This window comes from Bombina bombina, chromosome 7 (assembly GCF_027579735.1).
Source record: "Bombina bombina isolate aBomBom1 chromosome 7, aBomBom1.pri, whole genome shotgun sequence".
Lineage (NCBI taxonomy): Eukaryota > Metazoa > Chordata > Amphibia > Anura > Bombinatoridae > Bombina > Bombina bombina.
Genome location: NC_069505.1, coordinates 535,261,856 through 535,333,944, shown reverse-complemented (window position 1 = coordinate 535,333,944; position 72,089 = coordinate 535,261,856). Strand labels below are relative to the sequence as shown.

At 39.1% G+C, this 72,089-nt stretch overlaps 2 protein-coding genes across 2 annotated transcripts; one reads left to right on the top strand and one right to left on the bottom strand.

Moving 5' to 3' along the window:
• The first annotated feature begins 37,684 nt into the window (after nucleotides 1-37,684).
• Nucleotides 37,685-39,349, top strand: LOC128636510 (E3 ubiquitin/ISG15 ligase TRIM25-like). Its single transcript, XM_053689514.1, has one exon. It carries the CDS (start codon nucleotides 37,685-37,687, stop codon nucleotides 39,347-39,349), a length of 1,665 nt encoding a protein of 554 aa, XP_053545489.1.
• Nucleotides 39,350-65,526: 26,177 nt separating this feature from the next.
• LOC128636508 (olfactory receptor 1019-like) lies at nucleotides 65,527-66,465 on the bottom strand. Its single transcript, XM_053689513.1, has one exon. The coding sequence runs from the start codon at nucleotides 66,463-66,465 to the stop codon at nucleotides 65,527-65,529; it is 939 nt and encodes a 312-aa protein (XP_053545488.1).
• Nucleotides 66,466-72,089: the final 5,624 nt, after the last annotated feature.

Sequence of the window (72,089 nt, the reverse complement as noted above, 5' to 3'; positions counted from 1 at the left end):
TTATGAACATTTGAAATTTAAAGTAACATTCAAAAACCATAAATAACATTTGATTATCGAATTGTAATGGATTTTCATTCTTATCAACATTCGATTGTCCAAAATGAATGTCCACACGACTATTAATTCTACCAAATGAATAGCAGTTTCACCACATTCGTCTATCCCTAGTCTGAGCTTATCTGTTCCCCAGAATCCATAACAGTGTGTAATAAAATAATGTTACACATTAGAGAAGTGTTTCACTGCCTACCACCTCTTGTTTGCTTCTATTACCAAGAGATACATTTGAAAATAGATTGCAATGTTACAGTTAATATTTTAATCCAAGGCCTCTTTCAAAATAAAAATATCAGATAACTGACATTAATCTGGACATATTTTTATTTTAAATATTAAAAAATCTAATTATTATGATGTAAGGTATTTTTATTATTATAAATTAATGACAGCAAGAAAGGTCATAACACAAATAACAGAAAAAAATAACAATATTATCAGTACACACTAACCTTTTGCCAGTACGTGTATGGCTTGTTACACTTATTTATGTTCAGATGTGAGGTTTAAATAGTCTTCTGGCAATTCTTGGAGAAAGTCCCTAGAAATACTAAATAACAAAGTCAGTTTAATAATCATGTTTTGATAATCTTGACGTTTGTCTCTAGAGACTTATTTCTCTCAGGACTAATGATGTACGTTCAGCTTTGAATGGAAGTCTTTAGAGATTCTGAATGCCAGAAGCTTTAGTATTTTCATTAAAGACTTAAATATTTTATTTACTGTAAATAATTTTTTTATGTTGGAATACAATAATATATATATACATATATATATATATATATATATATATATATATATATATATATATATACATATATACCTATATATATGTAATGGTGATTACTGGTCTATATCAATAGATACTTGTGTATGTATGTCAGGCCTATAGGCGCTGTGTATTGTTTAGACTGATTTACACAAAACAGCCAGGAGAAAAGGGAAGAGGGTTTCCCCTGTCTATCAAAGAATACCCTCTTATCACTCTAGTAATCACATTTACAGGGAATGCAGAATTATTAGGCAAATGAATATTTTGACCACATCATCCTCTTTATGCATGTTGTCTTACTCCAAGCTGTATAGGCTCGAAAGCCTACTACCAATTAAGCATATTAGGTGATGTGCATCTCTGTAATGAGAAGGGGTGTGGTCTAATGACATCAACACCCTATATCAGGTGTGCATAATTATTAGGCAACTTCCTTTCCTTTGGCAAAATGGGTCAAAAGAAGGACTTGACAGGCTCAGAAAAGTCAAAAATAGTGAGATATCTTGCAGAGGGATGCAGCACTCTTAAAATTGCAAAGCTTCTGAAGCGTGATCATCGAACAATCAAGCGTTTCATTCAAAATAGTCAACAGGGTCGCAAGAAGCGTGTGGAAAAACCAAGGCGCAAAATAACTGCCCATGAACTGAGAAAAGTCAAGCGTGCAGCTGCCAAGATGCCACTTGCCACCAGTTTGGCCATATTTCAGAGCTGCAACATCACTGGAGTGCCCAAAAGCACAAGGTGTGCAATACTCAGAGACATGGCCAAGGTAAGAAAGGCTGAAAGACGACCACCACTGAACAAGACACACAAGCTGAAACGTCAAGACTGGGCCAAGAAATATCTCAAGACTGATTTTTCTAAGGTTTTATGGACTGATGAAATGAGAGTGAGTCTTGATGGGCCAGATGGATGGGCCCGTGGCTGGATTGGTAAAGGGCAGAGAGCTCCAGTCCGACTCAGACGCCAGCAAGGTGGAGGTGGAGTACTGGTTTGGGCTGGTATCATCAAAGATGAGCTTGTGGGGCCTTTTCGGGTTGAGGATGGAGTCAAGCTCAACTCCCAGTCCTACTGCCAGTTTCTGGAAGACACCTTCTTCAAGCAGTGGTACAGGAAGAAGTCTGCATCCTTCAAGAAAAACATGATTTTCATGCAGGACAATGCTCCATCACACACGTCCAAGTACTCCACAGCGTGGCTGGCAAGAAAGGGTATAAAAGAAGAAAATCTAATGACATGGCCTCCTTGTTCACCTGATCTGAACCCCATTGAGAACCTGTGGTCCATCATCAAATGTGAGATTTACAAGGAGGGAAAACAGTACACCTCTCTGAACAGTGTCTGGGAGGCTGTGGTTGCTGCTGCACGCAATGTTGATGGTGAACAGATCAAAATACTGACAGAATCCATGGATGGCAGGCTTTTGAGTGTCCTTGCAAAGAAAGGTGGCTATATTGGTCCCTGATTTGTTTTTGTTTTGTTTTTGAATGTCAGAAATGTATATTTGTGAATGTTGAGATGTTATATTGGTTTCACTGGTAAAAATAAATAATTGAAATGGGTATATATTTGTTTTTTGTTAAGTTGCCTAATAATTATGCACAGTAATAGTCACCTGCACACACAGATAGCCCCCTAAAATAGCTATAACTAAAAACAAACTAAAAACTACTTCCAAAACTATTCAGCTTTGATATTAATGAGTTTTTTGGGTTAATTGAGAACATGGTTGTTGTTCAATAATAAAATTAATCCTCAAAAATACAACTTGCCTAATAATTCTGCACTCCCTGTATTATAGAGACATATAAATGTATAAGTGAATAATGTGCTTGGAGTGTATTCTTTGACAGACAGGGGAAACCCTCTTCCCTTTCTCTCTGGCTGTTTTATGAATATATATATATATATATATATATATATATACCTGTATATATATATATATATATATATATATATATATATATATATATATATATATATATATATATATATATATATATATATATATATACTGTACAGTTGGAAGAAAAAGTATGTGAACCCTTTGGAATGATATGGATTTCTGCACAAATTGGTCAAAATGTGATCTAATCATCATCTAAGTCACAACAATAGACAATCACAGTCTGCTTAAACTAATAACACACAAAGAATGAAATGTTGCCATGTTTTTATTGAACATACCATGTAAACATTCACAGTGCAGGTGGAAAAAGTACGTGAAACCCTAGACTAATGACATCTCCAAGAGTTAATTGGAGTGAGATGTCAGCCAACTGGAGTCCAATCAATGAGATGAGATTGGAGGTGTTGGTTACAGCTGCCCTGCCCTATAAAAAACACACACCAGTTCTGGGTTTGCTTTTCACAAGAAGCATTGCCTGATGTGAATGATGCCTCACACAAAAGAGCTCTCAGAAGATCTACGATTAAGAATTGTTGACTTGCATAAAGCTGGAAAGGGTTATAAAAGTATCTCCAAAAGCCTTGCTGTTCATCAGTCCATGGTAAGACAAATTGTCTATAAATGGAGAAAGTTCAGCACTGCTGCTAGTCTCCCTAGAAGTGGCCGTCCTGTAAAGATGACTGCAAGAGCACAGCGCAGACTGCTCAATGAGGTGAAGAAGAATCCTAGAGTGTCAGCTAAAGACTTACAAAAGTCACTGGCAAATGCTAACATCCCTGTTAGCGAATATACAATGTGTAAAACACTAAACAAGAATGGATTTCATGGGAGGATACCACAGAGGAAGCCTCTGCTGTCCAAACAAAACATTGCTGCACGTTTACAGTTTGCACAAGAGCACCTGGATGTTCCACAGCAGTACTGGCAAAATATTCTGTGGACAGATGAAACCAAAGTTGAGTTGTTTGGAAGAAACACACAACACTATATGTGGCGAAAAAGAGGCACAGCACACCCACATCAAAACCTCATCCCAACTTTGAAGTATGGTGGTGGGGGCATCATGGTTTGGGGCCTGGACGGATTGCTATCATCGAAGGAAAAATGAATTCCCAAGTTTATCAAGACATTTTGCAGGAGAACTTAAGGCCATCTGTCTACCAGCTGAAGCTCAACAGAAGATGGGTGTTGCAACAGGACAATGACCCAAAGCATAGAAGTAAATCAACAACAGAATGGCTTAAACAGAAGAAAATATGCCTTCTGAAGTGGCCCAGTCAGAGTCCTGACCTCAACCCAATTGAGATGCTGTGGCATGACCTCAAGAAAGCGATTCACACCAGAGATCCCAAGAATATTGCTGAACTGAAACAGTTCTGTAAAGAGGAATGGTCAAGAATTACTCCTGACCATTGTGCACGTCTGATCTGCAACTACAGGAAACGTTTGGTTGAAGTTATTGCTGCCAAAGGAGGTTCAACCAGTTATTAAATCCAAGGGTTCACATACTTTTTCCACCTGAACTGTGAATGTTTACATGGTGTGTTCAATAAAAACATGGCAACATTTCATTCTTTGTGTGTTATTAGTTTAAGCAGACTGTGGTTGTCTATTGTTGTGATCAGATCACATTTTAGGACCAATTTGTGCAGAAATCCATATCATTCCAAAGGGTTCACATACTTTTTCTTGCAACTGAATATATAATAATTACAATAAACCTCCAATGAGAGGTATTAATTACAATTTTTGTGGCTAGGGTTTATTGACATCAGTGAGGATAAGGAGAGTAGGACTAGGGTTATGAGCTGTATTAATAACAGGGAGATTGAAATATGTAGTAAGAGTTAAATCATTATTAGGAAGCATTTCCTATTATTGATTTAATGATGGGGGGGGGTGGGTAATAGCTATTACAGAGCAATTATTGAGTTCTATAAGGTTAATTGTTGTGGGGAATTTGTTTAGGCTTTGGTGCTGAAGTAGAGACCAGAAAGCCGGGCGTTTGAGGTGTCTGACAGTGTTTGGAGATATCAAGTATATTGCAGTTTTATTGTGGCTGGTAGACTAGGTGACCCTTTTACTTTTATTACATTGGTATCTTTATAACAGAGTTTTTTATTTTTTTTCTTGAAATATGGTATTTTTGTGTCTGCAGTCAGAATGGCTCATGCAGGTGGTTACTAAAAAGACCCTCTCCCTTCTCCCTTTGTATTTTTGCTGTATCTGTGCTGCTCTCTGTTTTTTTTAGCACCTACCCCCGCTTCAGCTTCCCAGTTAACCAGCCTGTCCACCTCGCTGCTATATTTAATGGTGCTCCCAGCACTACTGAAGTAAGTTCCCTCTCCCTTCTCCCTTTGTATTTTTGCTGTATTTTTGCTGCTCTCTGTTTTTTTTAGCACCTACCCCTGCTCCAGCTTCCCAGCTAACCAGCCCGCTAACCTCCCTACTGTATTTAATGGTGCTTGCTGGCGTTCCAAAGGCATGCCAAAGGCAAGCCAGTCAGCGCCTATCCGTGCCCCGTCCGCACCCAATGCCGCGAACCTTGGCTCCAGAAACCACCGTTATCACAACGACACCAGCACCCGCCATGAGCTCAACAAACTGCTCCAACACCCTCGCCCCCCCCCTCAAGAAAGGCCAGCTGGTTCACCTCGGCCCTCCAGGACTCCAAATGCAGATGTTTGGAAAGAACCTGGAGATCCATCCATCAAGACCCATCTGGAAAAAGCTGCCTTTAAGGAAGCAATCACCACCCACCACCACCTCATAAAAACTGCCAAAAAAACAACCGTCCAAGACAGAACCAACTCTAATGCACAGAACAGCAAGGAGTTGTTCTCAGTCATCAAGGAATTCTCTAAACCCAACAGCGACACCACCAACATACCACCCTCCCATGACCTCTGCGATACCCTCACTGCACACTTCCAACGCAAGATCCTCAACATCTATGACAGTTTCACACCTCATAAATCAACCTCCACCCCCCACCCCGCTACACCCCACCCAAATTCACCCCCCACAGACTATCTGGAGCCCCCTCACCACAGAGGACACCCTCAGAATCATGAAATCCATCCACTCCGGCGCACCCTTGGACCCCTGCCCCATCACATATCCAACAAAGCAAGCAACACCCTTGCCCCTGAACTCCACCGCACCATCAATTGCTCCATCAAAACCGGCACATTCCTGGATGTCTGGAAGCATGCAGAACTGAAACCCCTGCTGGAGAAACCCTCAGCAGACCCCACGGACTCAAATAACTACTGAGCCATCTCTATACTCCCTTTCCCGGCCATAGAGAAGTCCATCAACTCAACTTATTGACCACATTGAGGCCAACCACACCCTGGACCAATCCAGTTTCAGAAGCAACCACAGCACCGAGACCTCCCTCCTCGCTGTCACAGACGACATCCGGCCCATGCTCAACTGAGGAGAAACCGCTGCCCTTATCCTCCTAGACCTCTCAGTAGTATTCAACACTGTCGACCACAGCACCCTCCACACCCACCTACACGACGCCAGCATCCGCAGCAAAGCCCTGGAATGGATCACCTCCTTCCACACGGGCAGGACCCAGAAAGTCAGACTCCCGCCCTACTCCTCCAAACCCACACAGGTCAACTGCGGTGTACCACAAGGCTCTTCACTGAGCCCCACCCTCTTCAACATCTACATGGCCCCTCTCTATGCCATCGTCCGATGCCACAACCTCAACTTTGTCTCTTATGCCGACGACACCCAGTTAATCATCTCACTCACCCGAGATCCCACCACCGCCAAAATGAACATCCACAAAGGCCTGACAACAGTCGCCGCCTGGATAAATGACAACTGGCTCAAACTGAACACAGACAAAACTGAAGTCCTCCCCCTTGGACCCAATAAATCTTCATGGGATGACTCGTGGTGGCCCACAGCCCTCGGTCACCCTCCAACCCCAACCGACCACCCACAAAATCTAGGCTTCATCCTGGACTCTTCACTCTCCATGGACAAACAAATCAATGCCATCACCTCAACATGCTTTCACATTCTCCACTTGCTACGAAAAATCTTCAAGTGGATCTCTACCAAAACCAAGAAAACAGTCACCCACGCCCTAGTCAGCAGCCAGTTGGACTACGGCAATGCACTCTACTCCGGCTCAACCATGAAACCCCAAAAGAGACTCCAACGTATCCAGAACGCCTCAGCCAGACTCATCCTCGACATCCCTCGCCAAATGCCACATCAACGAACACCTAAGGAACCTTCACTGGCTCCCCATCAACAAAAGAATCACCTTCAAGCTGCTTATCCACACGTTCAAGGCCATGCACAACATCAGACCCGAATACATCAACCACTGCATAAATTTCTACATCCCTGCCAGACAACTCCGATTGGCTGACCAAGCATTCGCAGTCATCCCCCGCATCAGAAAATCCACAGCGGGTGGAAGATCCTTCTCCCACATAGCAGCAAAGACATGTAACACCCTCCCGCTGCACCTCAGACAATCCACATCCCTTACAAAGTTTAGAAAGGACCTCCAAAACCTAGCTCTTCAACTGAACGCCCATCCCCTCCCCCCTTCGCCTATCTACTTTCCCTTAGCGCCTTGAGACCCTCACGGGTGATTAGTTTATGCTCTATTAGTACCCAATAGATAGATAGATAGATAGATAGATAGATAGATAGATAGATAGACTTAATACAGTAAACTTGAATAATGGACTTATACCCAATTAAAACAAATTTAATATGACTTACTTTGAATTTGAAATGAGTAGTGGAATAATTTCTGGCAATTTTAAAGTTACATTTTTTTCCTCCCCCTGTATCAGATGTTAGCCATCAGCCAATCACAAAATGCATACACAAACATAAAGTGTGAATAGAAAAAGGATGTGCACATTTATAAGTATATTGACAAATTGCATGCTCTATCCGAATCATGAAACTTTAGTTTTGAATTTAGTGTCCCTTTAGGTCTCCTAGGTAGGTATTTTTATACTACAGAAAGCTGAAAATAGCTTACCCTTACACACCTCATTATCATAATATAGCCACAAACATGGAACCATTATAAAGAATAAGTACACAAACATTTTAAACTATGACTACTTATGTTATTTATTGCAACCTGGGATGTTATTTGAAAATAAATTAATGCATTAGAAGTTAAAAAAATAAAATTATCCAACTGTGTTTCTGCAGCTGCAAGATCACTTCAATAACCACAGTCTTGGAGCCAGTATACTTAGATCTCAACCATTAACATCCTAGTGCTAGAATGTGGTCTATGATGTCAACATGTGGCAACTTTGATGATAATAAGGCAGTCTGGGGTTAGGTTTAGTTAAGACTAGAGCAAAGGCTAGGGTTAGAGTTAATGCAATTGTTAGGGGTTAGGATAGGGTACTAGTTAGGGTTACACTTAGTTTAGGGTAAATGCTAAAGTTAGGGTGTGGGTTAGACTTAGGCTTTGATGATAGGGTAAGTGCTAGGGTTGGGGTTTGGTTTAGAGTTAGACTAAAGACTAGGTTTATGGATAGATTTAGGTTATTTTAGGTAAAGGGCTACAGTTGGGTGTGGGGTAGCCTTTTGGGTAGGATAGGGCTAGGGTATGGGTTATAGTTAGGGTGACCATATTGCCGCTTTAAAAAAGGACACATATGAAAAATACATATGTCAGGGCTGTTTCCAGGGCTGTTTAAATAAATGTTTTTCATAAGAACCCTGACATAGGTATTTCTCATATGTCTCCCTTTTTAAAGCGGCAATATGGTCACCCTAGTTATAGTTAAACTATGATAGGAAGGTTATGGTTAAGGTGTGGGTTCAATTTAGGCTAGCTAAGGGTAAGGGCTATGGCTAGGTTGAGATAGTAAGGGTTACAATTATAAGGAATCTGAAGTTTAACCCAAGTTTAGAATTACAGTTATGACTAGGGCAAAGGTTATGGTTAGAGTGAATGTGAAAGTTGGGTTAGGGTAGTGGTTAGGGTTACAGTTAGATTAGTTTAGGGTAAATGCTACAGTTAAGGTGTGGTTTAGACTTAGGCCCCAATGATCAAAAGTGCTACAAGTCGGCAAAAGATTCAAAGGGATCCCCCCTATGTTGAGCAAGCCTTACTAAATATTCCAAGCTCTCGACATAGTGGCATTGCTGAGAGGTGTTTACTATTCATGCCATTGGTCAGCATTGCTGGATATAGACCACACCCAGCATCACCGAAACATATTGGCGATGTATAGTAAAGGGATTCCTTGAATATTACTGCTGTGAGCCTAACCACTAATCATATTACCCCTAAGCAGAAGTACCCCATGATCACAGACTAATACTACACTAATAAATATCTAAACCACCACATGCCCACCACAAGCCACTAACTATTAACCTCTAAACTGCCACATACCCACCACAAGTATATTAACCCCTATGCCATTATACACCCACCACAATAAACTATTACCCCCTATGTCCTTTTGTTGCCCTAACGTGATCAGCTCTTTTGTAAAAAAAAAAAAAAAATACAAAACCACCCATATCTACATTACAAGTACCTCCACCACCATCAAAAATAACAAAATCTAACTAAAAGAAATAGCCTACAAAAGAAAAGTAAAAATAAAAAAAACCACACCAAAAAAGCCCTAACTATCCCCAAAAGTGTTACTCTCAGTTGTTGGGTGATCCAGCTCCTCTTGATCTGACGTTGGGCCCTCCTTATCCATGCTCCAGACCCTGGGGGCCAATCTTTGCAGCGTGGGAGGTAGACTGAAGTCTGCCGCCTCATAGATGGGCCACAGCACCTGAAGCATGGATGAAAAGGGCCCAATTTCCGAGGAGCTGGATTACCCAACAAGTCAGAGAGGACTGCTAACAGTATGCTCCAAATAAAGGCAGCTTAGTGTGGACGCCATATATAAGGCCACAAACCCTTGGTAAAGTTGCCACTGAGGTTTTCATCGTGCAGCAGTTGGAGAGGCTAGCAGATAGGGAACTCCAACTAAAGGCAGCTTAGCCTGGCAGCTATATATAAGTGACCAGTATAAGTCAGGAAATGTGTCAGGGTATTGTTAAGCTTTCAGTCAAGGACATGTTGGAGGAGAAGCACCAGCGATTAAAAACTGTTGTTTTTATCTATGTGCGAATTATGTCCATACATTTGTAAGTGTATTTTCTATTATATTAAAGAAGGTGTTCTGTCAGTGTTTCAGCTTCCTCTCTTTGCAGTTAACATTTACATATATAAATGTATTGCATACTTAAGTACAGCGCTAAGGGGATCTTCAGGAAATGTGAGACCCAAACATCTAGAAATGACATGTAGCAATCACTTTCTGATAAAATTTATTTCTGAATCACACTTGCACTTTTAATAACTGTCTTAATAACTGGACTTTTAAACAGAATTGTGCATTTGTGACCTGGAGTTCAAAAGGAACCTATTGCAAACCAATCCTGATTACTGCTATCCAATCGTAATGCCATTTGTGTATAGGCTTGATGGACATACTGAGAATGTTTGCTATGAAAATATTGACACTTTAATAATATATTTTAAAAGTAATTATTTTTTTTCTTCAATAATTCCATTTATTGATTTTAAAAGCAATGATTTTTAGTTTGGCGTGATATACATCAGAAAACAAGAAAAAAGACTACAGGTTTATTTTAAACAAACATCTTATATTATAAAATTGGATTTTAACAGTACTGAAACTGTAAAACGTGAACTGTTCTATTGAAACATTGTAGAATTAAAAGTGATGTTCGAATACCTTTGTGACTGGGCTTTCAAATTAAGATGCAATCCCATTTGAGAGTTCAATAATATAGGCTCAAGTACTGTAAAATACAATGTCATGAACGTGTTTTGACTTTACGTCGATGAAGGCGCCGATAGATTGGGGATTGACCCCTTATTTATTTTGGACAGAAAACTGCTTATAAAGTGAGAACATGTTAATTGATAAGGGGTTGTTGGCTTGAAAAAGGGGCATGAGGCTTTATAATGTTGCCCTGTATTTATAACTATAAAAATGTTTTTTTTTGTTTTATGAGTGTGTTTTCATCTATTGGTTTACATACTTTCAGATCTGTCATGTTGTTCTGAAGAACCAACACACATCAAACCTGATAAGACCATTTACATCTTTGAAAATTACCTATACTTCCTCTGCCATATCCAAAGCTGTCTCACTTACATATACATTTTGAAAGAGGCTCTTATTATCATTTATTTGTAGAGCGCCAACAGATTCCATAGCACTATAAACATAGGCATGATATGCAAGGTAGCATTTATAGGGATCAAGTCAGTAGAGGGCCCTGCTGAGAGTTGCACTGTTGTAGTCAGCTCGTATGAAGGTGATCTGCAAACAGCTTGGCTCATAGGCTTACATGCTAAGGGGTTTCAAGGGGATAACAAAGGAGGAGAGCAACTGGGGTTAGAAACATTAATGTAGGTTGTATGCAGCTCTGAACAGTAGAGTCTTTAGGGAGTGCTTCAAACTTTCAAAACTAGTGAAGATTCTTGTGAAGCGAGGCAGAGAATTTCACAAGATAGAGGCCAGTCTGGAGAAGTTCTGTAGATGGGAATGTGAGGAGGTAATAAGAGAGGAGGAGAGGAGGAGGAGGTTGTGAGCAGTGTGAAGGGGACGGGAGGGAGAGTATCTGGAGACAAGGTTTAAGATATAAAAGGGAAGCAATGCAGTTGAGGGCCTTGTATGTCAGAGTCAAAATGTTGTGTTTAATTCTGGAGGAAGTCAGGGAAAGGATTGGCAGAGGGGTGCAGCAGACGAAGAGCAACATGTGAGGAAGACAAGCCTGGCAGAGGCATTTATTATGGATTGTAAAGGAGCTAGATGACAGCTATGGAGACCAGAGAGGATGGAGTTGCATAAGTCAAGACGGGAAAGGATAAGAGAGTGGATTAAAATCTAAATTGTGTCATAAGTAAGGAAATGTCAAATGATCCTGAACACAAACACACATTTATATCTAAATGGGGAAAAAGAGCTTAACATTACTCTAACAGACACAGTAAATAAAAATCTTTTATACTATCGAGCAATCATTGATATCTTCTACAATAGTAGAAGCAAATTATAATTTAATATCTAGGTGGTATTTCTTTCCGCAGAGATTACAAAGCATGTTTACTGCAGCATCCAACCAGTGCTGAAGACAAGGTGGGGAAGTTTTGTATTTTATCACATATTTCGTGGTCCTGCTCCTCTATTAAGTCATATTATATTAACAAGACTTTAGGGACACATATTACACTTGGATCCTCTCTTATTTGTTTGAACCATTTACCAAATATCGGATGTATCTATCGGAGGCAAATTTACCAATGTATCATTAATTGTGCTAAAAGGCTAATAGCCAGAATGTGAAAGTAAATGCCGATACTTATGCCCAATTACATGAGGTGGACCAGGTTATATCTCTAGAAAAAATATACTATTTCCTTAACGTATTTATATGGCGAAAAAAAAATCAGCCTCTTTGGCTGCGGACATCAATCCGCCCAATATCATACGATCGGGTTGATTTACACAATCCCTGCTAGCGGCCGATTGGCCGCAAATCTGCAGGGGGTGGCATTGCACAAGCAGTTCACCAGCGATGTCAATTTTAAACAAGTTCAATATTTTTTTTAATGTAATCTGTATTGAGGTATCCACTTTAACAAACCACAACAAGTTAAATTGGATGTAAGGATTACACACAACATTGTAAAAAATTGTTGGGCCTATATAGGCATTATAGTTATAAATTTGAACAGAAAAGCATTGGTCTAGCAAGGATAAGTATAAAAATATCTACAGCTTTTATGGACTTCAAAATTAGCAATTAGAGTTCCACATACATAGCTAAATGATACAGAGAATGCATTTTTTAGTTAGCTCCAGATATTTTGTTTGTATTGTGTGATGTAGATTAATTGTTCATAAATATGCAAGTTGAATGTGGATTGTCATGTTACTTAAAACTGGATAACAGTAGCATAAATGAGACTAAGAAATGTTTGCTGATCTTTTTGAAATTTGTGCTCAGCCACAAAAATTTTGTATTTGAAATGAACTTCTATTTAGAATTTTGTGCCCCTACATACACTAATCTTTATGGTGGTAGGAGGCTACCTATAATGTTAAGAAGAACTATACAAGGCACATACAAAAGAGAGAATCACTCAACCAGGAATGATCAATTGCTGAGTAGTTTGTTCTTTGGTGGGTCACCACTTGGGAGCAGCCTCTTTTAGACCTTCAAAAAGGAGAAATTTACTGAAGTATATCAGTCTGATCCAACATAAAAAGGATGGTCCAGCCACAAAATACCAGGCAACCCCAAATAATTGTTTTGACATTCTTTGGGCCTCATAAATGAGGTGCAGTAATTTTTCTCTAGGAATATTTGGCAGGGAGTCCCTGTCTGGTTTCCCCCCCTCACCCTTATGGAGACTTTTACCAGGGTCATTATAAACATGTAAAAAGAGAGAGAGAAACGTTCACTCAGGATTGAACAATGGCTCAGTAGCTTGTACTTTTGTTGGTCACAACCTAAGAGCGTAATTGTGCCTTTTACAGAGAAGAACTTTCCTAAAGTGTCTGTGTATCAGGATGGTCCAATCACAAAATACCAGATAATCCTCCTCTGGACAATCAGACAATTGTTTTGGACATATTATATATTAGACATGTGCGTTTCATTTCATTCCGAATCGAAATTCAGCCAAATTCAGAGATTCAAATCGATTCAAATTTCCAAATTACCCTAGCAGCGAAACTAAACTAATCCAAATGCATTTGTAATGAATAAATCCAAATTAGTTCGGATTTATTCGTTACATTTGAATGGCCATGGACTAATAACAATTCAGTATAAAAATTAAATTTAGTGAGATTTAGTGAGATAGAACAGTGAAATAATTCTGTTTGTGTAACTTGAAACCATCTCAGTCAACATAACACATAAAGAACTTCTGAATTTAGGAATCAAATTCGAAATGAATACATCTGAATTTATTAAAATCCAAAACGAATACATTTGAATGTATCCGAATTCGAATCGATCCGAAAAGAAATTCGAAAAAATCCCAATCGGTCCGAAATGAACCAAAACTAATTTTTCTGCTGTGCACATGTCTATTATATATAAATCAGAATTGATTGATGATGATATATTGATGATGTATTCTTTTGGGAATTGTTCATACGTCCTATTCCTTCTAATATTAAATAACAATGAGATGTGACTTTGTTTGACAAGTTTCACTGATAAACATTAAGGCCTGGATTACGAGTGGAGCGCAAAATTGCTTCTATTTAAACTTGAAATGCATCCATGCACATTTTAATTTTTAACTTTTTCTTTAAAGGGACAAGAAACCCAAATTTCTTCTTTCGTGATTCAGATAAAGAAAATAAATTTTTATAAATGTTTTCAATTTACTTCTATGATCAAATTTGCATTATTCTCATGCTATTCTTTGTTTAAGAAATATCTAGATAGGTAGCGTGCACATGTCTGGGGCACTATATGACAGGAAATAGTGCTGCCATCTAGTGCTCTTGCTAATGTATAACATTAGTCCTACATGATAGTAAATAGTGCTGCCATCTAGTGCTCTTGCTAATGTATAACATTAGTACTACATGACAGGAAATAGTGCTGCCATCTAGTGCTCTTGCTAATGTATAACAATAGTACTACATGACAGGAAATAGTGCAGCCCTCTAATGCTCTTGCTAATGTATAACATTAGTACTACATGACAGGAAATAGTGCTGCCATCTAGTGTTCTTGCTAATGTATAACATTAGTACTACATGACAGGAAATAGTGCTGCCATCTAGTGCTCTTGCTAATGTATAACATTAGTACTACATGACAGGAAATAGTGCTGCCATCTAGTGCTCTTGCTAATGTATAACATTAGTACTACATGACAGGAAATAGTGCTGCCATCTAGTGCTCTTGCTAATGTATAACATTAGTACTATATGACAGGAAATAGTGCTGCCATCTAGTGCTCTTGCTAATGTATAACATTAGTACTACATGACAGGAAATAGTGCTGCCATCTAGTGCTCTTGCTAATGTATAACATTAGTACTACATGACAGGAGATAGTGCTGCCCTCTAGTGCTCTTGCTAATGTATAACATTAGTACTACATGACAGGAAATAGTGCTGCCATCTAGTGCTTTTGCTAATGTATAACATTGTATCAATACTGTTGCCATATAGGGCTGTAGACACGTGCACTCTCCTGGCCTTACCTTCCTGTTTTTCAACAAGGGATAACAAGAAAACAAAAGAAAATTCGATAATAGAAGTCAATTGAAAAGTTCCTACAATTGTATGTTCTATTTGAATCATGAAATAAACAATTTGGGTTTAATGTTCCTTTGACTACAAATCTATAAAAACAATATCTTCTGTTTATGTTGGGTCGGTATGATGACCCAGAGCTTGGATACCTAAAAAATTGAACGTCTATGTCATATCAGAAATGCATCAAAAGATAAAAGAGGATTCTATAAATTTCAAGTGCCGGTGTTCCGTCGAGAACTCCAATTCCTCGAAAACTCCAATCTGACGTCACTTCCGGTGACTCTCCTATTTTAATATCTGTTTTGCCTCTGTCTGAGGGGCGCACCGCCGATCCTCTGGCATACACCCCAAGTAAACCTTGGGGAATGAGGTTTACAAGGGGGACTTCGCACCCCTTGAACCCCCCCAGGCGGAGGTAAAATAGATAGTGAAGATAGACGATTACAGTGCCCATCTGATTGGTTATAAATCCTGTCACTCACTGGACACGGACCAATTAGATGTATGGAATCATAGGAAGTGACCTCAGATTGGAATTTTTGATGTATTGGAGTTCTCGATAGAACACCGGCGAGTACCATGGATAAATTCTGATTGATAAGTACAAAACTTGGACCATATAGAGCTGTTGATTACTGTATACACATTAGGGTTGGCACTCACCTAATACTTTAGCAACATGGGGCTCGTTTCCATTAAAGGGACATTCCAACCAAAATTGGAAACCACATGGTTGCATTTCAGTTTTTAGTAGAAGTATTTTTGTAATATATATGTATTGGACAAAAAGGCTTCTAATATAAGCTATAGCTGTTTCAAAAGTGTTTTTTTTTTTTTTTGTTTTATCACATTTTTTAATGTATTTATATATGTAAAATGTAGTGCTGCCCTAGGCAAAAGCTTTATTATAGTTTTATATGTAATTAAAAATTGATATTTAAATAGGAACATAATAACTAGTCGAATATGTGGGCCAGCAATAAATATTACAAATAACAATAAATGTATAATATAAAACACTTGTATTTTTGAAAACTTTAATATCTCAATGGAAAAGAGGCCTCAAAAACATATTTTTCCTCTTTTACACCTAGCTGAGCATGCCGTAATATTTGAGACCTTATTGACAGCTTCCGAAAATGTTTCAACTGTTTTTGGTAATGATGGAAAAGGTGGCATCAGAAACTGCTGAGAAGTGTAATGGCTTCCAACAGCAGTTTTTTTTCTTTTTGTGACCTCGCGAAAACCCAATTGCAGCTCAATGAAAACAAGCCACGGCTGGTATTTTTAAAGTTCAGGTCAAACTTAAAAATAAAGATTAAAGGGACATTCTGGTCAAAATTTAAATGCACACGGATTAATTACATCTTAGAATAGAAATATATTTGCAATATACATGTATTGGCAAAAATTCTTCTTGTAAAAGTTATCACTATTTTACGGTTAACATTTTTCTCTGCACGTGCACGTGAAGCATACTTGGATATTATCAGTGGACCATGATTTTAAATACTGCAGTGCCCAGAGAGCCAATAGGGCTTGTATCATGTCAGCGATTAACAAATTAAGTAATTACCAGATGATACAAGCACCTTTAGGCTCTCTGATCAAGTGCTGTGTTTAAAATGCTGGTGCACGGTGCATACTTTAATACACTTTTGAAACAGCTATAGCTTTTATTAGAATAATTTTTGCTAATACATGTATATTACAAGAATGCTTCTATTCAAAACTGAAATGCATCCATGTGGATCCCAATTTTGGCTGGAATGTCCCTTTAATTATATAAAGATACTATCTTGGTCAAACTTCTAAGTGTATTGACAGGCACGGACTGACCATAGAGCATACCGGGCAAATGCCCAGTGAGCTGCTGGTAACCTTGGCCCTGCCCACCATTACCGCACAGCTGCCCATCAATTATATTCCCCAAATCGGCCGCAAACTGACTCACTGTCTGGGAGTGAATGACTGTGTGAGACTGAGAGCACCTGACCAATCACTACTGAGTTTACGCCCAGCACGTGGCTGCACTACACTGATGCCGTGTGCATGTCCACATGACACATAGGCTGTCAGTCAGGGTGCTAAGAAAGATGCCGGGCCCATCCCGATCCGATTATGACCATGATGGTCTGACCAGGCAGTGAGATTTCAGAGCAAACACAGCAGGTAGTCAGGTGAGGTCAGAGAGAGAGGACCTTTTTTTGGTAGTAGGCCGGGCCGCACAATGTGCTCCTTTGCCACTGTGGACTACGGCCGTATGGGAATTACACATGCGGTGCCACTGCCACCATATAATCTCTCCATTTGGTCGTTTGCTGGGTAGGGTTGGGTGGGCCATGGGCAGGAGGCTTGGAATTGGAAAGCAAGCAACTTGCTTTAAGCAACCACTGGTCTGACTCAACCCGGACTCCGGAGTGACTGTGAGAGACAGACATGGACAGACCAGTGATGCAGCAGCCAGCAGGTAAAAAAAAAAAATACTGTGAGTGCGACAGCAGGTAAGCTGCCCTGCATAATAGTCCAGTAAATATAATATATAATCTGTTTAAATTGACCTTGCTTAAACTTTGACCTCTCTTCTGCCTGGCCTGCCAATTCTGTCTGACCTCTCCATGCGCTGCCTGCATATTCATATATATCATCTTGTCCTGCTTAGTAACTGAATGGGAGTGGGATTTGTGTGCAATTTTAACTGGGTACTAAGCCCCTTTGCAGGCATTGAACACAGAGAAATGTCCACTTTAATATTGAAATTCACTACTAAATTTGATGATTTTTACACCAGAACTTTCCTTTAATAAAAGTGCTGGGAACACACCAGCACTTGTAAATTTGTTTTCTGAAACTATGTTCAGTCTTTTGATTGATGAGCTAAAGTTGATGAAACTGAGAATGTATCTGTAGTATATGTGCTTAGACTGCAACATTTGTAAATCTCTCTCTCCCCCCTCTTTAGCTCTCTCCCCCCTCTCTTTTACGCTCTCTCTCCCCTCTCTTTTGCTCTCTCTAACCCCTCTCTTTTGCTCTATCTCTCCCCTCTCTCTTTTGCGCTCTCTCTCTCCCTCTCTTTTGCTCTCTACCCTCTTTTTTGTGCTCTCTCTCTCTCCCCTTCTCTTTTGCTCTCTCTCTCTCTCTCCCGTCTTTTGCTCTCCCTCTCTCTCTTTTGCTCGCTCTCTCCCCCTCTCTTTTGCTATCTCTCTCTCCCCCCTCTATTGCTCTCTCTCCCCCCTCTCTTTTGCGCTCTCTCTCTCCCCCTCTCCCTTTTTCTCTCTCCCCTCTCTTTTGCTCTCCCCCTTCTCTCTTCCCACTCTCTCTCTCCCCCTCTCTTTTGCGCTCTTTCTCCCCCTCTCTTTTGCTCTCTCTCTCTCCCCCTCTCTTTTTTCTCTCTCTCCCCCCCTCTCTTTTTCTCTTTCCCCTCTCTTTTGCTCTTTCTCTCCCCCCTCTCTCTCTCCCCCTCTGTTTTGCGCTCTCTCTCCCTCTCTTTTGCTCTCTCTCTCTCCCCCTCTCTTTTGCTCTCTCTCTCCCCCTCTCTTTTGCACTCTCTCTCTCCCCCTCTATTTTGCTCTCTTTCCCCCATCTCTTTTGCTCGCTCTCTCCTCCCCTCTCTTTTGCTCTCTCTCTCCCCTCTCTCTTTTGCTCTCTCTCTCTCTCTCTTTCCCCTTCTCTTTTGCTCTCTCTCTCCCCCTCTCTTTTGCTCTCTCTCTTTCCCCACTCTCGTTTGCTCTCTCTCCCCCCCTCTCTTTTGCTCTCGCTCCCCTCTCTTTTGCTCTCTCTCCCCCTCTTTCTCTCTCTCTCTTCCCTCTCTTTTGCACTCTCCCCCCTCCCTCTTGCTTTCTCCCCTCTCTTTTGCTCTCTCTCCCACTTCTCTTTTGCTCTATCTCTCTTTTGCTCTCTCTCTCCTTCTCACCCCCTCTCTTTTGCTCTCTCTCCCCTCTCTTTTGCTCTCTCTCCCCTTGTATTTTGCTTTCTCTCCCCTCTCTTTTGCTCTCTCTCTCTTGCCCTCCCCCTCTCTCTCTCATCTTTCTTTTGCTCTCTCTCCCCACTCTTTTGCTCTCCCCTCTCCCCCCTCTCTCTCTCTCTCCCTCTCTCACCCCCTTCTCTCTCTCCCCCTATCTATCTTCCCCCCTCTCTCTCTCCCCCCTCTCTCTCTCTCCCCCCCTCTCTCCCCCCCATCTCTCTCCCCCCTCACTCTCTTCCCCCCTCTCTTGCTCTTTCTCTCCCCTCTTTTGCGCTCTCTCTCTTTCCTGGCCACGCCCACTCTACCCAGCCACACCCCCACACGACGGGAACTCCGATGAGGCCATGCCCCCATCATGGTGCTCCGTGGCCACAACGCTGCCATGGCCGCTTCCGCCCACCCTCTCTGCTGTCTCATCCTAATGGCCAGGTATGTTTGTCCTCGTGTAGTCTGTACTGTGCATGACCATGACAGCTTCGGGCAAACATACCTGGCCATTTATTATATAGGATAGCAGAAGTGTTACAAGTTATGACATTATGGTGTGCAAGAACTCTGGTTTCTCTGTGACTGAGAACGTGTATAAGACTATGGGGCATATTTATCAAGCTCCGTATGGAGCTTGATGCCCGTGTTTCTGGCGAGCCTGGAAACAGCAGTTATGAAGAAGCGGTCACAAAGACCGCAGCTCCATAACCTGTCCGCCTGTTCTGAGCAGGCGGACAGACATCGCTGGAAATCAACCCAATCGAGTACGATCGGGTTAATTGACACCTCCCTGCTGGTGGCCCATTGGCCGCGAGTCTGCAGGGGGCGGCGTTGCACCAGCAGCTCTTGTGAGCTGCTGGTGCAATGCTGAATATGGCGAGCGTATTGCTCGCTGTATTCAGTGAGGTCTAGCGGACCTGATCGATCAGGTCCACCAGACTTTCATAAATAGGGGCCTATGAGTGAGTATTAGGGGCATTTTTATAATATTAATATACTTTTAACCTCTGTGATTACCTTGGATCTAAGCCTCTGCAGACTGCCCCCTTATCTCAGTTATTTTAACAGACATGCTTGTTAGTCAATCAGTACCCTCTCATACGTAACTCCACGGGCATGAGCACAATGTTATCTATATGGCACATATGAAATAACACCCTCTTGCTGTGAAAAACTGTCAAATGCATCCAGAGAAAAGATGGCCTTCAAGGCCTTAGAAAAAAGCATATGAGCCAATCTAGAACACTAATGCCTAGATTTAGAGTTCTGCTTTAGCTGTCAAAACCAGTGTTAAGGGCTCCTAACGCTGGTTTTTACCGCCCGCTGGTATTTAGAGTCAGTCAGGAAAGGGTCTAACGCTCACTTTCCAGCCGCGACTTTTCCATACCGCAGATCCCCTTACGCCAATTGCGTATCCTATCTTTTCAATGGGATCTTCCTAACGCCGGTATTTAGAGTCTTGGCTGAAGTGAGCGGTAGAACTCTAACAACAAAACTCCAGCCACAGAAAAAAGTCAGGAGTTAAGAGCTTTCTGGGCTAACGCCGGTTCATAAAGCTCTTAACTACTGTGCTCTAAAGTACACTAACACCCATAAACTACCTATGTACCCCTAAACCGAGGCCCCCCAACATCGCCGCCACTATAGTAAATATTTTTAACCCCTAATCTGCCGACCGGACACCGCCGCCACCTACATTATCCCTATGTACCCCTAATCTGCTGCCCCTAACATCGCTGACACCTACATAATATTTATTAACCACTAATCTGCCCCCCCCCAATGTCGCTGCTACCTTACCTATACTTATTAACCCCTAATCTGCCGACCGGACCTCACCGCTACTATAATAAATGTATTAACCCCTAAACCGCCTCACTTCCGCCTTGCAAACCCTATAATACATTTTATTAACCCCTAATCTGCCCTCACTAACATCGCCAACACCTAACTTCAAGTATTAACCCCTAATCTGCCGACCGGACCTCACCGCTACTATAATAAATGTATTAACCCCTAAAGCTAAGTCTAACCCTAACCCTAACACCCCCCTAAGTTAAATATAATTTAAATCTAATGAAATAAATTATTTCTTATTAAATAAATTAATCCTATTTAAAGCTACATACTTACCTGTAAAATAAACCCTAATATAGCTACAATATAACGAATAATTATATTGTAGCTATTTTAGGATTTATATTTTTTTTACAGGCAACTTTGTATTTATTTTAACTAGGTACAATAGCTATTAAATAGTTATTAACTATTTAATAGCTACCTAGTTAAAATAATTACAAAATTACCTGCAAAATAAATCCTAACCTAAGTTACAATTAAACCTAACACTACACTATCAATAAATTAATTAAATAAACTACCTACAATTACCTACAATTAAATCAACTAAACTAAATTACAAAAAAAAAAACAAACACTAAATTACAAAAACAATCAAACACTAAATTACAAAAATAAAAAAAGATTACAAGAATTTTAAACTAATTACACCTACTCTAAGCCCCCTAAAAAAATAACAAAGCCCGCCAAAATAAAAAAATGCCCTACCCTATTCTAAAATAAAAAGTTAACAGCTCTATTACCTTACCAGCCCTTAAAAGGGCCTTTTGTGGGGCATGCCCCAACGAAATCAGCTCTTTTGCCTGAAAAAAAACAATACAATACCCCCCCAACATTACAACCCACCACCCACATACCCCTAATCTAACCCACCCAAACCCCCCTTAAAAAATCTAACACTAAGCCCCTGAAGATCTCCCTACCTTGTCTTCACCCAGCCGGGTATCACCGATCCGTCCAGAAGAGGGTCCAAAGTCTTCATCCTATACGGCAAGAAGAGGTCCAGAACAGGGTCCGAAGTCTTCATCCTATCCGGCAAGAAGAGGTCCTCCAGAGGGTCTAAAGTCTTCATCCAGGCGGCATCTTCTATCTTCTTCCAAGCGGAGCGGGTCCATCTTGAAGCAGCCGACGCGGAGCCATCCTTCCTCACCGACGGACTAACGACGAATGAAGGTTCCTTTAAATGACGTCATCAAATATGGCATCCCTCGAATTCCGATTGGCTGATAGGATTCTATCAGACAATCGGAATTAAGGTATGAAAAATCTGATTGGCTGATTGAGCTCGCATTCTATTGGCTGATAGGAATTTAAAGGAACCTTCATTCGTCATTAGTCCGTCGGTGAGGAAGGATGGCTCTGCGTCGGCTGCTTCATTTTCTCTCTTCTTCCATCCGGAGCGGAGCGGGTCCATCTTGAAGCAGCCAACGCGGAGCCATCCTTCCTCACCGACGGACTAACGACGAATGAAGGTTCCTTTAAATTCCGATCAGCCAATAGAATACGAGCTCAATCTGATTAGCTGATCCAATCAGCCAATCGGATTGAACTTGAATCTGATTGGCTGATTCAATCAACCAATCAGATTTTTCATACCTTAATTCCGATTGGCTGATAGAATCCTATCAGCCAATCGGAATTCGAGGGACGCCATATTGGATGACGTCATTTAAAGGAACCTTCATTCGTCGTTAGTCCGTCGGTGAGGAAGGATTGCTCCGCGTCGGCTGCTTCAAGATGGACCCGCTCCGCTCCGGATGGAAGAAGATGCCGCCTGGATGAAGACTTTAGACCCTCTGGAGGACCTCTTCTTGCCGGATAGGATGAAGACTTCGGACCCTCTTCTGGACCTCTTCTTGCCGGATAGGATGAAGACTTGGACCAGTTTGGACACCCCTGAGGTAGGGAGATCTTCAGGGTCTTAGTGTTAGGTTTTTATAGGGGGGTTTGGGTGGGTTAGATTAGGGGTATGTGGGTGGTGGGTTGTAATGTTGGGGGGGTATTGTATTGTTTTTTTTCAGGCAAAAGAGCTGATTTCTTTGGGGCATACCCCGCAAAAAGGCCCTTTTAAGGGCTGGTAAGGTAATAGAGCTGTTAACTTTTTATTTTAGAATAGGGTAGGGCAATTTTTTATTTTGGGGGGCTTTGTTATTTCTTTAGGGGGCTTAGAGTAGGTGTAATTAGTTTAAAATTCTTGTAATCTTTTTTTATTTTTTGTAATTTAGTGTTTGTTTTTTTTGTAATTTAGTTTAGTTGATTTAATTGTAGGTAATTGTAGGTAGTTTAAATTAATTTATTGATAGTGTAGTGTTAGGTTTAATGTAATTATTCGTTATATTGTAGCTATATTAGGGTTTATTTTACAGGTAAGTATTTAGCTTTAAATAGGATTAATTTATTTAATAAGAAATAATTTATTTCATTAGATTTAAATTATATTTCACTTAGGGGGGTGTTAGGGTTGGGGTTAGACTTAGCTTTAGGGGTTAATACATTTATTATAGTAGCGGTGAGGTCCGGTCGGCAGATTAGGGGTTAATACTTGAAGTTAGGTGTCGGTGATGTTAGTGAGGGCAGATTAGGGGTTAATAAAATGTATTATAGGGTTTGCGAGGCGGGAGTGAGGCGGTTTAGGGGTTAATACATTTATTATAGTGTCAGCGAGGTCCGGTCGGAAGATTAGGGGTTAATAAGTGTAGGTAAGGTAGCGGCGACGTTGGGGGGGCAGATTAGGGGTTAATAAATATAATGTAGGTGTCGGCTACATTGGGGGCAGCAGATTAGGGGTTCATAGGGATAATGCAGGTTGCGGCGGTGTACGGAGCGGCAGATTAGGGGTTAATAATAAAATGCAGGGGTCAGCGATAGCGGGGGCGGCAGATTAGGGGTTAATAAGTGTAAGATTAGGGGTGTTTAGACTCGGGGTTCATGTTAGGTTGTTAGGTGCAGACTTAGAAATTGTTTCCCCATAGGAAACAATGGGGCTGCGTCAGGAGCTTAACGCTGCATTTTTGCAGGTGTTAGGTTTTTTTTCAGCTCAAACTGACCCATTGTTTCCTATGGGGAAATCGTGCACGAGCACGTTTTTCAAGCTGGCCACTACCGTAAGCAACGCTGGTATTTAGAGTTGAAGTGGCGGTAAATATGCCTGTACGCTCCCTTTTTGGAGCCTAACGCAGCCCTTCAGAGAACTCTAAATACCAGCATTATTTAAAAGGTGTGGGGGAAAAAAAACACGCGTAGCTAACGCACCCCTTTGGCCGCAACACTCTTAGGCCTAGATTTAGAGTTCGGCGGTAAAAGGGCTGTTAACGCTCCGCGGGCTTTTTTCTGGCCGCACCATAAATTTAACTCTGGTATCGAGAGTTCAAACAAATGCTGCGTTAGGCTCCAAAAAAGGAGCGTAGAGCATTTTTACCGCAAATGCAACTCTCGATACCAGAGTTGCTTACGGACGCGGCCGGCATCAAAAACGTGCTCGTGCACGATTCTCCCATAGGAAACAATGGGACTGTTTGAGCTGAAAAAAAACCTAACACCTGCAAAAAAGCAGCGTTCAGCTCCTAACGCAGCCCCATTGTTTCCTATGGGGAAACACTTCCTACGTCTGCACCTAACACCCTAACATGTACCCCGAGTCTAAACACCCCTAACCTTACACTTATTAACCCCTAATCTGCCGCCCCCGCTATCGCTGACCCCTGCATTACACTTTTAACCCCTAATCTGCCGCTCCGTAAACCGCCGCCACCTACGTTATCCCTATGTACCCCTAATCTGCTGCCCCTAACACCGCCGACCCCTGTATTATATCTATTAACCCCTAACTTGCCCCCCACAACGTCGCCGCAAGCTACTTAAAATAATTAACCCCTAATCTTCCGACCGCAAATCGCCGCCACCTACGTTATCCCTATGTACCCCTAATCTGCTACCCCTAACATCGCCGACCCCTATGTTATATTTATTAACCCCTAATCTGCCCCCCACAACGTCGCCGACACCTACCTACACTTATTAACCCCTAATCTGCCGAGCGGACCTGAGCGCTACTATAATAAAGTTATTAACCCCTAATCCGCCTCACTAACCCTATCATAAATAGTATTAACCCCTAATCTGCCCTCCCTAACATCGCCGACACCTAACTTCAATTATTAACCCCTAATCTTCCGACCGGAGCTCACCGCTATTCTAATAAATGTATTAACCCCTAAAGCTAAGTCTAACCCTAACACTAACACCCCCCTAAGTTAAATATAATTTTTATCTAACGAAATAAATTAACTCTTATTAAATAAATAATTCCTATTTAAAGCTAAATACTTACCTGTAAAATACATCCTAATATAGCTACAATATAAATTATAATTATATTATAGCTATTTTAGGATTAATATTTATTTTACAGGCAACTTTGTAATTATTTTAACCAGGTACAATAGCTATTAAATAGTTAAGAACTATTTAATAGTTACCTAGTTAAAATAATTACAAATTTACCTGTAAAATAAATCCTAACCTAAGATATAATTAAACCTAACACTACCCTATCAATAAAATAATTAAATAAACTACCTACAATTACCTACAATTAACCTAACACTACACTATCAATAAATTAATTAAACACAATTGCTACAAATAAATACAATTAAATAAACTATCTAAAGTACAAAAAATAAAAAAGAACTAAGTTACAGAAAATAATAAAATATTTACAAACATAAGAAAAATATTACAACAATTTTAAACTAATTACACCTACTCTAAGCCCCCTAATAAAATAACAAAGCCCCCCAAAATAAAAAATTCCCTACCCTATTCTAAAATACAAATATTACAAGCTCTTTTACCTTACCAGCCCTGAACAGGGCCCTTTGCGGGGCATGCCCCAAGAATTTCAGCTCTTTTGCCTGTAAAAAAAAACATACTATACCCCCCCCCCAACATTACAACCCACCACCCACATACCCCTAATCTAACCCAAACCCCCCTTAAATAAACCTAACACTACCCCCCTGATGATCTTCCTACCTTGTCTTCACCATGCCAGGTTCACCGATCCGTCCTGGCTCCAAGATCTTCATCCACCCCAAGCGGGGGCTAGACATCCACTGAAGAAGTCCAGAAGAGGGTCCAAAGTCTTCCTCCTATCCGGCAAGAAGAGGACATCCGGACCGGCAAACATCTTCTCCAAGCGGCATCTTCTATCTTCTTCCATCCGATGACGACCGGCTCCATCTTGAAGACGTCCAGCGCGGATCCATCCTCTTCTTCCGACGACTAGACGACGAATGACGGTTCCTTTAAGGGACGTCATCCAAGATGGCGTCCCTCGAATTCCGATTGGCTGATAGGATTCTATCAGCCAATCGGAATTAAGGTAGGAATTTTCTGATTGGCTGATGGAATCAGCCAATCAGAATCAAGTTCAATCCGATTGGCTGATCCAATCAGCCAATCAGATTGAGCTCGCATTCTATTGGCTGTTCCGATCAGCCAATAGAATGCGAGCTCAATCTGATTGGCTGATTGGATCAGCCAATCGGATTGAACTATATTCTGATTGGCTGATTCCATCAGCCAATCAGAAAATTCCTACCTTAATTCCGATTGGCTGATAGAATCCTATCAGCCAATCGGAATTCGAGGGACGCCATCTTGGATGACGTCCCTTAAAGGAACCGTCATTCGTCGTCTAGTCGTCGGAAGAAGAGGATGGATCCGCGCTGGACGTCTTCAAGATGGAGCCGGTCGTCATCGGATGGAAGAAGATAGAAGATGCCGCTTGGAGAAGATGTTTGCCGGTCCGGATGTCCTCTTCTTGCCGGATAGGAGGAAGACTTTGGACCCTCTTCTGGACTTCTTCAGTGGATGTCTAGCCCCCGCTTGGGGTGGATGAAGATCTTGGAGCCAGGACGGATCGGTGAACCTGGCATGGTGAAGACAAGGTAGGAAGATCATCAGGGGGGTAGTGTTAGGTTTATTTAAGGGGGGTTTGGGTTAGATTAGGGGTATGTGGGTGGTGGGTTGTAATGTTGGGGGGGGGGTATAGTATGTTTTTTTTTACAGGCAAAAGAGCTGAAATTCTTGGGGCATGCCCCGCAAAGGGCCCTGTTCAGGGCTGGTAAGGTAAAAGAGCTTGTAATATTTGTATTTTAGAATAGGGTAGGGAATTTTTTATTTTGGGGGGCTTTGTTATTTTATTAGGGGGCTTAGAGTAGGTGTAATTAGTTTAAAATTGTTGTAATATTTTTCTTATGTTTGTAAATATTTTATTATTTTCTGTAACTTAGTTCTTTTTTATTTTTTGTACTTTAGATAGTTTATTTAATTGTATTTATTTGTAGCAATTGTGTTTAATTAATTTATTGATAGTGTAGTGTTAGGTTAATTGTAGGTAATTGTAGGTAGTTTATTTAATTATTTTATTGATAGGGTAGTGTTAGGTTTAATTATATCTTAGGTTAGGATTTATTTTACAGGTAAATTTGTAATTATTTTAACTAGGTAACTATTAAATAGTTCTTAACTATTTAATAGCTATTGTACCTGGTTAAAATAATTACAAAGTTGCCTGTAAAATAAATATTAATCCTAAAATAGCTATAATATAATTATAATTTATATTGTAGCTATATTAGGATGTATTTTACAGGTAAGTATTTAGCTTTAAATAGGAATTATTTATTTAATAAGAGTTAATTTATTTCGTTAGATAAAAATTATATTTAACTTAGGGGGGTGTTAGTGTTAGGGTTAGACTTAGCTTTAGGGGTTAATACATTTATTAGAATAGCGGTGAGCTCCGGTCGGAAGATTAGGGGTTAATAATTGAAGTTAGGTGTCGGCGATGTTAGGGAGGGCAGATTAGGGGTTAATACTATTTATGATAGGGTTAGTGAGGCGGATTAGGGGTTAATAACTTTATTATAGTAGCGCTCAGGTCCGCTCGGCAGATTAGGGGTTAATAAGTGTAGGTAGGTGTCGGCGACGTTGTGGGGGGCAGATTAGGGGTTAATAAATATAACATAGGGGTCGGCGATGTTAGGGGTAGCAGATTAGGGGTACATAGGGATAACGTAGGTGGCGGCGATTTGCGGTCGGAAGATTAGGGGTTAATTATTTTAAGTAGCTTGCGGCGACGTTGTGGGGGGCAAGTTAGGGGTTAATAGATATAATACAGGGGTCGGCGGTGTTAGGGGCAGCAGATTAGGGGTACATAAGTATAACGTAGGTGGCGGTCGGCAGATTAGGGGTTAAAAATTTTAATCGAGTGGCGGCGATGTGGGGGGACCTCGGTTTAGGGGTACATAGGTAGTTTATGGGTGTTAGTGTACTTTAGGGTACAGTAGTTAAGAGCTTTAGAAACCGGCGTTAGCCAGAAAGCTCTTAACTCCTGCTATTTTCAGGTGGCTGGAATCTTGTCGTTAGAGCTCTAACGCTCACTGCAGAAACGACTCTAAATACCAGCGTTAGAAAGATCCCATTGAAAAGATAGGCTACGCAAATGGCGTAGGGGGATCTGCGGTATGGAAAAGTCGCGGCTGAAAAGTGAGCGTTAGACCCTTTCCTGACTGACTCCAAATACCAGCGGGCGCCCAAAACCAGCGTTAGGAGCCTCTAACGCTGGTTTTGACGGCTACCGCCGAACTCTAAATCTAGGCCTCAATCTAGGTGTAAGAGAACAAAGCAAATTTGATGATAAATGTAAATTAGAAAAGTTGTTTAAAGTGACATGCCCTATCCGGATCATGAAAGTTTAATTTTGACAAGACTGTCCCTTTAAATAGTAAATGGTGAGCGGAGGTGTAGGGGGGGGGGGGGCCTCTTTGCCCTAAAATGCCCAGGCCCCTTTTTGGGTCCAATCTGGCTTTGTGTATTGAAATCCAATTACAAACAATTGATCATTTAAGATCAGTCCTAGCAGCTTTAGTTCCTGATTTATAATGTGTAATGATTTATGCAGCTGCATGCTAACAAGCACGGCTCATTAGGTATGCTAATAAAGCATTTTGTATTTTGTTTACACAATTATACAAAACTTTTTTATTTATTTTGCTGGGGTGACATCTAATTAATTTCACATCCATTTATAGATCAGTACACTCTTTATAAAAGGTTTAAAGCCATGAGATTTTAATAAGCTTCTAAGCTTGTAAACGTTAATATACTTTTTTGAGGAAGCATAAAGAAAAAGATAACTGGGTAAATCATTACATATTAGAAAACAGAAGACTGGCATAAACAGGTTTCCACTTTGACCCATTCTGTAGTTTACAATCTTCCCAGCCATGGGATTAGCTAAACTGACACATGATTTGACTTTTTTGTTAGTCTTTTTGGCATGTAGTCAAAGGGCAATGGCCAAGCTGTAGGTTCATAGAGATAATGACAATGCTATTGCTATGGTTACCACTGCCGGACTGACACTTCCTAATCACTGCTTACCTAGGACTGGCATTTAGCTGTTATTTTATCTGTGTGTACAGTAATTTTAAAGGGTCAGGAAACCCCAGCATTTTCTTTCAGGATTTGGATAGAACATATAATTTTAAACCAATTTCCAATTTACTTCTATTGTCAAATTTGCTTCATTTTCTTGTTATCCTTTGCTGAAGGAACAGCATTGCACTACTGGCAGCTAGCTGAACACATCTAGTTAGCCAATCACCAGAGACAAATGTGTGCAGGCACCAATCAGCAGCTAGCTCCCACTAGTGTAGGATATGTGCGTATTCTTTTGCAACCAGGGATACCAAGAGAACGAAGCACATTTGAAAATAGAAGTAAATGTAAAAGTGTCTTAAAATGACCTGCTCTATCTGAATCATGCAAGGTTAATTTTGACTTTCATATCCATTTAAGGTTCAGGTAAATTAAAGGGACATTGTAGAGACAGTCTTGCTACTGTGAATTGCTATGGTAAAGCAGATTCACTGTTTAAGAAGCGCAAATAGCGTAGCGAACTGCACTTGTGCAGTTCTTCTTCAGGCTGAGTCGGATTCAAGTTACCAGCACAAGAGCATGCTAGCAGTGTCTTACATAGGGCGTATGGTGCAGCTCCTATTGGCTGCCACAGTTGCCTGTCAAACGGAAGAATAATAAATTCTGAGACAGAGGCAGCATTGAAACAGGTAACGGAGCCTCATAAAAATGGGGTCTTACAAAAGATATATTGTGTTTCTGACATAAATAATCACATCAATATGCTTAAAATTAAAAGTAATTTTAAACTTTGCAAACTTACTTTGGTGAATTTACCATCACTTTTAAGTATGCATTAAAAAATAATTCATGATATGCAATAAAACTTGCATTAAAAGTATGCAACATGGGGAACTTCCAGGCGGTGGCCATGATAGGTCGTCTTATTGTAAGCTGTTCCAGTATTCCTGCATTATCTGCAAAATATCTCTAGATCCAGCTACCATCCAGACCCTAACCAGTAGATATTTATTTAAAGATAAATTAATCTCCTAAGTGATGTTTTTTTATTGGGGATTGCTGCCCGCTACAACGATCCGGAGCAAATTCTGAGGTTAAGGCCTCATTCTAACCCCCCAGTGGTATACCCTCGGAATACTGCTGTCGCATAGGGCCTGTGTACTCTAATACAACCTAAGACTTAAAATACTATCTTCAAGCAACCGCATAAAGTCTGCCACAGAGATTTAAAATGGAGACTGCTGCAAGCTTCTTAATAGAACTGAGCCACTTGCTCGCCAGCTATCAAGATGCATTTGAGGAAAAATTGCAAATGGCATCTAGCCCGAACCAGGGTACTCTTGAGAAGCTTCTTCAGCAGGAACCTAGCTACTTGGAAGGGGAGAGTACTGAAGCTTCCTATCGTTGGAGCTCGTTATCCACTACCGACTATTCTGAAAGAGAACATGCTCTCATCAATCCAGCTACAGACCCTGAGGCCAGGGACAACAGTACTCAGCATTGGAGTGCCACAAAAATGGGAGAACAGCTATCAGCAAATAGAGAGCCCAACTGCTACATCTTACAGTGCATCCAAAGGATAAAACCCCAGCACTTTTTCAGATTGCAACCAACATTTCTGCTGAGCTCCAACCACTTGCCCTGCTTGGCTATGTAAGTGCACTAACTAGGCAGGGTTCAGCCGTAGATTTCTGGGCTTTCCCGCAGCTGTCCTCCACCTCCATATGCACGGAGAAGCCAAATATGTGCCGGGACTTTGTCAGCTCTCAACTAGCAATTATGTGTGCCATTAACTCAGTTGAACCATACCTTTCCAAATTAGGAAGTCACTTGGCTGGTGGGACTTATCAAGCTTTCCTTGTCGCCACCGGCAAAAACACTGGCTGGGAGTGGTATCGCACCTGTGCTATGAAAATCTGGTCCCGCTCAGGCATAGGCTAGGGTAGAAGCCCATATCATAGCAGCATACGTCTGCTCATGCTTCGGAACAAATAGGGCTCTTACCAGCAAAACATTTTATTTTTTGCTAACCCTACATAGCAAAGATCAGGACACTTCATGTTTCTATGACTCTCCCAGTTAAAAACAAAAATTTCCATCACCTTTGATAGACTCTATGAGTGGTGAATTGCCTATGTTACCTTAGAAAACGTATTTGTTTAAGGTCTTGCTGAGGTCATTACACACATTGCTCTGTAGGATTAAGTATGCATGCTGCCTTGCTTTTGTTTTCGTTGCTTGAGTTCACTTCATATAACTATGATTCTCCCAGTTGCTAGTTCTTCATTTCTCTAGGTTGCCTTAATCTGATATTATAAGCCCACTCTCAATACTCCTCTAGAAGGGTTACCTTCCTGCATTATGTTGCTGTAACATAGTGTTCTATGGCTTTGACAAGAGGCGCTGTAGGTGATAGACAGCATTCTACATTTAATAAAACATAGGACCTACATATAACTTCTCACTCAGGTGCTCCGCCAGTGAGATAAGGCTTAAACAATATATCTGGGCACATTTATTTTTTTTAATCGCCCCCCCCCCCCCCCCAACATTGAAAAGAACAAGTTTTTTATATCCCTCTACTACCTTATGCATAATAGTTAAGAGGCACCATTTTAACATGGGGGGTTCTTAATAATGGATGAGAGAGATCTCACCTGCTAATAGTCAACACAATCTATTCCCTTTGCCTTATATATCTTAAAGGGACAGTATACACTCATTTTCATATAACTGCATGTAATAGACACTACTATAAAGAATAAGATGCACAGATATTGATATAAAAATCCAGTATAAAACTGTTTAAAAACTTACTTAGAAGCTCTGTTTAGCTTTGTTGAAAAGGTAGCTGGAAAGCCCACTGCAAGTAGAAAATAAGACACCCCCCCTTCTTTTGCATATGAAAAGACCCTTTAAACAAACAGGAACAAGCTGGAGTAGAGGTAGCTCATGGTATTCTCAAAAAACTTTGGGGCTTGGTTAGGAGTCTGAAAATCAGAACAATGTTATTTAAAAATAAGCAAAACTATACATTTTTGTAAAAAAAAACTTTATGGGCTATATAAATAAATCATCTACAAAACATTTATGCAAAGAAAAAATGAGTGTATAATGTAGAGAGGATAGAAGAGTCCTCAGAGGGTACGCTGATGCTAGTTGGTTGATTGTAGTTAAAAGGGTTTCTAAATGATGGCCGCACTCCCAATGGAAATCCCAGTATTGTTCCAGATGGATCTCAAGCTATGAAAGAGTAAAAGAGGAGAGGAACCACAACACATAAAACAGTATCGTATGACCAGGTAAGAAGAGTCGCTACGTTTAAGACCCACCCCCTTGAGCCAAATACTCACAGAGCAAGCGGCACCGAGATCGTGCCTCTAGGCGTGGATCGGGACTATTCAGAGTCGCCCGACAGACACACTCCAGCTAGAAGACATCACTCCGTGTCCACCAATCGACAGTCAGCAATCGGCAAGCCTCCACTGATTCCGTATGGCTACGAACTGTACACACTGCTACTGCAGGTAACGGATGGGGTGGAAGTGGAGCAAAAAGTCACTCTTGGAAAATAATATGGTGATGATACAGAGACACAGGACAGAGCAGATAAAATGGTAGTCCGTATTTTATTGTTAAATGAAACAACAGCAACGCGTTTCCCGGCTAGATATGCCGCTTCATCAGGCTGTTCTATACTAAGCTCTTGCTGCCAATAAATACCTTACCTACACCTGTTAGGGGGCGTTCTAACAAGCGGGGGTGCAGCATAAAGTCATACATCCATCTTTGCCACAGATAAACATACTCCTTAAATTTACTGAATATTTGAAGTAAAAAATGTATCTGCTATGTTGCAGTTTGTTATACTACCACATCATTATTTTATCAGTTGTTTGACTATTACAGTACACGTTAACCAAATGGTCCAAGAGTTGCCTCCAGTGTACCTACCATTTATGTTATCACAATAAGTTTCCAGGTGGTCCATGACCGGCCATTATAGTAGTTACTCAAATGCTAAATGTTCTCGTATAAGACAAAGAAAGAGGTTTCTTAGATATATGTATTAATAGCTACAATTTCATGTATTTATTGTTCATTTGCTCTAAAATTTGTCATTAACTTTTTCATTTCTGTGACATGACACTATTTTATTTTTGTATGTTTCTAAACATCTCAATAAAATATTATAAAAAAAAAAGTATGCAACATAACGCAAATTTAAATTCCTCCAAAAATTTGTTACTTAAGGTATGCAGGAAAAATTTGTATTTGGCAATTAAACATTTGTTCTACAAAAATGGGAATAAAAGGAGAAATAACGAGGCACTAGATTTTTAAAAGGCAGCTCTTCTGATCTTCATATGAAGACAACAGGATAATTATCTAGAACAAAACAAGAGGGTTCCATATTGTGTTTTCAATATACACATGAAACCACTCCATAGATGTTCAACAAACTCAAATGCTATGTTCATTGTTGTTAACATGCCTGATGAACATCTTCTGAGAATTGTGTTGCATTTTGAGACCTTATGATTGGTATAGTCTATTTTTTTAATGTTTTAATTAAAAGTTTATTAAAATGACAACCTCCTTAGTCTTAATATCATGGGAGATAGTTCTGGATCCTGCCACTGGAGCCCAAGTATGTACTGGAGTGTCAGTGTGTTGGGCAACTGCTATAAATTCAGCCTGCATCTTCTAGTACAAGAGAGTGCTGCTCATGTTGTGAAAATGTTGAACATAGATGGGATTGTTTTATGTAACACCTTCTTTTTTTGTTCTAAAAAAATAATATCTAATGTACAACTTAATTTCAAAATATAAAGTTATAATTGCACGAAAACATACAACTTTCAAAGAGTACTTTATTTTTCTATATTAAAATTAGTCTATCTGCCTTGTCAAGTGGGCTGAACAGTTTTCTCAATAGTGATTATTGTACAGTATCTCACAAAAGTGAGTACACCCCTCACATTTTTGTAAATATTTTATTATATCTTTTCATGTGACAACACTGAAGAAATGACACTTTGCTACAGTGTAAAGTTGTGAGTGTACAGCCTGTATAACAGTGTAAGTTTTCTGTCCCCTCAAAATAACTCAACACACAGCCATTAATGTCTAAACCGTTGGCAACAAAAGTACATCCCTAAGCGGAAATGACCAAATTGTGCCCAAAGTGTCAATATTTTTTGTGGCCACCATTATTTTCCAACACTGCCTTAACCCTCTTTGGCATGGAGTTCACCAGAGCTTCACAGGTTGCCACTGGAGTCCTCTTCCACTCCTCCATGATGAAATTATGGAGCTGGTGGATGTTAGAGACCTTGCACTCCTCCACCTTCCATTTGAGGATGCCCCACAGATGCTCAATAGGGTTTAGGTCTGGATACATGCTTGGCCAGTCCATCACCTTTACCCTAAGCTTCATTAGCAAGACAGTGGTTGTCTTGGAGGTGTGTTTGGGGTCGTAATCATGTTTGAATACTGCCCTACGGCCCAGTCTCCGAAGGGAGGGGATCATGCTCTGCTTCAGTATATAACAGTACATGTTGGCATTCATGGTTCCCTCAATGAACTATAGCTTCCCAGTGCTGGCAGCACTCATGCAGGCCCAGACCATGATACTCCCACCACATGCTTGACTGTAGGCATGACGCACTTGTCTTTGTACTCCTCACCTGGTTGCCGCCACACACGCTTGACACAATTTGAACCAAATAAGTTTATCTTGGTCTCATCGGACCACAGGACATGGTTCTATTAATCTATGTCCTTAGTCTGCTTGTCTTCAGCAAACTGTTTGTGAGCTTTCTTGTGCATCATCTTTAGAAGAGGCTTCCTTCTGGGATGACAGACATGCAGAACAATGTGATGCAGTGTGCGGCGAATGGTTTGAGCACTGACAGGCTGACCCCCCCACCCCTTCAACCTCTGCAGCAATGCTGGCAGCATTTATACGTTTATTTCCCAAAGACAACCTCTGGATATGACGCTGAGCACGTGTACTCAACTTCTTTGGTCAACCATGGCGAGGCCTGTTCTGAGTGGAACCTGTCCTGTGAAACTGCTGTGTGGTCTTGCCCACCATGCTGCAGCTCAGTTTCAGGGTCTTGGCAATCTTCTAATAGCGTAGGCCATCTTTATGTAGAGCAACTTCTTTTTTTCAGATCCTCAGAGAGTTCTTTGCCATGAGGTGTCATATTGAACTTCCAGTGACCAGTATGAGAGAGTGTAACACCACATTTAACACACCTGCTCCCCATTCACACCTGAGACCTAGTGACACTAATGAGTCACATGACACCGGGGAGGGAAAATGGCTAATTGGGCCCAATTTGGACATTTCCACTTGGGGTCTACTCACTTTTGTTGCCAACAGTTTAGACATTAATGGCTGTGTGTTGAATTATTTTAAGGGGACAGCAAATTTACACTGTTATACAGGTTGCACACTCACTACTTTACATTGTATCAAAGTGTCATTTCTTCAGTGTTGTCACATGAAAAGATATAATAAAATATTTACAAAAATGTGAGGAGTGTACTCACTTTTTTGAGGTACTGTATGTTACATCTGCAATCTCATTGTTTTATTTTTAAAAAAAAATGAATTTAAAGTAAAATACACAGAAAACAAATCAATTTCATATGTGCTTCAAAAAAATGTTGCTATCAGTGTCAAGTGTTTCCTGTCAAATTCACCCTCACCAATGAGATTCTCCATTAATTACTTTCTATATGGGAGACAGCTCAATGGGACTTATAGGTTCTGGTCCATTTTTTAGAGAATTGAGTAAGGGCTCCTCCCCTGAGGTTCCGTTTGATAGTTTTCTTCATGCCAGCAAATTTTAGAGAATCAAGTCCTAAAGGGATATGAAACACAACATTTTTCCTTTATGATTCAGATAAAATATAGATTTTAAATAACTTTTCAATGTTATTTCTATTATCAAATTTGCTTTATTCTCTTAGTAACAAGGCACATCTATTATGCTGTTATACATAGAATAGAACGGGAATTAAACACATTAGTCAAATACTTGTAAGATTTTTATGTAAGATTATAAGCCTGCAGGAGAACCTTATCATTTCAGTGGTTAAAGGGACACAAAGGTGTAAAAGTAAATGCTCTTAATTATTATTATTTACTTAATTTATTAATTTACTGTTGCTTGTATATAGCTATGTTTCCCCCTGCAAATTAGTTAAACACATAGTGATCACCAGCTCCGTTGAACTAACTGAACAAATCTGGTTCTTTAAATACTAGAGGTAGATCTGTGCAGCCACCAATCAGCAGACACCTACCTAGAGTGCATATGCCCTGAGCCTACCTAGGTATGCTTTTGAACAAAGGATGAAAACAATTAGAAAATACAAGTAAACTTGAAAGTTGTTAAAAATTAAATGCCCAGATTCATGAAAAGTTTCATTTGAACTATATTAAAGGGACAGTGAACCCACATGTTTTTCTTTCGTGATTCAGATAGAGCATGCAATTTAAGCAACTTTCTAATTTACTCCTACTATCAATTTAACTTTGTTCTTTTGCTATCTTTATTTGAAAAAGAAAGTCCAGAACCTTGGGCAGCACTTGTTTATTGGTGGATGAATGTATCCACCAATCAGCTAGAACAGCCCAGGTTGTTCACCAAAATGGGCCGGCATCTAAACGTACATTCTTGCTTTTCAAATAAAGATACCAAGAAAATGAATAACATTAGCTAATAGGAGTAAATTAGAAAGTTGCTTAAAATTGCATGCTCTATCTGAATCATATTCTCTCATAAGAGGGTTTGATCCACTTGTCAGACATTCAATAAACTGTTGTTAGATTATGAATATTTCCCTAGCTCTCAAGTCTTTATTGAAAACTGAAATTTATGTAACATAGGAATATTTGCAAAAGTTACAATAATTAAACTTAGGGAGGAAAATTAAATCCACTTTATACCATTCCCCTAAATAAAGAAATGATGCAATACAGGAATATCTCCGTTTTGGTGAACTACAAAAGAATACTGTTGGAACACTGTAACTAAATTAAAATACGGAGGAAAGGGAAAGAAGAGAGAAAATATAAATAATATTGCTGTTGAGATAGAGCCTGTAATGTTTTAGATAGAATATTAAGCTAATATGCTTTACAGGGATGGGCAGATAAGAGGAACTTATTTCATATACATAATTTCCCTTAACATGCTGGTTGCTACAGTATGGAATTTATGGGGTTAACCATTAACAAGGAAGCTAAAGTCCCAGTGATAAACTTACTACATTTTAAGGATAGTTTTATTTCCTTCTGCTAGATTCAAGCATGGCATCCAGAGATCTGAGTGAGAATTCAAACTGCTCTATTTGCAAGAATATGTATATAGATCCTGTAACCCTGAGCTGCGGACATATCTTCTGCAATTTCTGCATTACTAAAACATGGGATGGCCAGAATGATGAAGATGCTTCTTGCCCTGAATGTAGACAACAGTTTAAGAGAAAGCCTGCACTTAAAAGAAATGTTAAGGTGTGTAATATAGCAGAGCAATTCAGATCTACTGAACCAGAGACTGAGATTGGGATCTTCTGCACTTACTGTGTTGATTATTCTGTACCTGCCAATAAATCATGCCTGCTATGTGAAGCTTCATTCTGTGATACTCACCTGAGGGTACACAGCAAGTCTGAGGAACACATCTTAACTAAACCCACCACTTCTTGGAGTAACAGAAAATGCCCCATTCACAAGAAGTCCTTTGAATATTACTGCTATGAAGAAGCTGCCAGTATCTGTGTGATATGTTCCTTGGCCGAAGAGCACAAGGGACACCAGATGGAGCTGTTGAATGAGACTTCTGAGAAAAAGAAAAAGAAACTTAGAAATATTCTGAAGAACTTGACCTCAAAGAAAAATAAGAATGAGGAAACTGTCTTAGGTCTTGAAGACAACAAGAGATGCATGCAAGAGAAAGCAGCTGGTATTACAGAACGAGTTACTGACATGATTAAGGACATCAGAAAACAACTGGAAGACCTAGAAAAGCAAGTTGTAAGTGAGATCAACCAGCAAGCAAACAGGGTTTTACTTCTAATCACTGATCATATCCAGCAACTGGAAAAAGAGAAGGAAGAGCTGTCTAGTAAGATGTATCACATTGAAGACTTGTGCAACACAATTGATCCATTAACTGTTGTACAAGAAGATGAATCACATTATTCTGAGTTTTGTGGTTCTGAGAAAGGAGATGATGAAGGAACACATATAGATGAAAAACAGGTTCCAGGGGGAGGCGATTTAGATGAGGGGCTGATCTCAGCGACTTTATACAAAGGTTTGGCTGATATTCTGACTGTTATAAAAATAAAAAGATGGTTCTGTGTACAGGAAATGTCTGACCTAATACAAGGTGTAAATATATCTACTGATATTGTCAATGAAATAAAATTAAATAGAGAACTCTGTATGCAGGAGGCTTCCTGCTTATTACTGGATTTAAACATAGCTTCAAATTATGTAACTGTATCAGATGACTTGCAAACGGCCTCCTGGACAGAAATACACCAACGGCGGCCAGAAACACCAGAGAGATTCCAGTACGCTCAGGTGTTAAGTACCAGGAGTTTTTTGTCAGGAAAACATTACTGGGAAGTAGAGACCAGCAAGTCAGGGTGGTGGAGTGTAGGAATGTGTTATCCTAGTATAAAAAAGAAAGGAGATCTCTCTAGGATTGGAAATAATAATAAATCCTGGTGCTTGTGCTGGTTTAATAAAGTTTTATTGAGAATACATGATTCAGCACGAATCTCTATACCTCACACATTATCCTGTCAGCGAATAGGAATATACTTGGACTACGAGAATGGGCTACTGTCTTTTTATGAGCTGTGTGACCCAATACGACACATACATACCTTCTCTGCCACCTTCACTGAACCTCTTCATGCTGCATTCTGGGTATGGTATGGCTGGGTCAGAATCAGGAGCTAGAAATACTGACTTCTACACAGCACAGTTAATATACTGAAATGTTACTAAATGTTCTGAGGTAAATTAGCCAATTGCTCTGTTTCTTATATGCAAATTGTGTCTGGTGGTTAAAGGGACAGTACAGTCATAATTAGACATTCATGATTTAGACAGAGCATAAAATGTTAAACAACTTTCCAATTTACTTCTATTATTTAATTTGCTTCCTTCTCTTGTTATTCATTGCTAAAAAAGGTTTATCTAGTAACGTTTAGGAGCAACTAAGAACCTAGGTTCTAGCTTCTGATTGGTGGCTGCATATATATATATATATATATATATATATATATATATAACGATTGTCATTGGCTCACTCATGTGCTCAGTTAGAAACCAGTAGTGCATTGCTGCTCCTTCAACAAATGATACAAAGAGAATGAAGCACATTTGATAATAGAAGTAAACTGTAAAGTTGTTTAAAATTATATGTTCTACCTAAATCATGAAAGAAAAAAAATGTGTTTCATGTCCCTTTAAGGTTGCCAGGTGTCCAATATTTAATTGAGCAGTGCAGTTTTTATATTAAATGTCCAGTAAAATATTTGTTTAAAAAGTTGGCACATACTTGATTAGACATAATCTAATGTCTGATGTGGGCATATAGTTCAGGGTGTAATCTAAATGGTTATATTATGTTTTCCTACATCAACATATTGCAGGTATTTCACTGATATAACAGATGTGTTTAGTTCCTGTTCAGGGAGTGTGTAGCAATATAACAGGCATGGTTATTATTTATTTGTTTTTCTTGTGTTCTCTGACCAAGTATAAAGTCCTTTTCACCAGCACAATTCAGTGATTCCTATCTTTCCTTTTATGATGTCGGAGTCAGTAAATTATAAGAAATAGTCACAGATAAGTGAGATAATTTGATTATTGTTTTACAGTTTCATTGGTAAAGGATCATAATTTCAATTTTGTTAAAGGACCATTAAACTTGACATTTTAACAAAGCACAAAATGTTTCATTATTGCAAGTAAAATATTATTGCAATATACATTCATTATTTTTCCAGCCTTTTGCTGTAAATACAGTACATCTAACAATTGTGCTTGTTTGACTTTCTCCCAGTGAGGCTTGAGTTAATACTTTTATGCAATTTATGTGAGCTTTTATTTACTTTTCATTCTCTCCCTAAGCTTCTATGATGTCACATGCTTTTAAAAGGTGGATTATCAGTTTTACATCAACAATCATTATAGAAAAATCATTCTTTGCAATAGCAACTAAGTTGAATCTGTGCTAAACTACCTTAAAGGGACATTAAACACTAAGCAAATGCTAGATAGAATGATGTATCCAAAGAAAAGATTAGTCTGAGAATAACATGTAGATGTATTTTTTAAAGTTTCATTAGTTGTTTAAATATTGACAAAATAAGTGTAAAGTTTTAGTGTCTATAAATCAATGGGAGCTGCCATGTTGTAACTTAGGTTACCTTCTCTGCTGTTGCCAATTAGGGACAGTTATAAATAGGTCAGAGTGTGCAGCCACACAATGGAATTACAGGAAAAGGGGACACAATAAATAATTAAAGTATATTGATAGAGGTTTTTTTTATATAAACAATTTATTTTATATTACCATTTATAAGTGTTTAATGTTTCTTTAAAGGAATACAAGAGGCCAGACTACCCCAGTCTGCACATGTGCAAACAGACAGCTAGATTACGAGTTTTGCGGTAAGGCTTTACTACAGAAAAATGTGCCATTGCGCGTGGAATCGCAGGTCTCCTGTATTACACGTCACTGCGGTATGGCTATAACACAAGCATTTTAGCCTGTAGCGCAACGTCAATTCCGCACTCAAAAACTAACGTTTTTTTGTACGGAATTTACATACCGTTGTATTACAGTTTGTGCGTTCCGGCTAAAATGCTTGCGTTATAGCCTATAACGTCACGATCCAAACCACCATCTTAGACCTGTAGTTATGGATTTTGCAAAACAAAAATATTTCACAAAATTCATAACTAAAATTTTACAAAGTACACTAACAGCCATAAACTACCTATTAAACCCTAAACTGCCACCCTCCCGCATCGCACATACTATATTAAACTTATTACACCTAATCTGCCGCCCACCCACATAGACAACACTATATAAACCTATTAACCCCTAAACCACCGGAACCCCACATTGTCAACACAAAATAAACCTATTAACCCCTAATCCGCCATCATCCCGCATATTCAACACTAAATAAACCTATTAACCCCTAAACCGCCGGCCCCCCACATCGCTACTGCTATAATAAACCAATTAACCCCTAAACCACCGCCCCCCCCACATTGCTACTACTGTAATAAACCTATTAACCCCTAAACTGCCGCCCCCACATCTCTACTACAGTATTAAACCTATTAACCCCTAAACTGCCGGCCTCCCACATCGCTACTACTGTAATTAACCTATTAACCACTAAACTGCTGCCCCCCACATCGCTACTAATAAACGAAACCTATTAATCCATAAACCCCCGCACCCCTAACATCGCAACACACTAAATTAAATTATTAACCCCTAAAACTAATACCCCCCTAATTTTAAATTAAATCTACAATATAACCATTTAGAAATAAATAAAAACTTACCTATGAAATAAAAGGAAGTTTAAACTATAAACTAACCTAACATTACTATTTAAATAAAATAAAATTAACTAAAAATTAAAAAACCTGCATTACAAATTAAAAAAAAACTAACACTACAGAACATTTAAAAAAAAAAAACTAAATTACATATTAAAAAAATACTGACACTACAAAAAAAGTAAAAAACATTGCAAAATCCCCAAAAAATATAAAATTACGAAAAATAATAAACTCTAAGCTTACAAAAAATAATAAACAAAATTATCAAAAATAAAAAAATTACACCTAATCTAATAGCCCTATAAAAACAAAAAATCCCCCCAAAATAAAAACACCCCCTAACCTATCAATAAACTACCAATAGCCCTGAAAAGGGTCTTTTGTAGGGCATTGACCTAAAGAATTCGGCTCTTTTCCATAAAAAATATAATCCCCCCTTAAAATTACAGCCCACGACCCACTCATCCCATCAGCCAAAAGGATTTCAGTAGCTCTCTGTGGGGGGGGGGGGCAGTGGTTTAGGGGTTAATAGGTTTATTACAGTAGTAGTGATGTGGGGGGCTGGTGGTTTAGGGGTTAATAGGCTTATTACATTAATAAGCAATGTCGGGGACCGGTGGTTTAGGGGTTAATCATTTTATTTAGTGTTGGCGATGTCAGGGGGCGGCGGATAAGGGGTGTCTAGACTAGGGGATTATGTTAGGGTGTTAGGTGTTAACACAACTTTTTTAGGGGGGTGCGTTACAGGTGTTAGATTTTTTCTAACACTCTCTCTCTCTATTGATGTCTATGGGGAGGCATCAGGCCTTGGGTTTTTGTTCAGTATGGAGTTTATCGCACCATATCGCGCAACCAAAGGAAAGTTTTCAGTAACTTGTAATACCAACGCTATTAAAAGTGCGATAACGCTCATTTGTTTGCATTGTTTATGCACCTGGTATAGCGCAAAACTCGTAATAGTAATCGAGTTTGTGCTATATCTGAATATTAGTTTGTGATTGGTTAGCAGGGGTTCTTTTGTTCTGGTGGACAGGGAAATCAGCGAAAAGAATAAACACAAAACATAACATTCATTGATAAATTATTCTTATATATGAAGGTTCATAATCATGTAGTTTACCATTTTTGTTTAATGTCCCTTTAACAAATGACCCGTTTTACCAACTTTGAAGTGTGCTGGAATTAATAATCCTTGTTTAACACACAGTATTGTTATAAAATAATATAATGAAGTTGCCTATAAACCAGTGATGTTTTCATTGTGTACATTGTGTATGTGGACATGAAATAAAATTTTTGTGCATGAAAGTTTGGTTTCTTTATTGTAAGAAGGAATATACATGACACCAATTGATACCAACCAAGCCAATTTATAAATAGAACCCTGACACTTTTAATTATGTATTGTACTTGATCACACTCTTATTGAAATATTTTAGCTGACAACAACATTGTGTTGGCCAAAAAGAGTAACAGCTATTCATTTAAGGGACAGTGAAGTCCAAATTAAACTTTCATGATACAGACTGAGCATGCAATTTTAAACATTTTTCCAATTTTGATTTGTTTTCTTGGTTAATTAAAAGCATAATAGCATACCTAGGTAGGCTCAAGAGAAGCAATGTAGTACTGACAACTTGCTGATGATGGTGGCTGCACATATGCTATTTATTATTATTGGCTCCCCTGATATGCTCAGCTAGCTTCCAGTAGTGCATTTCTTTCCTAAGATATGATGAATCCACGACTTCATCAATTACTGTTGGGAATACCACTCCTGGCAAGCAGGAGGAGACAAAGAGCACCACAGCAAAGCTGTTAAGTATCGCTTCCCTTCCCACAATCCCCAGTCATTCTCTTTGCCTTCGGTGCACGGAGGAGGTGAAGTTTTGGTGTCTAAAGAAAATACTTCGCTACAAGCAAGATTTTATTATTTTGAAAGCCAGAGTAGGTTTGCTCTGATCTTTCCTGTGTTCTGGGTATAGCTGTAGTCCACATTAATCTCTTCAGTAGAGTAGTGATGGCTTTAAAGCAGTTAGGAACTTGTGAGGTGGGCCTTGCTGTGTTTTCCTAACATTGTTGCTGCCCTTAGATAGAAAGCCAGAGTAGGTTTACTCTGTTCTCTCTTTTATTCTACAGGCCTCTGTGAGGAGTGGCATCCTCTCACGTCGGGTAAGCTGTCCTCTTGCCGGATGGCTAGATGCAGGTAAGTGCCTTTCTATCTTTTAGAGTGGAGATATGGCACTTAAAATTTTAAACTAATTGTCTGCACCGTTTTGGTACATATATGCAGGATATTTTGAAGGGCAGGGAGCAGGAACTGATTTGTGATAAGAGACAGGGATTATACTTTTTGTTGTTTAAAAGTTATTTCACAGACTGCCTTTCCCCATAGGTTCGATGATGAGAAAACGACGGTAGCCTCTGAGGGTAAAATCTCAGATTCAGACAGTATAATTTAATTCCTTCATCTGATGCTGAAGTGGTAACCTTCAGATTTAAGCTTGGACGCCTTTGTGTATTGTTAAAGGAGGTTTTGGCAATTTTGGAGCGACTCCGATACGTCTGTTGTTGTCAACCCTGCAGAATCGAGTAAACTTTATATATACTAGGATTCCTCTGTGGAAGTTTTTTCCTGCTATAGACTGTGCTAACAGATTTTTCACAGGAATGGGAGAAGTCAGGGATTCACTTTTTCCCTGTCTCCTGTCTTTTAAAGATGTTTTCTGTCGCTGTCTCCATTAAATATCATGGTGCACGGTGCCTATAGTAGTATGGCATTTCTACTCTGGCTAATAGAACTATGATTCCTAGAGAGGATAGCTGTTCTTTTCAGGATCAATGGACTAAGCGGGAGGCTTACATGGAAGTTTGTATTGCCACTGGGTCAAGTGCGGCATCCTATTGGTGGGATGCCTGGTTTGATTTCAGTTTGGTAGGGACTCCTTTGGAGGAGATCCAGAACATATTTAAGGTTCTTAAGCTAGCCCGCGGGGTGTTGTGGATATATTCAGTGGATTTTCCTCTGAGTTCAAGCTTCTGGCGCTTCCTTAAAAGGGTAATACCTTGTTTGATCCTGCTTTGACACGAATATTTCTGATATTACGGGTGGAAAAGGGAAAAGGAATTTGCCCCCAATCCGGGATCGGTTTCCAAGTGGGGGGCTAAATTTCTCTGTTTGTCTTCAAACATGGATATGATATGTCCCAGATAGGCTGCGGACATAGTATCTCAGGTTTTCTACAAAGAATTCCTACCTTTTTTCCGAGAGACAGGTTCCACCTCTCAATTTATCTGCAGGTCAGATAACAGTGAGACATTTTTGAAGTGCGTTTGAGACCTCTCTTCCCTGTGAGTGTTAGGTCTAGTTCCTGTAAGGGAAAAGGGTCTAGAATTCTATTAATTCACATTTGTGGTTCCCGAAAAGGAGGGAATTTTTTGTCCTATGGTAGATCTAAAATGTCTCAACACTTTTTTCTCAGAGTACCGTCCATTCAAGGTGGAAACAAGGGGTTTCATGCTTCCTTTGGTTCAAAAGGGTCAGTTCATGGTGACCATAAACCTGGAGGAGGTGTATTTTCAAGTTCCTGAGTTTTGCCTTTATGTCAAACACTTTCAGCTTGTGACTCTTCCCTTTGGCCTTGCCACGGCTCCCAGAGGGCAGTGATCAGGTTTCTGGGAATTGCTGTGGTGCCCTTCCTGGACGACATAATGGTTCAGGCGCCATCTTTTCAACAAACAAACTCTCATACAGAGATATTATTGTATTTTCTCATTCCCATGGATGGGAAGTGAATCTGAAAATGAGTTTGCTTGTTCCAGCTACATGGGTAGTTTTCTTAGGGACCATCTTAGTTTCCCTATCTCTGAAAATATTTTTGTCAGACGTCAGAAAATAGAGGATTCTTTCTTCTTATTTCTTTTGGTACTCTTCTGTTTGGCCATTCAGTGGCTCAATGTATGGAGGTAATTGGCCTGATTGTTGTTTCATTGGACAATCATCCCTTTGCTCAATTCCATCTGAGAGTCTGCTGTTATGCATGTTCAGATAGTGGACTGGGGATCTTGTGGCTCTGTGTCGGAGGATAGATCTAGATCTGTCAACATGAGATTCTTCCCTGTGTATCAGAGAGGAGAATTAGTGGTCGTTCACTCATTTAGCTTGTGAGAGGTAGCGGGATTGTTGCCCATATTCCCCAGAATCTTTTGATTTTTTCAGGAGCCTCTGTCTCGGGGCACATGCTTCCGGAGACCTTCCTGAGTAATAGTGACCACATTCGCCAACCTGTTGGGTGGGTGACTATGGACTTGAGAGGAGTCTGCTCTTCCCATAACCATCTTGGAGTTGGGAGCAATCTACAACGCTTTGATGGTTTGGCCTCAGTTGTCTTAACTGGTTTTTCATGTTCTAGTTGAACAATTTCATCTCAGTGGTTTACATTAACCACCTGGGAGGAATCTGGAGTTCCTTTGCCATGATTGGCATGGATTGTTCGGTGGGCGGACGCTCACATTTGTTTATTCACTTTTCACATTTCAGGAGTGAATACCGGGAGCAGACTTCTTGAACAGTCAGATTTATCATCCCAGGGAATGGGCGCTTCTCCCGGAGATGTTCTCCAGGTTAACCCTCAAATGGGGGGTGCTGGAGTTGGAGATGGCAGTACGCCAAGCTTCCAAGTTATGTTAAAGGTCAAGAGATCAGCAGACTGCTCTGTTAAATACCCTGGCGGTTCTGTGGGATTTCAGTCTGACATCCCTGTTCCTCAGTTTGCTCTCCTTCCACGAGTCATTGCTCGTATCAAATGGGAGTGAGCATCAGTATTTTAATAGTTCCTACATAGTCTTGCAGGATCTGGTATACAGACCTAGCGGAGATGTATTTCTTCCACCTTGATGGTTGTTCCTGAGGAAGGACCTTCAAATTCAGGGTCCATTTTTTCATCAAACTTTAATTTTCTCTGAAGCTTTCTGCTTGGAGATTGATTGCTTAGTTCTGTCTAAGCGTGGTTTTTCTGAGTCGGTCATTGGACCATGATTCAGGCTTGCAAGCCTATTACTGGTAATTTTTACCATAAGGTATGGCGTAAATTCCCTGATTGGTGTAAATCCCAGGACTACTCTTTGAAGTAGGGCAGGATTGCCCTTTCTATGGGAAGGTCTGGAGGACACTTTTTCAGTCAGTTCTCTGAAGGGTCAGATTTTGGCGTTATCTTTTTTTACAGATGTGTGTGCCAGATGTGTAATATTTTTGGCAGACCCTGGTTAGTATCAGGCCTGTGTTTAAGTCTGTTGCTCCTCTTGGAGTTTTAACCTTGTTTTAAAGGTTTTGAAGTAGGCTCAGTTTGAGCCATGGCATTCCATAGATTTTATTTATCTTGAAAGTTTTCCTTTTTGCTATATCTTCTGCTCTGAGAGTTTAGGTGCTCTCAGCTTTGCAGTGTGATTCGTTTCATCTTATTTTGTATAAGGCGGTTATTTATCCTAAGTGGAAATTTTGTTTGGGAATTTGTTTTTCTCTCTCTGTGTCCTCATTCTTATATGTTAAGGAACGTGTGCACAATTTAAATATTGTGCGTACTAAATATTGTTTCTTCTATTTTTTGTTTGTTTTCTCTGTATCAGAAAGCTACTGCTACTTCTCTTTTCTCTGGTTGAGAAGTTTGTTTTTCAGACTGCGGGGCTGCAGTTTCCTGAGAGCGTTATGGCTCATTACACGAGGGCTGTCTCTTCTTCTTGGATTTTCACAGATGAAGCTTCTATGGTTCGGTTTTGCAAGGCTGCAACTTGGTCTTCCTTGGATACTTTTTCAAAATTTTCAAATTTGAATATTTTGCCTCGGCTGAGACTTCTTTTGGGAGAAAGGTTATTCAAGTGGTGCCTTCTGTTTAGGTCTGCCTGTCTTGTCCCTCCCTATGTATCTGTGTCCTCTAGCTTAGGTATTGATTCCCCAAAAAAATTGATAAAGCCGTGGACTCACCATATCTTAGGAAAGAAAACAGGATGTATGCTTACCTGATAAATCTATTTCTTTCTGGATATGGTGAGTCCACAGCCCCGCCCTTTTTCATTCAAGACAGTTATTTTTTGACTAAACCTCAGGCACCTCTACACCTTGTATTACTCCTTTTTTTCCATTTCCTTTCAATTGAATGACTGGGGTTTGTGAGAAGTGAAGGGATACTTAGCAGCTTGCTGTGGTGCTCTTTGCCTCCTCCTTCTGGCCAGGAGTGGTATTCCCAACAGTAATTGATGAAGCTGTGGATTCACCATATCCGGAAAGAAATAGATTTAGATTTTCTACTCCAGCAAATGATACCAAAATAATGAAGCAAATTTAAAGGGACTGTCTACTTAAAAATGTTTATTGTTTAAAAAGATAGATAATCCCTTTATTACCCATTCCTCAGTTTGCATAACCTATTTTTACCTCTGTGATTAAGCATCTGGAGACTTATCTCAGTTCTTTTTACAAACTTGCATTTCAGCCAAATAGTGCTGACTCCTGCATAACTCCACAAGAGTATCTATATGGCACACATGAACTAGCACTGCCTTACTGTGAAAAAGTTACTAAAATGCACTGAGATAATAGGCAACCTTTAAGGGCTTATAAATCAGCCTATGAGCCTACCTAGGCAGCCTACCTAGGTTTAGCCTTCAACAAAGAATAAGACGAGAACAAAGTTAAAGGGACACTAAACCCAGTTTTTTTCTTTTGTGATTCATAAAGAGCATGCAATTTTAAGCAACTTTCTAATTTACTTTTATTTTCTTCGTTCTCTTGCTATCTTTATTTGAAAAAGGCAGCACTTGTTTATTTTTGTTGTCCAATCAGCAAGGACAACCCAGGTTGTTCACCAAAAATTGGCGGGCATCTAAACTTACATTCTTGCTTTTCAAATAAAGATACCAAGAGAAAAAAGAAAATTCGCTAGAAGGAGTAAATTAGAAAGTTCCTTAAAATTGCATGCACTATCTGAATCACAAAAGAAAAAATGTGGGTTCAGTGTCCCTTTATTTTAATGCTAAAAGAAAATTGGAAAGTTGTTTAAAATTGAATGCCCTATCTGAATCATGATTTATTTTTTTATCAAATTGACTTTACTGTCCCTTTAATAATCAAATTAAATTAAAAAAAGTTTTTTAAAATGTTATGCGGTTCATGACTTCTATTTCTGTGTCACCTTTTATAATAACTTCTTATTGGTGTTTTTTTCACATAGAGTTGCTGGTGCTGATTTTGTGGTTTGCAGCTTATACAGTAAGCGTTGTCCCTAAAATGATATTTATGGCTCTCTTAAAGGGGTAATGCTACCCAAATCCTGCCTCACTACATAGTGATGTTGCATACACAAGGGTATCTCTGCTTACCAACTTTATGTACAAAAATCTGGATATTTAACCTTTTTGTATCACTCCCCTTTTTCATATATTTCTGCAGTCAAGAAGTGTCTTCACTCACGCTCATCCCCATTCAATATCAATTAAGTTACAGTGATTCCTCACCCATCTAATCATAACAGGTGAGAAGGAACAATATTGAATACATTTCTTTTGCATGGCCTCCAGTGGGGGCTATTCTCACACTGGTCCCCCTACAATCACTAGATACCAGGGTCTCCACAAGGAACCCCCTGAGTAATTACTTTTGGGAGGGATATTCATTGCAGCGTAGTAGGGGGAATAGATTGTAACATTATGAAAAAATTAAGTACAAAATAAAATATATATATTTAACATAAGAGGATGGGTCTTTTTTTACATCCCTTTAATACACTGGTTTTCAAACCTGTCCTCAGACCTCCCTAACAGGCCACATTTTGAGGATATCTGAACTAAAGCACAGATGAAATAATCAGCTGATTAGTAAAAATGGTTATTTTACCTGCTCTCACTCAAGGTAATCTGGAAAATCTGACCTGATGGGGAGGCCTGAGGTAGGGTTGCCACCTGTCCCTTAAAATACAGAACACTTATAAGTTACACATGCTGCAGGGTGTGCAGGGGGAACAAGTATAGTGCTGTCTAGAAACACAATACATGTTCCTCCCTGCACACCCTGCAGCATGTGTAACTCATAAGTGTCCAGGAAAACATGGCTGAGGTGGCAACCCTAACCTGAGGACAGGTTTGAAAACCAGTGCTTTAATATAATGCCAAGCAATATGATCACCTCTTCCATGTTGTCGTGAGTGGTGTTTGTGTCAGGTGAAGTAATAAGAGGTCCAGACCAGGTATTCAGCAAACAAGGGCTCACCTCAGGAGAGGTCAACTTTATTAAACTGTTGCAACAGTGTCCCACCACAATCACAGCAATGTAAGACAATGTAAGACTTAACACATTTTTTTTATACCCTTAGAGTTCCTCACAAAGCAAAGAGCTAATTGGCTAATACACTTTATGTGATTATGTGGTTGCTAACAAAATCAGGTGCTTTATGCTGAGGCTAGAGAGATATGCTTTCTTGGAATTTGTCCAGTGGCTAATTGGGTTGAAAAGCTAGACACTGAACAGGAAGGCCTTGAGTTTCAGATGTTTAGAAAACCATGTATAGCAGAACCAAAAAAAACAAAAACAAAAACAGATACATAACTTATTAGGTTATAAGTGAATTGCTGAAAAAATACAGAAATAATAAGATGTAAGATGTAAGCATCTGCAGTTTCAGAGAAGAGTTCAGTAAAAGAAAAGGAAACGTTGGGTTAAAAATATAAAATAAAGAAAATAGAATAAGCAGCTCATTAAACAAGGATTTAGTGTGTATAGTGGTCACATGATCAACCAACACACTTCTTCAAAAAAAAAAATGTGCATGCTGCCATTATATAGTATTTGCATATGCTACATGACTCACCTCTTCCTAATGAGGAGGTCACTTGTTCACCTGGGATGAAGCTAAACAATATTAAAAATAGCGGTCAGCTGCCACAATATAGGTCATTTCTAGTGGTGTGAAGAGGACTACTACTAGATCTTCTCCCCCAAGATTCAATTAGAGGGGTATAAAACCCCTCAAATGAAACAGGGAAATTCCCCTCTAAGGGGCTAAACAGAATACCCCTCATATTAAAGATCTGAGTTCACATTTTTAAATGTGGACTCTTGTGCCCCTTTTGGTAGCAGATGACTTCCATAGAAATTATAATAATCTGCCTATTTTGTGCCTTTAAGTGTGCTCTGGTCTTTACAAAGGACCCTACCATCCCAATATAAGCAATAGAACAATTTACGTGAATCTTTTTTTGAAAGAGGAGAATTACACTTTTTCAAAGGAGGAGTTACATTCCCAGGTGTCTATATGCTGATCGCTCTGACAACAGGGGCGGGGGGGGTGACCCCCACAATACATAAACTTATTTAAAATAAGTAGTCTTGTATCTATCAAGATCCTAACTGTCATAACAATGACAAATACCTCAGCATTGTTAATATTTTGGGGGTTATGTTTCTTTTAATGAGGCCTTTATTACCCACTCACTAAAATAATGTATCATCCTACAGACCGTACATTTTAAAGAGTGAAACTCCATGATTCAAAGAAGGGGACTCGTGTCCTTATAGCTATGATGAGTTTATCAAACTAATATTGATAACCTGGAAATAACTGCTAGCTTAAATTTTTTGTTGTTGGTGTTACGGCTCATAGATCCCTATTTCTCCAAACTAATATAAAAAACAATATTTAAAATCAGTGAGACAACTGGGTGAACGTAAAATATGATATATTTTCAGAAATTCTATATAGTATGACTTTTTGTAGAAACATTTTATGGATTTAAGTTTGGAGAGTTGAAGAAACATGTACTATATATTACCTGATAAAAATAAGTTAGACCACCCTCTGCAATATCAGAATTTTTAGTAATTTTAAAATGTATGTAATGTTTGTATGGTTAGATATTTTAGACCTACTCATTTTCTGCATAAATTACAAGATGGTGTATGGTCTTCTTATTTTAAAGAGACATTAAACACTTAGGCCTAGATTTGGAGTTTGGCGTTAGCCGTGAAAACCAGCGTTAGAGGCTCCTAACGCTGGTTTTAGGCTAACTCTGGTATTTGGAGTCACTCAAAAAAGGGTCTAACGCTCACTTTTCAGCCGCGACTTTTCCATACCGCAGATCCCCTTACATCAATTGCGTATCCTATCTTTTCAATGGGATTTTTCTAGCTCCGGTATTTAGAGTCGTGGCTGAAGTGAGCGTTAGAACTCTAACGACAAAACTCCAGCCACAGGAAAAAAGTAAGTAGTTAAGAGCTTTCTGGGTTAACGCCGGTTCATAAAGCTCTTAACTAATGAACTCTAAAGTACACTAACACCCATAAACTACCTATGTACCCCTAAACCGAGGTCCCCCCACATCGCTGCCACTCAATTAAATTTTTTTAACCCCTAATCTGCCGACCGCCAACTACGTTATCCTTATGTACCCCTAATCTGCTGCCCCTAACACCGCCGACCTCTATATTATATTTATTAACCCCTAATCTGCCCCCCACAACGTCGCCTCCACCTGCCTATACTTATTAACCCCTAATCTGCCGAGCGGACCTGAGCGCTACTATAATAAAGTTATTAACCCCTAATCCGCCTCACTAACCCTATAATAAATAGTATTAACCCCTAATCTGCTCTCCCTAACATCGCCGACACCTAACTTCAATTATTAACCCCTAATCTGCCGACCAGAGCTCACCGCTATTCTAATAAATGTATTAACCCCTAAAGCTAAGTCTAACCCTAACACTAACACCCCCCTAAGTTAAATATAATTTACATCTAACGAAATTAATTAACTCTTATTAAATAAATTATTCCTATTTAAAGCTAAATACTTACCTGTAAAATAAATCCTAATATAGCTACAATATACATTATAATTACATTGTAGCTATTTTAGGATTAATATTTATTTTACAGGCAACTTTGTAATTATTTTAACCAGGTACAATAGCTATTAAATAGTTAAGAACTATTTAATAGTTACCTAGTTAAAATAATTACAAAATTACCTGTCAAATAAATCCTAACTTAAGTTACAATTAAACCTAACACTATACTATCATTAAATTAATTAAATAAAATACCTACAATTACTTACAATTAAACCTAACACTACACTATCAATACATTATATAAATACAATACCTACAAATAACTACAATGAAATAAACTAACTAAAGTACAAAAAATAAAAAAGAACTAAGTTACAAAAAATAAAAAAATATCTGCAAACATAAGAGAAATATTACAACAATTTTAAACTAATTACACCTACTCTAAGCCCCCTAATAAAACAACAAAGCCCCCCAAAATAAAAAATTCCCTACCCTATTCTAAATTACTAAAGTTAAAAGCTCTTTTACCTTACCAGCCCTGAATAGGGCCCTTTGCGGGGCATGCCCCAAGAAGTTCAGCTCTTTTGCCTGTAAAAAACATACAATACCCCCCCCCAACATTACAACCCACCACCCACATACCCCTAATCTAACCCAAACCCCCCTTAAATAAACCTAACACTAAGCCCCTGAAGATCTTCCTACCTTGTCTTCACCATACCAGGTTCACCGATCGGTCCTGAAGAGCTCCTCCGATGTCCTGATCCAAGCCGAAGCGGGGGGCTGAAGATGTCCATGATCCGGTAGAAGTCTTCATCCAAGCGGGGCAGAAGAGGTCTTCCATCCGATTGAAGTCTTCATCCAGGCGGCATCTTCTATCGACATCCATCTGGAACGGAGCGGCAGCATCCTGAAGACCTCCGACGCGGAACATCCATCCTGGCCGACGACTGCACGACGAATGATGGTTCCTTTAAATGACGTCATCCAAGATGGCGTCCCTCGAATTCCGATTGGCTGATAGGATTCTATCAGCCAATCGGAATTAAGGTAGGAATATTCTGATTGGCTGATGCCATCAGCCAATCAGATTTAGCTCGCATTCTATTGGCTGATCGGAACAGCCAATAGAATGCGAGCTCAATCTGATTGGCTGATTGGATCAGCCAATCGGATTGAACTTGATTCTGATTGGCTGATTCCATCAGCCAATCAGAATATTCCTACCTTAATTCCGATTGGCTGATAGAATCCTATCAGCCAATCGGAATTTGAGGGACGCCATCTTGGATGACGTCATTTAAAGGAACCGTCATTCGTCGTTCAGTCGTCGGCCAGGATGAATGTTCCGCGTCGGAGGTCTTCAGGATGCTGCCGCTCCGTTCCAGATGGATGTCGATAGAAGATGCCGCCTGGATGAAGACTTCAATCGGATGGAAGACCTCTTCTGCCCCGCTTGGATGAAGACTTCTACCAGATCATGGACATCTTTAGCCCCCCGCTTGGGCTTGGATCAGGACATCGGAGGAGCTCTTCAGGACCGATCGGTGAACCTGGTATGGTGAAGACAAGGTAGGAAGATCTTCAGGGGCTTAGTGTTAGGTTTATTTAAGGGGGTTTTGGGTTAGATTAGGGGTATGTGGGTGGTGGGTTGTAATGTTGGGGGGGGTATTGTATGTTTTTTTTACAGGCAAAAGAGCTAAACTTCTTGGGGCATGCCCCGCAAAGGGCCCTGTTCAGGGCTGGTAAGGTAAAAGAGCTTTTAACTTTAGTAATTTAGAATAGGGTAGGGCATTTTTTATTTTGGGGGGCTTTGTTGTTTTATTAGGGGGCTTAGAGTAGGTGTAATTAGTTTAAAATTGTTGTAATATTTTTCTTATGTTTGTAGATATTTTTTTATTTTTGTAACTTAGTTCTTTTTTATTTTTTGTACTTTAGTTAGTTTATTTCATTGTAGTTATTTGTAGGTATTGTATTTAATTAATGTATTGATAGTGTAGTGTTAGGTTTAATTGTAGGTAATTGTAGGTATTTTATTTAATTAATTTAATGATAGTATAGTGTTAGGTTTAATTGTAACTTAGGTTAGGATTTATTTGACAGGTAATTTTGTAATTATTTTAACTAGGTAACTATTAAATAGTTCTTAACTATTTAATAGCTATTGTACCTGGTTAAAATAATTACAAAGTTGCCTGTAAAATAAATATTAATCCTAAAATAGCTACAATGTAATTATAATTTATATTGTAGCTATATTAGGATTTATTTTACAGGTAAGTATTTAGCTTTAAATAGGAATAATTTATTTAATAAGAGTTAATTAATTTCGTTAGATGTAAATTATATTTAACTTAGGGGGGTGTTAGTGTTAGGGTTAGACTTAGCTTTAGGGGTTAATACATTTATTAGAATAGCGGTGAGCTCCGGTCGGCAGATTAGGGGTTAATAATTGAAGTTAGGTGTCGGCGATGTTAGGGAGGGCAGATTAGAGGTTAATACTATTTATTATAGGGTTAGTGAGGCGGATTAGGGGTTAATAACTTTATTATAGTAGCGCTCAGGTCCGCTCGGCAGATTAGGGGTTAATAAGTGTAGGCAGGTGGAGGCGACGTTGTGGGGGGCAGATTAGGGGTTAATAAATATAATATAGGGGTCGGCGGTGTTAGGGGCAGCAGATTAGGGGTACATAAGGATAACGTAGGTGGCGGCGCTTTGCGGTCGGCAGATTAGGGGTTAATAAGTGTAGGTAGCTGGCGGCGACGTTGTGGGGGGCAGGTTAGGGGTTACTAAATATAATATAGGGGTCGGCGGTGTTAGGGGCAGCAGATTAGGGGTACATAAGGATAACGTAGGTGGCGGTCGGCAGATTAGGGGTTAAAAAAATTTAATCGAGTGGCGGCGATGTGGGGGGATCTCGGTTTAGGGGTACATAGGTAGTTTATGGGTGTTAGTGTACTTTAGAGCACAGTAGTTAAGAGCATTATAAACCGGCGTTAGCCCAGAAAGCTCTTAACTACTGACTTTTTTCCTGCGGCTGGAGTTTTGTCGTTAGATGTCTAACGCTCACTTCAGACACGACTCTAAATACCAGAGTTAGAAAGATCCCATTGAAAAGATAGGATACGCAATTTACGTAAGGGGATCTGCGGTATGGAAAAGTCGCGGCTGAAAAGTGAGCGTTAGACCCTATTTTGAGTGACTCCAAATACCGGAGGTAGCCTAAAACCAGCGTTAGGAGCCTCTAACGCTGGTTTTCACGGCTGATGCCAAACTCCAAATCTAGGCCTGTATAAATAGAATATAAAAAATAAAAACATGTAATATGTTTTATTTGAAAACAATAATAAATTACAAATGAATGGATAGTTATATTCCTACATAAATTTAATCTATCTTCTAAACTAAAGTGTGAATGATATTAATTTAAATTTGACAAAGCTATTTGTGCTTTTGATATTCAATAAATTTTTATGTAGCTACCTGTAATTAGTGGTGGACTAAATGGTAACACTTGTGTTGGTTTATTCTGACCTATATATACTTCCCCAACTTAATAATATTAATTTTAATTTTTGATTTTAATTAAATCCAGAAATGTTTAGAATTTTTTTTTAAAAAAGCCTACATACCTACATATATGCAGCCACATCAATATCGATATTTAATCCTAATGGTTGTAAGGTTTTTAACTTATAAATCCATTTTGTTTCTAACTTTCTTAGCTCTAATAATCTGTTTGGCTTAGTCGGTGGTACCCAATCTATTTCTTGTACTTTTAATGTATTGGGATTACCTCCATGATGATCTTAGAAATGTTTTGAGACACTATGGAGGTAGCCGTGAAAACCAGTGTTAGAGGTTCCTAATGCTGGTTTTAGGCTACCTCCGGTATTTGGAGTCAGTCAAAAAAGGGTCTAACGCTCACTTTTCAGCCGCGACTTTTCCATACCGCAGATCCCCCTACGCCATTTGCGTATCCTATCTTTTCAATTAGATTTTTCTAACTCCGGTATTTAGAGTCGTGTCTGAAGTGAGCGTTAGAATTCTAACGACAAAACTCCAGCCGCAGAAAAAAGTCAGTAGTTAAGAGCTTTCTGGGATAACGCCGGTTCATAAAGCTCTTAACTACTGTGCTCTAAAGTACACTAACACCCATAAACTACCTATGTAACCCTAAACCGAGGCCCCCCCACATCGCCGCCACTCGATTACATTTTTTTAACCCCTAATCTGCCGACCGCCACCTACGTTATCCTTATGTACCCCTAATCTGCTGCCCCTAACACCGCCGACCCCTATATTATATTTATTAACCCCTAATCTGCCCCCCTCAACGTCGCCTCCACCTGCCTACACTTATTAACCCCGAATCTGCCGAGCGGACCGCACCGCTACTATAATAAAGTTATTAACCCCTAATCCGCCTCACTAACCCTATAATAAATATTATTAACCCCTAATCTGCCCTCCCTAACATCGCCGACACCTAACTTCAATTATTAACCCCTAATCTGCCAACCGGAGCTCACCGCTATTCTAATAAATGTATTAACCCCTAAAGCTAAGTCTAACCCTAACACTAACACCCCCTAACTTAAATATAATTTAAATCTAACGAAATTAATTAACTTTTATTAAATAAATTATTCCTATTTAAAGCTAAATACTTACCTGTAAAATAAATCCTAACCTAAGTTACAATTAAACCTAACACTATACTATCATTAAATTAATTAAATAAAATACCTACAATTACCTACAATTAAACCTCACACTACACTATCAATACATTAATTAAATACAATACCTACAAATAACTACAATGAAATTAACTAACTAAAGTACAAAAAATAAAAAAGAACTAAGTTACAAAAAATAAAAAAATATTTACAAACATAAGAAAAATATTACAACAATTTTAAACTAATTACACCTACTCTAAGCCCCCTAATAAAATAACAAAGACCCCCAAAATAAAAAATGCCCTACCCTATTCTAAATTACTAAAGGGGTGTTTAGACTCGGGGTACATGTTAGGGTGTTAGGTGCAGACGTAGGAAGTGTTTCCTCATAGCAAACAATTGGGCTGCGTTAGGAGCTGAACGCGGCTTTTTTGCAGGTGTTAGTTTTTTTTTCAGCTCAAACAGCCCCATTGTTTCCTATGGGGGAATCATGCACGAGCACGTTTTTGAGGCTGGCCGCGTCCGTAAGCAAATCTGGTATCGAGAGTTGAAGTAAATATGCTCTACGCTCCTTTTTTGGAGCCTAACGCAGCCATTCTGTGGACTCTCAATACCAGAGTTATTTTTATGGTGCGGCCAGAAAAAAGCCAGCGTTAGCTACGCGGGTCCTTACCGTCAAAACTCTAAATCTAGCCGTTAGTTTAAGGAATTTCTCTTTTATATTATAGATGTGTTCATTAGTTCTCCGTCTGATTTTTCTTTTCGTGCGGCCTACATAAAGTAGGCCACTCCCACGTTGAAGCAGATAGACTATGTATGTAGAATCACAATTTTTCCTAGATGTTATATTAAAAGTTTCTGTTAATTCTGAATTAGAAAAAGTAGGTGATTTGTCCACATATCCACACATGTTGCATCTAGCCTTACCACATTTAAATGTGCCTTTCCAAGTTGTTAGCCAATTTTCTTTAGTTGATCTTTCTTATTTCTTAATTTGCTCAGTGCAAGAATGTTTTTCAAGTTTTTTCCTTTTTTATATGTAAAGACTGGTTTTTAATTTAGACGAGATTTCAATAGAGGGTCTGTCATTAAAAGGGGCCAGTGTTTATGTATAATTTTCTCAAGTTTTTTAGAACCCTCATTAAATGTAGTGATGAACCTAATCAGTCCCTACTAGGCCTTCTCAATTTTGCTGAGAGACATCCCCATGGGGAGGGTGTTCAACAGGAAGCTAGAGGGGCAACTCAGAGGGTCTAGAGCCAGGAACAAACGCTTCAGAGTGACCTCTAGAAATGAAAGAGGATTTGGACATGTGGAGAGTTTCCTGGTCCACTTAAATGGTGTCTGTTTGTGGAGAACTGATTCCATTTTGAATCATTCTTTACACCTATTTACTGATGCGGTAGGCGGCCAGGGCTACGGGGCGTATCTGGATGAGGACCGGAGTGCGCAACATGGCCTGAAGAGTGGGTGGTCTCGGGCCTCACAAGAAACCTTGCTCTGCTGGAGCTATTTCCAATTGTTGTGGTTGTTGAGCTGTAGGGTTTGAAGCTAGCAATCAGATCGGTAGTCTTCTGGTTGGATAACATCAGTGTTGTGTATGCCATCAATCGATTACCCAACTCTTCTCCAGTTGCTGTTACATACCTAAGACACTTAGTATTGTGTTGCTTGCAGCTTACCATATGGTTCACTGTTAAGCATGTTTCGGGGTGCACAATGTCATTGCTAATGCGCTATCTAGGTTTAAGTGGGACCAGTTTAGGAAGCTAGCCCCTAGAGCAGCAACATCAGGTTTATCAGGTTCATAATTTATCGATCCCCACATTTTCATTGGCAGCTGGCGAGGGCTGGGAAACCATCCTTCCCCTAGTGCGAGCATCTCTGGCTCCCAAGACATGGAAAGCCTATGAAAGTCACTGGAAGGGATGGGAATGTTTTTTTTTTTTTTTTTTATTGAGGTTTTGAGAAGTTACAACATACATATACAGTTGTATGCAAGGTGCAATCATGAACAATAACAACGGAGCACAATCATTGTAGCTAAAGGCATCATACAGGGAGTGCAGAATTATTAGGCAAATGAGTATTTTGACCACATCATCCTCTTTATGCATGTTGTCTTACTCCAAGCTGTATAGGCTCGAAAGTCTACTACCAATTAAGCATATTAGGTGATGTGCATCTCTGTAATGAGAAGGGGTGTGGTCTAATGACATCAACACCCTATATCAGGTGTGCATAATTATTAGGCAACTTCCTTTCCTTTGGCAAAATGGGTCAAAAGAAGGACTTGACAGGCTCAGAAAAGTCAAAAATAGTGAGATATCTTGCAGAGGGATGCAGCACTCTTAAAATTGCAAAGCTTCTGAAGCGTGATCATCAAACAATCAAGCGTTTCATTCAAAATAGTCAACAGGGTCGCACGAAGCGTGTGGAAAAACCAAGGCGCAAAATAACTGCCCATGAACTGAGAAAAGTCAAGCGTGCAGCTGCCAAGATGCCACTTGCCACCAGTTTGGCCATATTTCAGAGCTGCAACATCACTGGAGTGCCCAAAAGCACAAGGTGTGCAATACTCAGAGACATGGCCAAGGTAAGAAAGGCTGAAAGACGACCACCACTGAACAAGACACACAAGCTGAAACATCAAGACTGGGCCAAGAAATATCTCAAGACTGATTTTTCTAAGGTTTTATGGACTTATGAAATGAGAGTGAGTCTTGATGGGCCAGATGGATGGGCCCGTGGCTGGATTGGTAAAGGGCAGAGAGTTCCAGTCCGACTCAGACGCCAGCAAGGTGGAGGTGGAGTACTGGTTTGGGCTGGTATCATCAAAGATGAGCTTGTGGGGCCTTTTCGGGTTGAGGATGGAGTCAAGCTCAACTCCCAGTCCTACTGCCAGTTTCTGGAAGACACCTTCTTAAAGCAGTGGTACAGGAAGAAGTCTGCATCCTTCAAGAAAAACATGATTTTCATGCAGGACAATGCTCCATCACACGCGTCCAAGTACTCCACAGCGTGGCTGGCAAGAAAGGGTATAAAAGAAGAAAATCTAATGACATGGCCTCCTTGTTCACCTGATCTGAACCCCATTGAGAACCTGTGGTCCATCATCAAATGTGAAATTTACAAGGAGGGAAAACAGTACACCTCTCTGAACAGTGTCTGGGAGGCTGTGGTTGCTGCTGCACGCAATGTTGATGGTGAACAGATCAAAACACTGACAGAATCCATGGATGGCAGGCTTTTGAGTGTCCTTGCAAAGAAAGGTGGCTATATTGGTCACTGATTTGTTTTTGTTTTGTTTTTGAATGTCAGAAATGTATATTTGTGAATGTTGAGATGTTATATTGGTTTCACTGGTAAAAATAAATAATTGAAATGGGTATATATTTATTTTTTGTTAAGTTGCCTAATAATTATGCACAGTAATAGTCACCTGCACACACAGATATCCCCCTAAAATAGCTATAACTAAAAACAAACTAAAAACTACTTCCAAAACTATTCAGCTTTGATATTAATGAGTTTTTTGGGTTCATTGAGAACATGGTTGTTGTTCAATAATAAAATTAATCCTCAAAAATACAACTTGCCTAATAATTCTGCACTCCCTGTATCTAAACCTTATGGTGCTATAAATATGGGTAAATATAGTTATTATATATTAAGGCGATTTCTAGAATATGAGAGTAACTGTTAGCTAAAGCTATAGTACCATATCCTGTATTCTAAATGAAAATGTAGTAGTATCGTGACCTGCTGTCTACAATATATGCAATAAATAAATATAAGAACAGAAAGGATAACTGTACTTTAACTGACATATTTTCTTTTCCACGTATGTTCCCCATATTACACAGAGGGTCGCTCTTGGAGCCACCTGGGCTATACGTGTTAAGGTGAGGGAAATTAGCTTATTGCTATGGTCACTCTTGTACCTTAGTATGTAAGGATAGGAGTGATCAACTCTTTTAAAATATGATAAAAGAGTTAGAAATTCCCCCTAGATCAAAAATAGGGCAGAAAGAAAAAACATAAAGGGACTTGTGGCTAGGAATCATCTTTTTAACCCCTGAGTGGCAGGGCAGTAGAAGAAGCAATAGGCTATGAGTCACATATACATATATATGTACGTATATGTATATGTGTAGCATTTTAAACTCATATCAATGCAAAATCAAATTTCAAAAGTAAGAACATCACTATTTGACCTTTGGCTTAGCACAACTTTGGTTTAGAGCACCTCCAGCTTAGAGCTCAAGCAATACCCAAAACATTTTTCAGTGCACCCCCATAGAAGTCTATTATGTGAGGGATTTAGCAACCAAGATATAGACTTTCATTTGAGTTCTAACATATTACTTTTAACTTGTAATATGAGCACACAAATAAAAGCACAATTAATTTAATTTGAGTGGTTAGCACACAATAGCACTATATTAGAGCTCCACTTGTAATCTAGGCCATAGTAAAAGAAAAGTGTGTGCTTAAAAATATAATGAGGTGGAAGAATTCTGGTAGGTAGTGTTCCAAAATGGCCACTACTCTGTAATGTTATGTGAGTATTATCTGATTTGGAGCTCGTTTGTGGCTATATTCTTCTCTAACTGAGCCTTTTTTTATCAGTCTTTGTACCCGAAAACGCTTTTGCATCAAGATTTTCTAACCCTTGCCCCCCTAGAAGTAAAGCAGCATTGTCTGACTGCTCTTTCAGTTGTAAACTGATTGAAGTCTTATGTGCAGGACAGAGGGCATAGTCTCAAGCCTGAGCATGCTTTTGATACCGCTATTTGACCTTCTACAAACATCTACAGAACAAGTCTTACAGAGACGGAGACAAATTAGACAAAATCAGTATGTAAAGAGGGCTTCTGCATATTGTGCCTTGCACTGTGAGGGGCTATGCTGACACAGCTCCTAAACTCATGTCAGAAGTATCATCACTTGCTTTCTTTGTGGCAGGGTTCCTCAGATAGTAAGGGGAGCATGGTAACTGATGCAAAGCTCATGATGGACTCTATGACATATCTTATTGGAGAATGTCCTGAAGTCATCTATGTCTACTCTTCCCTACACTGTGTCTCAGAATATGCATCTTCTTTCTTTTGGTTTACCTCTCCTGTGGACGGCAACGTTTCTGCAGTGGATGAGATAGATTTTCTACAAACTAAGTACAATTCTAGCTTGAATTATGGATTATGACCTCCCACCCAGGCTCCTTTTTGCAGGTAGGGCTCCCAGTTTTAAATGTTGAGATCAGGGATCCATTAAATGTCTCCTTGATCATCTTAGAAAGAAGTTCTTCAAATTCCGTTTTCCTAAATATATTCAACTGTGTCTGGTTCAGAAGAGTGCACATGCCTGGAACACTATATGGCAGCAGTTTTGTAAAAATGTTATCTATTTGAAAGAGCACTAGATGGTAGCACTATTTACTGCCATGTAGTGCTGTAGACTCCTACCTAGATATCTCTTCAAAAAAGAATACCATGGGAACTAATCTCATTCTTAAAGGGACACTGAACCCACATTTTTTCTTTTGTGATTTAGATAGAGCAGGCAATTTTAAGCAACTTTCTAATTTACTCCTATTCTTAAATGTTCTTTATTCTCTTGGTATCTTTATTTGAAAAGCAAGAATGTACGTTTAGATGCCGGACCATTTTTGGTGAACAACCTGGATTGTTCTTGCTGATTGGTAGATACATTCACTCACCAATAAAAAAAAGTGTTGTCCAGAGTCCTGAACCAAAAATTGGCTGGCTCCTTAGCTTAGATGACTTATTTTTCAAATAAAGATAGCAAGAGAATGAAGAAAAATAGGAGTAAATTAGAAAGTTGCTTAAAATTGCCTGCTCTATCTGAATCACAAAAGAAAAAAATTGGGTTCAGTGTCCCTTTAATTGGGTATCATATTCTTAATTACTTGGGTATCATATTAGCTGTAAAACAGTACATCATTGGAACTGATTTCTAGACCAATATAGCATATAAGATTGCATTTCATTGAATTCATGACAGTTGCTTTGAATTAGATATTTCTTTAACAAAGTAGTAGTGGAGTGTACATTACATTATTGGCCCTCTGGTCAAAATTATAACCATAAAATGATGTGTTTTCTCATTTTGTTTTGTTTTTTGTGCATTTCTTTTTTTACGTACTGTGGAATGATTTGGTTTAGATAAGGTAGGATGTTTTGTTTTAAGTTTGTTACATTAGAAAAAGAGGACAGACTTATATAACTCTGGAAATCATTACCCTCTAGGCACTACATATTTAAAATAATATGCTTCCACTAGTTTCATGTTATTTACCATCTTATTTCTTTACACATGATTAAAAGCAAAATAATTCTGTATGTCAATATCTGATCTGAGCTTGAAACAATTTTTTTTAATGACAATATTTGCGTTGATATAATTCCTGTGAATATTCAATATATATAATTGCATTAATGCAAGTATCGCATTTCAGTTTTCTTTCACAAAATTGATTATTCTTTCACACTGAGGACCTCTTTTGGTCATTTGAAGTATCGCTTCACTATTGACAAAGCCTGGTTAACTTTTTAGGCTTAGTGATAATTAATAACTGTTTGTTACTAACATTTTTTATTATCCTTTTATATGTGATGTAATTCACACTATTTCCTGCCATGTTGCAATCTGTTTTTTTTTTTTTTTTGAGCCATAACAAATAATAAATCACACAAATTTTCATTGAGTAAATAATTCTAGACAAAATCCAAAATAATATCCCACACAAGTATTCAGATATAAAGAACAAAATAAAAAGTTATCAAGACAGATAACCCAATATGAGCCAATACCATCTGATATTAATTTTCATTTTGACTTTCCCCACGCTATCCCACCCCATAAAAAAAAACCCCTGGCCAGACATAACTCCATTAAAACAACCATTCTCCTCTTAAGCAAGCTTTCAGAAAGAAAGAAAAAAATCTAAAGAGAAAAATGGTGCAATATTTTTTTTTGTTTCGTCATCTCAAGGGATTTAATATATATATCAAATTCCATAAATTTCCTGATACCATGTCTGGGATCAATTTTTTAGGTCAATTTGTTTAGTTAACAAATGATTTCTCAACATTTAATTCTGATAATTTAGGTTCTTTATTTTTTAGACTTCTAATTTTTAAAGATTCAACCTCTAAAATGAAGTAAATTTATTGTATTTACGAAAAGATTAACATTATCAAAATCTCTTGAAGTACACAGAAACAAAATGTTTTTAACTGTATATTTGACGGAGAGTTCAAGGATCTTATTAAGCCAAAATGCAGCCTTCCCCTAAAATTTCTAAATAAACTGAGAATGCCAATATAAGCTTTAAAGAAACTTCATTTAGTGCATTTAGCCATAATACTATCTTTATACCATCTATATATATAAAAAAAAAGATCCATTATATTGCCTTGGTACATTAACTTAAGTTTTTCTTCCCTAAAATTCTCTGCCAATTGAATTTCTAACCATTGAAAGTCTACTACAGATTAAAGGGACACTGAACCCAAATTTTTTCTTTTGTGATTCAGAAAACTTGGATGTAGTTTATCTAATCTGATTCTCAAATTACACCAAAACGATTAATCAAATCTTCACAATTTCTTAACTGCAAATAAGCAAAATGTTGTTTATTTGGAAGCTCAAATGTTTGTTTATTTTGCTTTTATGTCGACCTGTATCTTCTTAATAAAAAGAATATTAAAAAAAATGAAATGAGGTACAACTTTTTTTTGTAAGGTAGACTATAAAACTAAACAAATCAAAATTGGGCCCATTGTCCGAGGGTGGGAAATAGCCATTGACTTCTGGCACTTAATGGGTTAAAATGTTAAATTCTTGAACCTCTCTCAATAGATATATTTTTTTAAAGGAACAAAACAGCAGGTACATTACAAATAACTGACTCCATCATTGTGTGTTTACTATATAGAAACATTTATTGAACCAAAATTGAAACTGGATTTTGATAAATTTATTTCTTATTGATTTCCCTTAAAATATCTCAGCTGACGTTTCATTGCCAACGTCACATCTTTATTTTTTAAGGTATAAATTATTGGGTTTATCAAAGGTACTGCAACCGTGTTAAAAAGAGAAAACAATTTTGTAGACTCCAGATTGTCTTGGGCATTTGGTCTCATGTATAAACAGAACAGAGTTACGTAAAGCAGAATAACGACAGTAAGATGCGAAGAACAGGTGTAGAAGGCTTTAAGTCTCCCGGTGCTTGAAGTGATCCTCAGAATTGTGATGATAATGAAAACATAAGAGAGGAAGGTTAGAAACCAAGGTGTGAAGCCAAAAACAAGCCCTTCCGTGTAGATCAACAGTTTCAAAGCAGAGAGGTCACTGCAAGAGAGTTTCATTATTGGAACAATGTCACAGTAAAAATGGTTAATAATATTGGATATATGACATGAGTAACTTGATAATAATGAAACATAAGGTATAATGTCAATAAAACTACACACCCAGCAGATAGTGGCCAACAGAATACAGACTCTACTGTTCATAACCATTGGGTAATGCAAAGGATTACAGATAGCCACGTATCGATCGTAACTCATAGCCGCAAGGATACACATCTCATCACCAGTGAAAGATAAAAATAGATAAGCCTGTGCCATACAAGCATGGAATGAAATGGTATTATCCCCAGTAACGTAGGTACTGAGGACCTTATGAAGACTGACTGAGGTAGATGAGATGTCTATAATGGAGAGGTTTCCCAAAAAGAAATACATAGGGGTGTGTAGTTTAGAATCCCGGATTACAAGAAATAGAATGGTTAAATTACCACCAAGAGTGATGAGATAAATAAGTAAAATTAGGATGAAAATTGGAGTCTGCAATTTAGGAATATCTGAAATGCCCTTAAGAATGAAAAACTTCACTATGGTCTGGTTTCCGTTCTCCATATCTCTGGGTATCTGGACTCTATTAAAGAAAGTCAAAGTATTAAGCTAGTTACACTATATTCTAAGTGTTAGTACTATTTTAAATGTAACCCCATAACAATTAAAGATTGAACTATTCAGTAGACATGTGCGTCATTAAAAAAATTGTTTTGTTTCATTTTCATTAGTTAAATATATAATTCAGCAAATTAGTTTATTTAAGTTTTAAAAAAAAAATTGTTTCAGCAAATTAGTTAATTAAAGTTAATCGTTTTTTCGGATCCATTCTTTATTCATATGAATTCTGAAGTTGAGAATAGAATAATGCATAAGAATAAAGAATGGATCCGAAAAAACTAAAGGATCCGAAAAAAGGTTTAGGGGTTATTATAGTTTAATTTAGGTTGTTGCGATTTCGGGGCGGCGGTTTAGGGTTTAATAAGTTTAGTTCATGTTGGGGAACTGTGGTTTAGGGGTTAATAGGTTTAATTAGTGTTGACGATGTTTAGGAACTGCGGTTTAGGGGTTAATAGGTTTATTTAGTGTCGGCGATGTTTGGAAACTGCGGTTTAAGGGTTAATAGGTTTAATTTGTGTTGGCAATGTTAGGGAGCTGCGGTTTAGGGGTTAATAGGTTTAGTTAGTTTTGGCGATGTTTGAGAACTGCGACTTAGAGGTTAATAGGTTTATTTAGTGTCGGCAATGTTTGGTAACTGTGGTTTAGGGGTTAATAGGTTTATTTAGTGTCGGCAATGTTTGGTAACTGCGGTTTAGGGGTTAATAGGTTTAGTTTGTGTCTGCAATATTTGGGAACTGCGGTTTAGGGGTCAATAGGTTTATTTAGTGTCGGCAATGTTTGGTAACTGCGGTTTAGGGGTTAATAGGTTTAGTTTGTGTCTGCAATGTTTGGGAACTGCGGTTTAGGGGTCAATAGGTTTAGTTTGTGTCAGCAATGTTTGGGAACTGCGGTTTAGGGGTTAATAGGTTTATTTAGAGTCGGCGATGTTTGGGAACTGCGGTTTAGGGGTTAATAGGTTTAGTTAGTGTTGGCGATGTCGGGGAACAGCGGTTTAGATTAGATTAATGAAAAATTCCGAATATGAATAATGGATCTGAAAATTCGTAAACTGATTTTTTCCGATTCAGAAATTCGGATGCATATGTCGAAAGTGAAATTTGGATGAAACGAAACACACATGTCTACTATCTCCTGTTTCTATGTTATTCTATGCTAACTTTAACTAACGCTCACTCATTACTCCATCCATTGGAGAAAATAAGTTACAACAAATGATTTAGGAATTTTAACTTAAAGGGACAGAAAATATAAAAAAATATGTTACATAATTCTGCACACAGTGCAGAATTATGTAATATTATCTTAGCGACAGCTTTAAAAATCTAAAGATTTGATAGATTTAACTGTCAAATTCGCACTTAACTGGTCTCCTCTCCAGGATCTTCTGATCATGTCTTCTGCCTCAAAAGCGCTTCATGGGCTAATCACTATATATTGAACTGAATGTAGGGCGCTCCTGCTACCAGACCAGAGTGGGAGCACGCTTCATTCAGTGCAATAGCATGATCGGGCATGCTGTGATTAGATAGCACACCTGGAAATCGCTTTTGAAACATAAAACATGATCAGAAGAACCTGGAGAGGAGACCAGTTAAGTGGACTTTGACAGCTAAAATCTATTAAATGTTTAGATTTTATGTCAAGACAGGAGGCTTCATATTTTTGCATCAAATCTTTACTGAAACCAAAACAGCAGCAAAGAAACTGAAAGGAAGAAAAAATAACATAGCAACAGAGTATAACCAATCAGGATACAGCATAACAGTAAAGAGTCCAGAACAATCTAAGTCCTTCCTCTTTTCTTTGCTGCTACCAAGACAGCAGGTCACGTCACGTATTCTTTTATCATCTATTATATTACTATAAACTTTATTTTATTAATATTCAAAGTATTTGGTTATTCTGTATTGATCTTACAAACTATTCTTAATGTGTCTTTTGGGTGTATTTCCTTGCTAACTATTTTTTGTAGGGCACAATGTTTTTTGTATAGATTTCTTGTCTTGCATTGTCATTTCCTAAAAGGTTGTCAGTTTTTTCCCCTTTGCATGGCTCCAATTGCTGCCACTTTCACTCAACGGAGCAGCCACTTTCAGTCTGACTGCTCCGTTTCCTGTCACCGGACCGCATACCAGTCCCTAGTGACTTTGACACTGACTGCCTTTCTCTTAGCTCCGGATGCCGCTCGGATCTCGCGGACACATGTCTGACCAGTAGCTTTGATAAATTCTGGTCGGATGTGTGAGCCGCGGCCTGTGTCGGCTCTGGACCCGGGGTGTGGCGGTAGTATAGAAATTGAGGTGTTTCATAAGAGAGGGGAATGTTAGATGTTATAATCAAATATATATAACTTCTATATAAAACTAAATAAAGTTTATTATTATAAATGAATATAGATCCATTCTGGAAAGGCTCCATTTTTACTTTGCAATAGATAGCAGCCGCTTTCCTGCCATCCTCCTCCGTATGGACAACATATCTGCGGTCCAATACATCAATCGCTTGGGAGGTACGAAATCCAAGATGCTATCAGATCTTGCCTCAGAACTGTTCAGGTTCTGTGCCTCCCACTACATTTCTCTCCGGGCTCAGTATATTCCTGGAGTTTCCAATACTGTCGCTGACTGGTTCTCTCGTTTTTGGAGAGACTCCAGCGATTGGTGGCTGTTTCGCCCTATTTTTCTGAAAATTCAGAGAATATTTGGTCCCTTTTCGGTGGACCTTTTCGCTTCCAGGATCAATCATCAGTTGCCTAGTTATTTCAGCTGGCTTCCAGATCCAGGGAGCGAGGCCTCGGATGCTTTCCTGCAGAATTGGCCTCAATCAGGAGCTTACGCTTTCCCTCCCTTCTCTCTCATCACGAGAACCCTCTGGACGGTCAGGAAATTCAAATGTTCACTGACAATAATTACCCCATTTTGGCCAATGCAGCCTTGGTTCCCACTTCTTCTGGAGATGGCCGTTTCTCCGCCTCTTCTTCTGCCCAATCAGTTCGACATCCTTTCAGATCCGAAGGGAGAACCTCATCCCCTAATTCTCCAGGATCGCCTTCCCCTGCTAGCTTGGCAGATTTCAGGGGATCCTGGTCTGCCGAAGGCCTTTCTAAAGATGCTCAACTTCTCCTTTGAGAATCTTGGGACCCTGGCATCAGGAAATGTCACTCTTCAGCCTGGACGTCATGAGTTAGTTGGTGTTCTCACAGGCAGATTGATCCCTTTTCAGCTCCTGTAGTTTTTATTGTACATTTTCTTTCTGAATTTTTTTCCCAAGGGAAAGCTTACCGCTCCATTAATGTCATCCGTTCTGCAATTTCAGCGGGTCATTTTCCGGTCGATGGTAATCCGGTTGGAAGGCATACCCTAATTTGCCGGATTTTGAAAGCCATTCGGTTGAAGGTACCCCCTCCTGCTCGATATTCTCGCCTTTGGGATGTTTCCATCATGTTGTCCTTTCTTAGGAATTGGCCTCCCAATGCAGAGCTTTCCCTTAAACAACTGTCGGCCAAATTGGCTATGTTGCTCTGCTTGGTTTCCTTCCGCAGGATTTCTGATATCCGTGCGCTGGACGTGGAAGGCATTTCCTTTTCCCCTGAGGGCGTTACCTTTTCTATCTCTAAACGCATAAAGTCCATGTCATCTTCCATTTTCTATCCCTATTTCCCTGAGGACCCTCAACTTTGTGTGGCTCTCTGTTTGAAATCTTATCTTTCTAGGACATTTTCTTCCCGTCCTTCTTCTGGGGGTCAATTACTGATCTCCTTTGTTCCTCCCTTTCGCCCCTTCTCTTCCCCCACTTTAGCTAGATGGGTTCGTTGGCTCATGTCCTCCGCTGGCATTGATCTTTCGTTTGGAGCTCATTTCATTCGGGGAGCTGCTGCATCCAAAGCTCTTTTAGCGGGCAGTAATCTTCAAGATATCCTTAAAGCCGCAGATTGGTCTTCTTCAACCACCTTTTCTCGTTTCTATTTTAAACCCATTATTCACGCTTCCGAGTCTTTACTTTTATTGGGTTAAAATTGCAAAAATATGAAGCCTCCTGTCTTGACATAAAATTCAGATTATTATAACCTTGGTGACTAAATAATCTTGATTTTATTAAAGACAGGAGGCGAATATTTTCCCACCCTTTTCTTCTTGCCTCTCCCTGTGTAGAATAAAAAAAAAAAAATAGGGTAGAGCTATTAGAATGTTTATATATTTTCATGGTTATGTTTGTTTATATAGTTCTGTACCTAAGGGAACAATTATTATTGTCCTTTTTATTTCTTCTTTACAGTTTAATTCTGTGGAATGGATTTTTTCTTGCATCTCTCAAGGCTCAACTAGGATCCTCCACAAGGCTTTGAATCACTTTCTTCAAAGGATGTTATTGATGTTCGTTCTTCTGTAGTCTTTCAAGAGATTCACCAAAGAAAAGAGGAAGGACTTAGATTGTTCTGGACTCTTTACTGTTATGCAGTATCCTGATTGGTTATACTCTGTTGCTATGTTATTTTTTCTTCCTTTCAGTTTCTTTGCTGCTGTTTTGGTTTCAGTAAAGATTTGATGCAAAAATATTCGCCTCCTGTCTTTAATAAAATCAATATTATTTAGTCACCAAGGTTATAATAATCTGAATTTCTAAAACGGTCGCTAAGATAATGTTACATGATTCTGCACTATGTGCAGAATTATGTAACATTATTTTTTTACATTTACTGTCCCTTTAATATAGAGCAATATTCCCATGTGTCTTAAAAAGATAGGGCTAGATTACAAGTGGATCGCTAATTTATCGTGTGCCCGTAAATGAGCAAATTTGCCCATTTACGGGTGCACAATAAATAACCAGCTGGTTATTGTTACCGCGAGCTTGCTGTAGCAATTAATGCTCCAAAAATGTGCCACAATTGGCCCCAAATTATAGAGTATACTTTGCTGTGGTCAAACACAGAGCAGTGAAGGTTCGATAGTCTTTAAATTACATGCTCAAACAAATTAGAGCATGTAACGTTTTATTATTATGTCCCTTTTATTTTGTGTGACAAAGAACTTTGTTATGTGTTCCTGAACAACAAGTCCTTTTTTTTCTTTCTTCAGGAGGGTTAAATAGGAAATGTGGAAGTGCAGAATACATTAGCTAAATGATCTGAGATTTCTACTTTGATTTTCAAGATGAAAGACCAAAATGTGTCTCTCCAATACAAAACACTACACATGTAATATATATAATGCAAATATATAGCGCAATCGTAACAATATTGTATTAATACTGTTTGAATGAAAAGCTCCGTAACGCAGCCCCATTGATGTCTATGGGAAAAAAGATACGTTTAAACACCCTAGAATAAACCCCATGTCTAAACACCACTAATCTGCCCCCCCTGACATTGCCGACATCTACTTAATGTTATTAACCCCTAATCTGCCGCTCCCGATATCGCTGCCACCTAAATAAAGCTATTAACCCCTAATCTGATGCTCCCAATATCACCGCCACTATACTAAAGTTATTAACCCCTATACCCTGCACCCCAACATCGCCCACACTATAATAAATATATTTACCCCTATTCTGCCACTCCCTGA

What these genes read in the sequence shown, in the direction of transcription:
- LOC128636510 (XM_053689514.1), top strand. Translation starts at nt 37,685, where the DNA reads ATGGCATCCAGAGATCTGAGTGAGAATTCAAACTGCTCTATTTGCAAG.
- LOC128636508 (XM_053689513.1), bottom strand. Translation starts at nt 66,465, where the DNA reads ATGGAGAACGGAAACCAGACCATAGTGAAGTTTTTCATTCTTAAGGGC.